The 72,089-nt window shown below is 44.1% G+C and overlaps 2 protein-coding genes across 2 annotated transcripts; one reads left to right on the top strand and one right to left on the bottom strand.

The window, feature by feature from the left end:
- Nucleotides 1-38,990: 38,990 nt before the first annotated feature.
- LOC115330628 lies at nucleotides 38,991-54,646 on the bottom strand. Its single transcript, XM_029992498.4, has 8 exons — nucleotides 54,385-54,646; nucleotides 53,461-53,543; nucleotides 50,811-51,066; nucleotides 46,638-46,700; nucleotides 45,639-45,755; nucleotides 43,452-43,801; nucleotides 40,507-40,729; nucleotides 38,991-39,502 (listed from the first exon to the last, which is right to left on the bottom strand). Exons 1-8 carry the CDS (start codon nucleotides 54,560-54,562, stop codon nucleotides 39,351-39,353), a joined length of 1,422 nt encoding a protein of 473 aa, XP_029848358.2. The 5' UTR covers nucleotides 54,563-54,646; the 3' UTR covers nucleotides 38,991-39,350.
- Nucleotides 54,647-56,204: 1,558 nt separating this feature from the next.
- On the top strand, nucleotides 56,205-64,111 carry LOC115329338. The gene is made up of 4 exons (XM_040210513.3): nucleotides 56,205-57,229; nucleotides 60,153-60,416; nucleotides 62,120-62,380; nucleotides 63,083-64,111. Exons 1-4 carry the CDS (start codon nucleotides 56,410-56,412, stop codon nucleotides 63,853-63,855), a joined length of 2,118 nt encoding a protein of 705 aa, XP_040066447.1. The 5' UTR covers nucleotides 56,205-56,409; the 3' UTR covers nucleotides 63,856-64,111.
- Nucleotides 64,112-72,089: the final 7,978 nt, after the last annotated feature.

The following is a 72,089-nucleotide window of genomic DNA, read 5'->3' as shown; positions in this document are numbered from 1 at the left end:
ATTCGTTAACCTTTCGATATTTGGGCACACGCTCCTCGCTAGGGAACTTTTTGCGGACAAAGCAGTACATAGCTGGAGACTGAATATAAAATCTACAGCCCTGAACACCATCCTGGTATGAAAAATACTTCATAATGAGTCCATTTTGAGAAATTCTGTCTTAAACTTGTAAAGGTTCGGCCGTTCCTATGCATTCGTTAACCTTTCGATATTTGGGCACACGCTCCTCGCTAGGGAACGTTTTGCGGACAAAGCAGTACCTAGCTGGAGACTGAATATAAAATCTACAGCCCTGGACACCATCCTGGTATAAAAAATACTTCATAATTAGGCCATTTCGAGAAATTCTGCCTTAAACTGGTAACGGTTCGGTCGTTCCCATCCATTCGTTAACCTTTCGATATTTGGGCACACGCTCCTCGCTAGGGAACTTTTTGCGGACAAAGCAGTACATAGCTGGAGACTGAATATAAAATCTACAGCCCTGGACACCATCCTGGTATGAAAAATACTTCATAATAAGTCCATTTTGAGAAATCTTGTCTTAAACTGGTAACGGTTCGGTCGTTCCCATGCATTCGTTAACCTTTGGATATTTGGGCACACGCCCCTCGTTAGGGAACTTTTTGCGGACAAAGCAGTACCTAACTGAAGGTACTGAATTTGCCGGGGAACTCATGTTCCCCGGCAAATTATCGCCCCATTTCATTAACGTCAACTTGCTGCCAAATAATTGAGCATATTTCCAAGAATATTCATGCAATCTTAGGTGAGCACGGCTTACTAGACAGCTGCCAACACGAATTCCGAAAGGGGCTTTCAACTGTTACGCAATTGAGAGAAATTATGCATTTATTTTTTAAACTTGAAATAGTAGAGGCCAGGTCGATGTTTTTTTTTATTTTAAAAAGACCATTGATAATGTGAACCACAGAACGTTAATGTGCGAATCCTATGTTAAACAAAAAAACTTTGTCAGAATGGATAGGGTCATTCTATTCCGATCGAAAGCAGTTTGTTAGCATTAAAGTAAACTACTCGGATTTTTGTTCTGTTATTTCTGGTGTGCCACAAGGCTCAGTTCTGGGGCCGTTGCTTTTCCTTGTGCTTATAGACGATTTGGTTAAAGATATGTCGGTGCACGCGAGACGTTTTGCAGATGACTGTATTTTGTAGACGACAGTATTTTGTACACTAAGGAAACAACTATCTCTGATCAAATTAATTTAAGCGCGAACCTGAATAGGGTTCAGGATTGGTGCGCGAAGTGGCAAATGTTTTTGATATAAAAAAAAAACCTTTTGAGTGTCAATCACACATCAATTAAATTTCCTAGTTTATCAGTACAGCCTTTAAGGCTTCCTCTTAGAAAAAGGTGATAGGATATAGGGCTAACATTGTTAAAAAGAGCTAATACACGACTAGCATTTCTACGACGGTCCTTGAACTAGCATCTACAGAGATTCGACTGCTCTCTTGCAAAATGCTGGTTCGTACCTTGCTTGAATACCCGTCGGAATTATGAGACCCGCACATGGAAATCCTAATCCTTGACCTAGAAAGTGTACCTGCGTTTTATTTATTCTAGTAATAGATATTATAGATATTCTAAACGGGAAAATAAACGCTTGAAACTTTTTTAATGATTGTTTCTGGTTCATTGCTCATTGACGAATCACGTTACCAAACCCTTCGTCAATCCTATGTCACTCAGAACAAACATTCGCGTCACTTACAGGAGTTTTCGTTCAATAAAGATTGTTTTAAGTATTCTCTTTTTCCTTGTAAGGTGCGGGACTCAAATCTGTTGCCAGAACATATCCTTTCTTCCACAGATCGTGAGTTATTCTTTTTCCACCTGGACGCAACCTAACTTTTGTATTTTCTCTATTCGAATGGTTTTTTTGGTGTCCCTCGCATTGTGAATCGTTGCGGGGTTGCTTTACCTGCTGCTTTTAAAAGTGTAACTCGTTGCCAGTCTTGGCAATGTCCAAATCAGGACTTACGGTATGTCAAATAGAAATAAAATATAAAGATGTAAATACTGATTATCATGATTTAAATATTGGGGCTTCTTAATTATGTAATAATTCATGACACCCTGCATGAATTATGTATTGGACAAATTTCTAACGCAGGTACATTTGGTCAAAAGTAAAGTATGATTGCAAATGGGGCCTCACTATTAAAATACTCGGTTGAGCACTATACATATCAAATGCAGCGTGCATAAAGACCCGAGAAATGTAGAATTCACTGCAAACGTTTTTTATTCTCCTATATGTTCCACTGGCATAACTTAAGTGAAGAAGCGAAAAAGGAAGGAGAAGAGGGAACGGCCACAGAATATTTCGACACATTTCAATCACAAATAGACTCGAATTATACCAGAAATAAATTAGAAATGTTAATGAGAGCTGCCCGAAGGGTTGTGAGCGAGCAGAACAAATGACATTTTCAATACAAACATTGTCTACAGTGCAAATCATCAAGTGGTGAAAGGCGTCGTATGTGCTCTGGATCCGCATTGTCCTGTGGAGTGTAAACTGTGTGAACACGAAAACATGTCAGAAAAATGACAGACATAAGCTGGGCTACTTGCATTATACTTCAGATAAGGACCGTTGAACTTTAATGAATATACACCTGAAGAAAGGTCCGCTGTAGTTGCAGCGGTGTGTATGGTCTTTTCTTAATGCTTATGTTTATCCTAGTTCAGCTGGCCTTATCTGAAGGACATACGACGTTTGACGCTCATCTATGAACTTTTCATTTCCTTCATGAAAACAAAAGGCAGACCTTTAAGACGGTGAAGTCGTCTCTCCCCATCTCCGGCGGTACATCGCTGGCGCAGGTTGTGCTGCTGAGGTCGGGTTCCACGATCCGAGCTCTCATCCCCAGAAATTTGTGCCATCGTAAACTTGCGCCATCTCTAAGTGCGTTACGGCCGCACTCCCATAGAAGCTTATGTATTTAATATACAAATAGGACCGTAAAACCGAAACGTTCCATTTTGAAAAAATTGCCATGCCACTACTCCCTTCCATCATACACCGCTATTCTTTTCTCAACATTACACGATGTTGACGTGTAAACTGCAGGTTCCTCAGTCGAATATACCTTTTGATGCATTGACACTACGGATAGAATACAAGTTAATAAACGTGTACAGTTTACTAGTCTGCAAAAAAACTCGTCATAATTTTATAAATTGATCAGAATCCCTCCCCAATGTGGTGGTAAATTTTGTAGTGTCTAAAATGTGTATTACATCTGTAGGAAAATATTTCGGAGTCCCTTCACGCAACATTTTGACACACAGCGAAGTTCAGTAAAGTACAGTTTAAATATAAAACGAAGTACTACATTCGCCGTAATATTGCAGAAAGCCAGAATAATGGCTTATGCGCTAGATGCATTTTGTTTTTCCTCAAATTATTTTCTTCGGTTCATGAGACCGATTTGTCAAACTAGGAGATTCGTTCTCTTTACGCATTCACGATCATTTCCAGTACTCTGCAACTGGCATCAGTTAGCTAGCAAACATTAAGAGCTGTTTTAATTTACGATAGTCTAAAAGTATAAAAGTAAGTTTTCAAAAGATTCTCCCGAATTATGAAAGTGATGGGAATATAAAACTGTGATTTTTATCGTAAGGAGTTAGAGGACTAAGGTATGTACCCAATTTATTAGAGAGCCTGTTCTCGTAAAGGTTGCCCCAATTTACATGCGTCAAGTAATATTTTATCACGTACTAAATGCGTACCTTAAATTAATTTTCCCAATCACCCTGAACAGATATAGTACATAAAAACAAAAATCGGGACAAAGGATAATTGAAATATCCGACTTCATATAACATTCTCAAAAAGAACAGAAGCCTTTTTCACTTTAGAACTCGGTCGATCTTAGAATGTCCCCGGATACGGCATGAGTTCCCAAAATAAAAAAAAAGATGAACAAGCTCCTGAAACATTAAAATCATCTGCAGTAAAGTGGAGATTTGGGCCAGTTGGTTCATTGCAAGCAAAAAGCGCCGAAAAAATACAGGGACACAGACGAAGGCAAACAGGACAAGGCGCCTTGTCCTGTTTCCCTTCGTCTGTGTCCCTGTATTTTTTCGGCGCTTTTTGCTTGCATTAAAATCATGTCTGCTTCACTAGAAGTTATTTCAAAGATGGCTCACACTACAGGATTTACCGTAGCAGCAGCTTGTAGTCGAGGGTCCTAAAAATTCTTTTTTTGCCAATTAAGCAATCGGTCGATTTGGAAACCTTCCTTCATGAGGCGTTCGTGCCGGAGTTACAAACGACGAAATATGTGTGGAAACAGCCAAACCATCCCCAAATCTGTTCCTTTTGGGCTTTCTCAAAAGGGAAAGATTTTAGAGTGTGTCCCATTCGGCCAGGACGTGCTCGAAGGATTTATAATATTATTTTACACCTTTACTTGAGAACTAGATATTCCTGAAAAAGTTCCTTGGCGAGGCGCGTGTTTCCGAACATCAAAAAATGAACGAATGCAGAGGAACTACCGAACCATCTCCAATTTGAGGCCGGATTTCCCAAAAAGAACTCATTTTGAAGTATTTTACATAGGATCAGGATGGGCTCGAGGGCTGTAGGTTTTATATTCAGCCTTCAGTTTGGTACCGCTTTGTCCACAAAAGGTTTCCTGGCGAGGCGCGTTTGCCCAGCTACGGATTGCATTGCTCAACAAGTCCCGGAAAGGTGAAATGGAACCGCACTACTAACCCGCGGGTTACTAGAGCCGTAACACATTATAAACGTAAGGTTTAAAGGTGTCGGTTGAGAGTGCGGAAATCGCAGGCAGATGTAGTGCATGACAAGCTATGGTGCCTAACCAAAGATCTTAAATCAATTATGAAAAAAAAACGCAATATTATTTTAACGTAACCATGAGAGGCTTCCTGCAGCACTCACCTAATAGCTTTGGAAGCATCTTACACCTCGAAAACCTGGCGTGACTAAACATGTAACATATGACCGGGTTGTTTTAGAAAAGAGAGAAAGAGCGAATGCTTTTGGATGCTCTTTTTCCACAGTGTTTTTTTTTTTGTGATGATGGCACATTTCCCGATTGTAACGAATTTCCCACTATACCAGCAATTCTTTATGTATTGTTAATTCGGCAGAATTTTTTTTGTTGCTTCTTGATATACACCTTTCGAAGGGTGGAGGACCGAACCCAATTCCAAATGCGTTTTTAAAAACCTAAGTCAAGTGGTCGTCTAAATATGTCTGGCTTACCTTTCAGAGATCAATTGATACTTCAGGGGAGTGGAAAATGGGGAAATGGGAACCCATTATTTAAGGGGGACATTTATGTTTTCCGGCAAATTATCGCCCCATTCCCTTAACGTCGACATGCTGTCAAATAATTGAGCACATCATCTCCAAGCATATTCATACAATCTTAGCTGAGCACGGCTTACTAGACAGCTACCAACATGAATTCCGAAAGGGGCTTTCTACTGTTACGCAACTGACGGAAATTGTGCCTTTCTTTTTGAAACTTTACATAGTAGAGGCAAGGTCGATGTTATTTTTGGATAATGAAAAGGCCTTTGATAAGGTGGACCCCAGAAAGTTAATGTGCAAATCCTATGTTAAAGGACGAAACACTGTTAGGATGGATAGGGTAATTTCTTTCTGATCGAGAGGGGTTTGTTAGCATTGAAGATAACTACTCGGATATTTGGTCTGTTATTTCTGGTGTGCCACAAGGTTGAGTTCAGGGGCCGATGCTTTTTCATGTGTTTATAGACGACCTGGTTAAAGACATGTCGATGCACGCGAGACTTTTTGCAGACGACTGTATTTTGTAGATGACTGTATTTTGCACACTGAAGTAACAAATACGTCTGACCAAAGTAACTAAAGCGCGAACATGCATAGGGTTCAGGAATGGTGCACGAAGTGGCAGCTGTCTCTGAATATAGAAAAAACCGTTTGTGTGTCCATCACACATAAATTGAATGACCTAGTTATTCTGTACAGCGTTGATGGCGTCCTCTTAGAAAAAGTAGATTATCATAACTACCTGGGTGTTACATTATCGAGCGATCTTCCATAGAACATGCAAAGGATTAACATTGTTAAAAAAAGCTAATACGCGACTAGCATTTCTACGACGGTCCTTGAACTAGCATCTACAGAGACTCAACTGCTCGCTTACAAAATCCTGGTTCGTACCCTGCTTGAATACATGTCTGAAGTATGGGACCCGTACTTGAAAAGCCTAATCCATAATCTAGAAAGTGTACGTGTGATTTATTTATTCTATATATCGCAGATTAGATTCGCCGACAGAGCTTTATTCACTCTGTAATCTTTCGTTGCTTGAGTCAAGACGGGAACATAAACGCTTGAAGCTTTTTTTCATGATACTTTCTGGTTCATTGCTCATTGACCAATCACGTTACCAAACCCTTGATCAATTCTGTATCACTCGTAACAAACATTCGCCTCACTTACAAGTGTTTTAGTTCAATAAATGTTTTTTTTTTAAGTATTCCTTTATTCCTTGTACTGTGCGGGACTCTAAGCTGTTGCCGGAACATGTCGTTTCTTCCACCGATCTTGAGCTATTCTTTTTCCAGCTGGACGCAACCTATCTATTGTATATTCTTGATTTGCATCGTTTTTTGGCGTTCCTCGCATTGTGATTCGTTGCCGGGTTGATTTACCTGCTGCTTTTACAAGTGTACCTCGTTGCCAGACTTGTCAAAGTCCTAACCAGGACTGACAGGTTGTCAAATAAATATAAAATTTAAGTAAACAGAAACTGATGATCATGATTTAAATTATTGGGGCCTTTATTTCCACCCTTTCATAAATTACGTATTGGACAAATTTCTAGTCAAGTACTTTTGATCAAAATTAAAGTATGATTGTAAATAGGGCCTCGTTATTTAAATACTAATTTGAACATTATGCATACCGAATCCAGCGTGTATAAAAACCTTAAGAAATGTAGAATTCACTATAAACGGTTTTTATTCTCCTATATGCTCCATTGGCATAACTTAAGTGAAGAAGCGAAAAAGAAAGAAGTGGAGGGAACGGCCACACAATATACCAAATCATTTGAATTATAAATTGACTTGAATTATACCAAAAATAATTTCTAAATGTTCACGAGATCTGGCCGAAGTGTTGTGAGCGAGCAGAGCAAATGACATTTTAAATACAAACATTGTTTGCTGCGCAAATCGTCAAGTGGTGAAAGGTGGCGTATGTCTTCTGAATCCGCATTGTCCTGTGGATTGTAAACATTGTGAGCACGAAAAAATGTCAGAAATATGACAGACTTAAGCTGAGCTAGTTGCTTTATTCTTCAGATAAGGTCAGCTGAACTGGAATAAATATACACAAGAAACGTCCATTGTATATACAGTGGTGAGTATGGTCTTTTCTTTATGTGTATGTTTATTCTAGTTAAGCTGGCCTTATCTGAAGGACATATGGCGTTTGAGGCTCATCCATGAACTTTTCATTTCCTTCATGAAAACAAAAGGCAGACCTTTGGGAGGGTGAAGTCGTCTCTTGCCATCTCCGGCGGTACATCGCTGGCACAGGCTGTACTGCTGAGGTCGGGTTCCAACATCCGATCTCTCTTCCCCAGAAATGTGTGCCATCGTAAACTTGCGCCATCTCTAAGTGCGGTACGGCCGCACTCCCATAGATGCTTATGTATTCAATATACAGATTGGACCGTAAAACCGAAATGTTCCATTTTGAAAAAATTGCCATGCCACTACTTCTCCCATCATACACCGCTATTCTTTTGCCAGCATTACACGATGTTGACGTGTAAACTGCAGGCTCCTCAGTCGAATAAACCTTTTGATGCATTGACACTACGGATCTCAAAGGCATATCCCTTATCTCAAAGGCATATGACGCTTGGCGCTCAACCATTCTTAATTCTTCTGTTATCCATGATGACAGAAGAATGATAGTGGACTCGTCATGCGAAATGTCAAAAAGGAGAGGCAAATAAAACTTCACAAAAAATGTACACATACAAGTTCAGCCCATAAGGAGTCAAGACGCAAATAATGACTACTGCTCTGTTCTTTCTTGTGTTTATGACTTTCGGCCATGCACTCCAGTGAAAGTAACGAGATTACAACGCGTGACGTACATAATGTTGAAATGCCTAGTTTTGCAGTTTGTCCAGCCTTCCTATTGTGGAAACTTCGGACATGACCAGTTGTTGCCACACATGTCTCTGTCATTACAGTCAATTGCGAACATTATTCTGCGCCCAATATTATTTCGAAAAGCAACATCAGAATCGTTAGGGTACTTTTCTTAATCCTCGTTGGAACCTGAAAGCAATTTTATATTTTGTTAATGGCATCGTATTATTTCTATTTAGAAATGATATAAAGTTCTATTTAGGAATGATTTAAATCGCAAAAACAAAACGGAAGAGGAAATGGCTTAATCCAGCCACTACTTTCGAAACTCCACGACGCGCCGCAACCTGATCGGTGTCCGGTGAGTGGCTAACTGCCCTATGTCCCCATCGTCCATGATGGGCATGATGGCGTCGTGCGAACGCATGCAATGAACTAAGCCTCGTCGGCCCGAGAATGCGGTAAGCCATGTATTACTGCATTCGCGGCTTTGTCAACGTTTCTTCCTCGCAAACATTTAGTTCACTATACATGTACGCCTAGTTAATAAATTTTTATCAAGCAATGTAGGCTTTTTGGCACATTGTCTGCGAATTAGATCCTGAAACGTATCAAATTCATTTAAGAAACGGATCAACAAATTGTTTCCCAAATGGGTATGAAAAAAAGTTAAAGCAAAACTATGGTAGAAAAAACATTACTGAGTTGATAAGAAGGTGTCCTCCTTACCTTTTGACTATCCTAGGGCAATTGTCGAGGTGGATTATTGCGGATTGAACACACATTTATCTAGCCGCGCCGCTGTCAGCTTCACACACCGAATACAATTCAGACGTGCGCACGAACGTGAGATCATTGGCGCCGTCTCTCGGCCACAGCTGTAACCTCCCTAATATTGTCAGGTTCTTTCAACCACGGAAATATGTGATGAGAAGCAACTTCAGCCTTTTGAGTTTAATGATCTATCTAGATATCCTAATGGTGTCATCCGGGCAACATCAAAACGTTCTGATTGTTTGTCATTCACTAAAAGAAACGTTTTGACGGCTTCTGACTCCAAACAGAGCCCTAGCTTTAATGGTACATCCGCCATCATAAGATAATGTTTTATTGTCCATAACACCCATCAAGTAAGTTTTCTGACCATCAAAGAATGCTGACGGCTCATCAAGAGGGTCTGTTTGGCCATCGGATAAGGTCTGTTGGAACATCAAGAAGGTGTAATGGTTCGTCAAGATGTGATGGACCGCCAAGAACGTGCGCTGGTCCATCAAAAAGTCTGATGGGACATCAAAAAGGTATGACGGGCCACCAAGCAAGTTTGATGGACCATCACAACCTTCTGTAGGTCGTCTCGATCGGGATATGCCCTCCGATCATTACCTAAAAGTTGGCATGGATGCATCCGGGACGTTGACAACGAAAAGCCACGGCTGCGACTGCAACGCACGAAAAGCAGAACTCTAAAGAGCGCTTATCGAAAACCGGACCTACGATGGCCCGTACATATCACTATAACTTGGAAAACGGCGAAGAATGACCCCAGTGAGCCCATTAGCGCGTCAGAGTGAGCCACGTAGTAACTTTTGGTTCAAAGCGTTCTTGTCTGACAAAGAGCGGTCACGTGTTTCGCTCCATCCCTCTCATTCGCTAGAAGCGTCCTTTGAGCTCGCTCACAGCCATATGAAGGCACAAAATAATGTGGGGCACCATAACGGAAGACGAGGTGAATGAGAGATGTAAAATGCACCATATCTCCACCAGCTGTTTTGTATACACGAACTCAAATCCGGCGCTGTGGTTGCCCTTCGAGCGCACTTCCGGTCTAGGGCTGCGGGCGGAAATCACCATGCGAGACGTGCATTATGGCGTTCTTTTGAAAAAAAAAAAAAAAAAAAAAACCCCGACAAACCCCTACATTTTCGTCAGAAAGCCGCGACTGGATCTGTACCAAAATAATCAAGAAAGGTTTGAAGGTCAGTTTTCATGTGCTCGGTTAGTCCGACAACGTGTATATGTGCCAAGAAAAGGTAAAACCATACGCCGTCGGTGGGAAGCACTTCGGGTTGAATTTGCAAATACGTCTGGTAATCAGACGTATTTGTTTTGGAACTACATCAACGTTGGGAAACCATCAAGGGGAGCTCTGGTTTGATTGTGAACATAAGTTCACAAGCAAACCAGAGCTCCCCTAGGGGACGCAACCAGGAGGTATATGCCTCCTGCACTATCCAGTGAGAGCCGCGAAAAAGGACTCGTCAGGACATGTTTTGGGTATTACAACAGGGAAAGTTTCGAACCACCACACATGTAGGCGCGTGCCTGCTTTGGTGCGGCTTCGTAGGATTATCGCCGTTGACGCACGGACCAAAGCTAAAGGCCCCGCACAGTTACGTTTGCGAGCGTTTGAGTGTGTTCAACTCCGTTGCGACTGCGAGAAACAAGGACTTGCGTACTTCTTGGTTGCGCACCAAGCTTTTCCTTGGATTACACGCTTCATAAGAAGCACCGATGTGCCGGTGACTGGCTTCGCAGTCAAACGCACTGACACTGAGAGAATGAGACAAGAGACGCCGTTTCATGCGTTCCAAAGAAAAAAACGCTACGAACAGCGTCGGGACGCTTGGTATTTTGACGTCACCATGCAGAGATAAGAATCGCATATCCTAGCAGGGGCGGCATGAATCTGGCCTTTCGATTGTCTTGCGGCATTGTTTGTTCAGAACTACACAAATAAATAAAATCTTAACTAAGCTGCTACAAGTAGTGCGAGGCCGAGTCAGGTAAGCTGGTACTACAAAAAAATGAAGACTCGACAGTTGATTCAAATCTTCAACACAGCAGGCCTTCATCGTGCTAAAAGTAAGCAGATTATATGTTACTTAATCTTTTCTTTTCACTTTTTCAATGTAGGATTTGACGAGGAAAAGAAATAGAAATATGTCGCCAGCATAGCCGATTCACAACCCTTACAGAAATGCGATATATATGACCCAGATATATTTGATATAGGGCCGTATATGGGCATATAAGCAGACATATAGGTCATATATTGCCCTACAAGGGCTGAAATCAGGACAGATATGGTAAAATGACACCATATATGACGACATATATTGCCAGATGAAGTCATATATGGTGCCAGTGGCTGCCATATATAACAGTATAGGATGCCTGATACTCCTGTATATGGCACTCTATGGTGCCAGTCAACATGTAGATGCAGGTAGCACTCCGCGTCGGCCGGTATCGGGACTACGCCGCCCCGCCCATGGTAACAGGATGGCAGCACCTGGCCATGGGCACCGGGGAGCTACAGGCCCCGGCCGGCGTCGGGGTTTCGTCTTGTTCGTTGGCCAGTCGAGCCGTAGAAGTTACAGTGACTGGCCGGCATCGGGTTTTTGCTGTCTTTGCTGGCTAGTCTTTCCATGGAGGTTCCAGTAACTGGCCGTCATCGGTATTTTGCTGTCTTGGATGGCCGGTATTTACGGAAGTTCAGTAACTGGCCGGCATCGGTATTTTGCTGTCTTTGATGGGCAGTATTTACATGAAAGTTCAGTGACTCGCCGGCATCGGCGCTTTGCTGTTCGCAGGCTGGCGAGCCCCGGGAACTTCCGTTTACTGACCGGCATCGTTCTATTTTCTTTTTGCCTTATTCGCTATGCAGTCACGTCATTGAGATTCCGACGAACTGCGGCGATTCATATGTAGCGAGTGGAAATGTTTGCGTTGATCAATCCTTCGTAAATGACTGCCGACGCTGGCGTATTTGATCCTACCATGGCAAGGCTGATGTGTTTTAACGCGAAAACGCGAAAAAAAACAATGCCGTGAGGAAAATTTACAGTCCAGGATTTGAGAATCTGACCCCCTACGCCACGAAAATTAAATTTTACAACGCCGAACGACACTTTTTTCATGAAGTTAGTTTAATTTGATGTACTACACTTCAGAAATAAAAACGGTATAGCGGAGCCTCGAATGAAAAAAGAGAAAAGACGTGGCATGATTGAGCACGCGCTTTGAGCTACAAAAACAATAATAAACATTACTTTCCAGAAACTCAAAAAGTAAGAGATGTGTTTATTGTGTATGACGCTACGAGAGGTACATAAATCTCCTGAGAGATCATTTTATTGGTGATTTTAATCTAGTGTGAAAATATGCTATTTCAGGCAGGAATCAACTGTTTTATGTGGTAGTTTCGATCATCTAAGAGAAATATTTTAAATGTTCACGTAGCCAAACGATATCGGTCTCTTTAATAGCTTATGTTATACGACGTACCGTACCAGACGAACGCGACTATAAAAACTTTTCTTCTTTACTCAAAAAAGCGAGAAACACCAATGCGCTGTGGATGTACACACTGCTGGGTTTGTGAATGACACTACGAAAAATAAATGTCACAATGCCGAACGACAGCATTTCTGGAAGCTAGTTTAATTATCCGCGCTGTACTTGAATCTGAGGAATAAAAAAGTGCTTAGGCCTAGCAATAAGTAAAACTGCGAAGCGCAACCTATATAAGTTAGACCCGGCGGCACGCGGGGGATAGCGCTGATCTAGCAGAACAAAATTAAATACTACTTTCCGGAAGCCAGACAATTAAGAGATGTGCTTATGAGCTATGAGCTCAACTAAATTACTGCCTTAAAATGGCGGTATTTTTGTTTCAATAATTGGTGAAGATGGACCGCTGTCATGACAAACTTTGGCTTCATCACTGTGGCAGTTTTACCACTTACATTTTCCCATTTTGCTCTAAATGTACCCATTCTTATTCATTGTATTTCTTCGTTGAAAGGACTTGCGCTGTGTGCCTACTACACTGACCCACCTATTAGCACGGAGGGAGCGAATCATCCCGGCAAAACAAGAGGGCCAGGGTTTCTGAATTGCATCAATTCAAATGTGGGCTTGCACTTTTTATTTTCACCTTCTGCGTGATTGTTACCCTGAAGAACGGTGCCGACGACAGCATAAACATAGCAAATATTTAAAATAATAAAAAGCTAATACACACAGTGAGAAAAAATTTAAAATAGTAAAAACGAATTCAAGAAGGTGAGAGAAAACTATCTAAAATAATAAAAAGTAATACAAAAAGATGAGAAAAATATTTAAATTAAAAACTAATACAAAGAGGTGAGAAAAAAATATTTAAGATAATACGAAATAATACAAAATAATACAAAATAATACAAAATAATACAAAATAATACAAAATAATACAAAAAGGAGAGAAAAAAAATGAAAAATAAAAATGAATACAAAAAGGAGAAAAAAAACATTTAAAATGAAAAAAAAAAATTGTAAGAAAGCAAATAGCGATCCGCGATTCGAATCAACAACCACAAGCTTAGCAAACAAGAGCGTCAACACACAACGCTACCGCCGCCCGAACAACTTCCGCTCCCTTTCTAGAAGGTTGCATGTTTGCTGAATTTGTTTTTCACCATTGCAGGCTTAGTTTCGCATTTATTATTTTGCAACATGTTCAGGACTTATTCATAATATTGTGGCGCAATTAACGTGCGCAATAATTTATTATTGCTGTGTCTTTTATGAGTTTCATAGTGCGGTTTGCTGATCATTTCATTTAAAACGTGTTGAAGATCCGAATACAATCTCATCGAAGCAACATCCTAAGTTTCGCACGTTTCGCCGGCCGTGTGCGTTTGAATGCCTGTGTTGACGGCCAGCTAACGGTCCGATTCCATGATTAGTGGTGATGCGTGGAGTTTGCCTTAGTTTCAAATGTGTCCGACAAAGACGGAAGCGACTGTGGGACGTCGAACTACGTCAAATCTGCTCAAGAGCCAGGATCATGGCACGGGATCGAAGTAAGTTCGTGTTTTGTTTGTTTGGGGCTAGATTATTTCCTGCGTTCAAAAGGCTTGTTATTATCTGCAGATCGCTTGCTTTTACCAGTATTACTAATTGTGAGCGAATGGTGTTATGCGAGGCTGTTTTTCTTTTTTCCCCGATGTAGAGGCTGTCTACTCGCTTAACAGTTGAGGCGGAAGTCTTTGAGAGACGGATTGGGGGTGGGGGAGGGGGAGGGGGGGGGGGAGGCCAAGGCGGAAGAGGAGGGAGGGTTGATTTCCTCCCTCCGCCGTATTGTTTACTGGTAAGCTAGAATGTCTGGAAGAGCGCGGTGCCCCCCCATCGCCGACGCCACTCTCCGTACTTGCGTGCTAAGAGCTGGACCTGACAAAAACAGCGATTGATTGATCGAGCAAGTCCGTAGCTTTCGCCGCCCCAGTCGTCTGCAGACGCCTTCATTTTCGCAGTTCGTACCCAGAAAAAAATTGCAAAGAATTGGTGCCGCGATGAATTTACCCCATGGTGATTAATGCATAGCATACCATTTCCGATCGCAAAAATGTGTGCCCAAGAAATAATTTTTGACGCTGGCATTCATTCCTCGCGAAATGTCGAGCTCTAAAGATCATTTGCTGTACACGTGTTTCCTATGATCCAACACACGTGTAACGAATTTCACACCTCCAGAAACACTCAGGCTGCTTTAAATGGTGAAGCATTTATTCTCTTCCTACAGGTGTTTTTTTAGAGGCTTTGAAGTATTAATTACAAGCTTCTAGGGAAATGTAGATGCATGTCCTCAATTAAGGTAGTGTCTCGCCAGTTTTTGGAATCTATATTTTGTTCAGTGTAAGTATATAGTGTAAGTACACCGTTTTTAGTCGTTGCATGATTGTAGTAAGGTGGTGAGCTGATACTAATTGAACACCTTGAAAAATAGTTTGCAAAAAGCCAAGGAGACAGGGTGAGTAACACGTAGACCTCAAGCGAGCGCAGACTGAACTCGCATAAATAAGAGGATGGAGAAATAATGTATGTGGAAGGAGCTCGAACACAGGCCCAAGTGGAAAGCGCTGATTTAAGGCCCGTTCACACTCTTGCGACCTCTTAAACCTGGGTTCCTTAAAACTTCTTAAACCGGAGAACACACTGGCGCCATCGATTGGGAAGCAGTGTAAACTCGGCGGTCCGGCATATTTTTTTATTTCTCGCGCATTATCCTTTCTTTTTTGGCTCGAAAAACTTGTGTCAATGTTATAAACGAGCCTTTCGATGGGTATTACGCACATTTGACCTCGGAAATCCCGCAAAACCTTCGCTCTTGTCAAATGCAGTTCCAAGGTCACCGCATGGATGGCGCCACAATGCCAGAGTGTTCCGTCATTCTAAAAACATTTAGGAAGTTTTAAGAGATCTCGTCTCTTCCAGTCGTACTCGGACGCAAGAGTGTGAACGGGCGTTCACCAGTTAGCAAGAGCAGATAAAAAAAGACATAATTTTCATGTCAGTTAAGGTAACAGATGGATGGCTAATACATAAAAACAGCTCAATCTGTCTCTAAAATCTATGATGGATTGTCACCTACCTATGCACTGTTTACACTGCTCGTGTATGTCATCCTTAGGAAAAACATGAATAATTAGCAGATATCATTAAAAGCATACAAGATAATTATTTTAGGCCTTTATTATTCGTAGTATGGGCTGACAATGTGTGCACATCCGTCTGTTACCTGAGCTACCGAGGAAATCGTTTTTACAGTCTTATGCCTATGGGTGAATTAGCACATTCCACTTGTACCTGTTCGAACTTTTGCTGAAGCTCCTTCCACATTCTTTATATCTTTTTCTTTTGCAATTTTTGAGTGTTGGGTGTCTGCACTCGTATGTAGTGTATGTATTCCTCTCCTTTATTCCTTGTTTTTTGTGTGCTATATTTCAAGATGTTCAATCAGAATGAACTCACCACCTTACTGCATGGGAAGGCTGTTGTTAATTCTAGAGTGTCTGTAAAACAATCTACCTGACATCTTTGCCTCACGCCCCAGTTCCTGAAGCTCACGATCTCCGAGCACAGCCTTTCTGATTTATCTCATTCTCTTTCAGTTATTTTCTTTTTGTGTTCAAGAAATCGAGTTGCCATTGTGCACCAGTCTGCGTCCTACGTGTTCCTGCCCTTTTCTCCTTGTCTTTTTGTGCATTTTTTTCAAGATGGTCCATGATATTTTTTTATCATATATTCTAATCTGTGTTTTCATCTTTATACTCACTGCAGCCCTTGCCAAGCAGAAGTTGGCATTCACTTTCGCCATCCGGATGTGAGTGACCTGAGACGACACAGAATGTCAGTCTTCTCTGCTGAAGTCCTAGCTCCATGGAAGACTGCCAAGACTGTTGATGGTAAGGTGCTCTATATATTAAGCAATATAATAGCAACTTATTGCTGCTAGGATTCTTTTTAACACAGACAGTATTTATGGGCTGGCCTTTAGCAGTTCTGATGCCACTCACGTGGAATGAAAGCCTGTAGGGGAATTGCGCATTTCATTCGTAAGCGGAATTATGAGTTTACAACAGTAGTGCGTTGCGTTGCCTTGCGTTGGGGGATCGGTGGCTGACTGGGCTAGCGCACACCAACTCGGAGCACGTGGAGCGAAGGCTTGCGCTGCAGAACTGAAGGATCCTGGTTTCAATCCCCACCCCTGCCCATTTCGATCTGGATGAGCATCGTACCGGCGTGCACTCATGTATCACTACTGCGTGGTGCAGGTTGAAGACCCCAGGCTAGCAGTCATACAGCACTGGTTAAATTACTCATCTACAGCGAGCAACTCATCGCAACTTTGAAATGGCGGACCAACTACACGCTGTATAATGATCCACAGAACCCCAACAGAAGTGCGTCACTACTAGCATCCAGTATTGCTGTGTGTGTTGTATTTGTATTTTGTATTTGTTTATTTAGTGTTCCCAATAATGGCTGAAGCCTTCCCATTGGTGCACTTGTTAGTAGCAACACGAACGAACGGCGAGAGTAGTGAACAGTGCCACTCTTGCTGCTCGCCACCGCGCCGATTGGTTTTCGGAGAACTTCGCAGTATTGGTCTCTGGTATTTGGTCATATATCGCACATGGACACAACCAGGGCGCTGTACCTACAATTCAACACTCGCAAGACTTGCGTGAATACACCCTGTAGGTGCTCGCAGTTTCAGAGTCATTTTAATGTTGCAGAAACGATAGAATGGATACTTGGGGAGTTGGTGAACCGTATTCTACGGTGACAGCGCAAAGAGAATATCACACTCCAGATACTCGGCAAGAGAAGCACACGCGCTGAACTTAAAACTTTTGTGTATTCGACTGCTTTGTTCTTCTCTTCAACGTCTGGATCGACTTTCCAGAACGTGACAAGTTTAAGAAATAGCTCAAAATACAAGAAAAAAATCGAAGAGCAGCACAAAAAAAAAGAAACGAAAACAAAAACAAAGAAAAAATTAAAAGAGGAAGCCTTTACAAGTCATTCATCTCCCTCACTGCTACCCTTAAGATAGGAATTGGAGCTTTTTGGTCGACATCACTATAGAAAGACTACTTACACACTTGTTCTTCAGAGGCTCTATTCTTTACCCTTCCATTATTTCTCTTGTCAAAGGGTCTCGACTCTTACCTATTACGGAACAAGTTTCAAAATGTACTACACAACCACAATCCGGACAGTGGGTTCCCAAATGTCCAGCGGCGACTCAGTGGGTGTTATAAAATACTCCTTTAAGCGATCATTTAAACACCTGCCAGTCTGGTCTACATAAGTAGTGTTCTAAGGAGCATGTAGGCAAGACTGGCGGGTATTTGAATGATCGTTTTTATGTAGCATTTTTATAATACCCTTTGAGTTTTCGCTGGACATTCGGGAATCTATTGTCAGGATTGTGGTTGCGTAGCACATTTTGAAAATTGTTCCGTAATAGATGCGATTTGAGACCCACTGACAAGAGAAGTAATGAAAGCGCAAAGAATAGAGCATCTGAAGGACAAGTGTGCAAGTAGTCCTTCTATAGCGCTGTCGACCAAAGAGCTCCACTTTCTATCTAAACGATAGGGGTGAGGGAGAGGGATGATGTGTAAGAGTTTTTTTTTTTTTTGTTCTTTACTTTTTTCTTTTGTATTTTCCTTTTCTCTTCTCTTGTCTTTCGCTTTTTTTCTTCTATTTCGTGCTATTTCTTCTGCTTATCACGATCTGGAATGTCCAACTAGACGTTGAAGAGAAGGATGAAGTAGTCGCATATACAAGAGTTATACGTTCAGCGCGTGTGCTTGTCTTTCTGAGTATCTGGTGTGTGATTGTTTCCCTGCACTGTCACCGTAGAATATGCAAAAATGATTAATGACATTGGCATATTTGTCGTGCCAAAGCCTGTCGCAATTTTTTCTGACTGATCTCCATGAGATCACAATATCATTGTTTCTGTTGTAGTGGAACGGCAGAGTGTATACTTGTTTTGCTCCAGTCTTTGTAAGGGGGACGCTGTAATCCGATTCTACTCAATTCTGGTGTACTAGATAGCATTATATCTGCAGAGCTAGTCCTCGTTTTTTGTAGTTCCATCGAAATATATTTAAGCTTTTAAGTTGCTTGTTATTTAGCATGTAAATTTACAAGCTTATCTAGATTGAAGGCAGCAAATATCTTGTCAGCACTCATGCTACGTGTTTGAAGTATATTGCGTTAAGATACTTGACCCAACTTTTGATTTTGTGGACAAAGCGGTACCAAACTGAAGGCTGAATATATAATCTACAGCCCTGGACCCATCCTGGTCCTAAGTAAATTACTTCAAAATGAGTCCTCTCTGGGAAGTCCTTTCTCAAAGTGCGGATAGTTCAATTCTTTCTGTGCATTCGTTCAACTTTCGAAACTTGGGCGCACGTGCCACGCCAGGGAACGTTTTATGGACAAAGCGGCACCAAACTGGAGGCTGAATATAAAATCCGCAGCCCTCGAGCCCATCCTGGTCCTAAGTAAATTACTTCAAAATGAGTCCTCCCTATTGGAAAAACCAGCATGAAAATCAAACTGGTCAAGCTGGTAATTAAGGTGGTCAAGCTGGTAATCAAGGTGGTCAAACTGGTCAATGTGGTAATTAAACTGGTTTAGCTGGCAATCAAGCTGGTTTAAGCTGGGCAAGCTGGAATTTAAGCTGGTCAGTCTGGTCTAAGTAAAAACCAGCATGGTCTCACTCGAATCTGGTTTTAGATTCAATCTGGTGTAGCTGGGAGCCAGTCTGGTCTTAACTGGTCAAACTGGTTTTCCATGGAGCCAATGTGGTCAAGCTGGGAGACGAGCTGGTCATGCTGGGAGACAAGCTGGTGAATCTGGTCGAAATAATAATCGTGGTGGTCAAGCTGGTCATGCTGGGAGCGCGCACGCCAAGGTCGGCTAGAGATAGCCGAACTGGCATTGCTGGGAGCGCGCGCGACAAGGTCGGCTGCTGGAACGAGGCCACGTCCTGTTCTTTGTCCTCTCGTTTTTGGTAGACCACCGGGCGCGTCAGGCGCGCTGCAAGCTACCTTTGTGTGCGAGAAAAGAGAGAGAGAGAGAGAGAGTGGTAGAAACGGAGAATCGAAGACGCGTTTGGATAGCTTGGGCAGAGGGCAGATCGAAGGGACGGCTGTGTGCGCGTTGTTTGGAGACTAGTTGAACGACGGTGCAAGCGAAGCGGGTTTTGAGAAGACAGCGAGCGGCAGTCCGTTCAGTGCGGGAAGATGTCAGACGTCCCGACTGCGGCGTCGCTTCGTGTCTTCGAACATGTGTGTGCCCAAGAATGACGGCGGTGCCGAGGAGTATCGCCAATGCCATCCAAGCCACACGGATTTCCTCGCCTCTGCCGCGACCACGCAAGTTGCCGCTTCGCCCCCATCGCTGGCGGGACCCAGGTTCGCTTCTCTCGTCCGTGTAGTATTTTCGTCTGCTATTGCCTGTTTTTGGCCTGTGTCTAGTATTTTTTTCGTGTTGATAAGATAAGCAATCTGGTTTTATTAACATTGTAGACAATTTGCACCGAGAATCTGTGCGTCGGTTAGTACTGTGTCAGCGCCGAGGATGTGTAGCATTTGAGTTCATGTGAGGCTGCCGCAAGTACGAAAATAATAAATTGGATGCCGAGTTGGCTTTTCTGACGAGCTTGGCTTTTTTATTCTGTGTATTAATTTAAACAGGTTAAACTGGTTGGGAAGTTCACCAGCATGACCAGTTTAACAGCATGACCAGCATGCCAAACTGGGCATGCTGGGGCAATAACCCAGCTTGAAGCTGGGACCAGATCAACCATCATGACCAGTATGACCAGATCAACCAGCATGACCAGCATGCCAAGCTGGGCATGCTGGGGCAATAACCCAGCTTGAAGCTAGGACCAGCTTAAGCTGGTTTTTTCAATAGGGCTCTCCTGGAAATCCTTTCTCAAAGTGCGGATGGTTCGGTCCTTTCTGTCTATTTGTTCAACTTTCGAAATTTGGGCACACGCGCCACGCCAGGGAACTTTTTGTGGACAAAGCGGTACCAAACTGAAGGCTGAATATAAAATCTAGAGCCCTCGAGCCCATCCTGGTCCTAAGTAAATTACTTCAAAATGAGTCCTCTCCTGGAAATCCTTTCTCAAAGTGCGGATGGTTCAATCACTTCTGTCCATTTGTTCATCTTTCGAAATTTGGGCACAAGCGCCACGCCAGGGAACTTTTTGTGGACAAAGCGGTACAAACCTGAAGGTTGAATATAAAATCTAGAGCCCTCGAGCTCATCCTATACTCTGTAAAATACTTCAAAAGTGAGTCCTTTTTGGAAAATCCTGTCTCGAAGTGGGGATGGTTCGGTTGTTTCTATGCATTCGTTCATCTTTTAATATTTGGGCACAAGCGCCTCGCCAGGGAACGTTTTGTGGACAAAGCGGTACCAAACAGAAGGCTGAATATAAAATCTAGAGCCCTCGAGCCCATCCTGGTCCTAAGTAAATTACTTCAAAATGAGTCCTCTCCTGGAAATCCTTTCTCAAAGTGCGGATGGTTCAATCCTTTCTGTCCATTTGTTCAACTTTCGAAATTTGGGCACAAGCGCCACGCCAGGGAACTTTTTGTGGACAAAGCGGTACCAAACTGAAGGCTGAATATAAAATCTACAGCCCTCGTGCCGACCCTCGTCCTAAGTAAATTACTTCAAAATGAGTCCTCCCTGGGAAATCCTTTCTCAAAGGGGGGATGGTTTGGTCCTTTCTGTGCATTCATTCAACTTTCGAAATTTGGGCACACGCCCCACGCCAGGGAACTTTTTGTGGACAAAGCGGTACAAACCTGAAGGTTGAATATAAAATCTAGAGCCCTCGAGCTCATCCTATACTATGTAAAGTACTTCAAAAGTGAGTCCTTTTTGGGAAATCCTGTCTCGAAGTGGGGATGGTTCGGTTGTTTCTATGCATTCGTTCACCTTTTAATATTTGGGCACACGCGCCTCGCCAGGGAACGTTTTGTGGACAAAGCGGTACCAAACTGAAGGCTGAATATAAAATCTAGAGCCCTCGAGCCCATCCTGGTCCTAACTAAATTACTTCAAAATGAGTCCTCTCTAGGAAATCCTTTCACAAAGTGCGGATGGTTCGGTTGTTTGTGCGCATTCGTTCAGCTTCGGAAATTCAGGCACGCGCCCCACGCCAGGGAAATGTTTATGGACAAAGCGGTAGCAAACTGAAGGCTGAATATAAAATGAACAGCCCTCGAGCCCATCCTGGTCCTAAGTAAATTACTTCAAAATGAGTTCTCGTTGGGAAATCCTTTCTCAAAGTGCAGATGGTTCGGTCGTTTCTGTGCATTCGTTCAACTCTCGAAATTTGGGCACACGCGCCAAGCCAGGGAACTTTTTGTGACAAAGCGTTACCAAAGTGAAGGCTGAATATAAAAGCTACAGTCCTCGAGCCCATTCTGGTCCTAAGTAAATTACCTAAAATGAGTGCTCTCTGGGAAATCCTTTCTCAAAGTGCGGATGGTCCCGTCCTTTCTGTGCATTCGTTCAACTCTCGAAATTTGGGCACACGCGCCACGCCAGGGAACGTTTTGTGGACAAAGCGGTACCAAACTGGAGGCTGAATATAAAATGTGAAGCCCTCGAGCCCATCCTGGTCCTAAGTAAATTACTTCAAAATGAGTTCTCAGGAAATCCGTTCTCAAAGTGCAAATGGTTCGGTCCTTTTTGTGCATTCGTTCAACTTTCGAAGTTCGGGCTCACGCGCCACGCCAGGGAACTTTTTGTGAACAAAGCGGTACCGAACTGAAGGCTGAATATAAAATCTACAGCCCTCGAGCCCATCCTGGTCCTAAGTAAATTACCTCAAAATGAATCCTCTCTGGGAAATCCTTTCTCAAAGGGCGGATGGTTCGGTCCTTTCTGTGCATTCGTTCAACTTTCGAAATTTGGGCACACGCGCCACGCCAGGGAACTCTTTGTGGACAAAGCGGTACCAACCTGGAGGTTGAATATAAAATCTAGAGCCCTCGAGCTCATCCTCTACTGTGTAAAATACTTCAAAAATGAGTCCTTTTTGGGAAATCTTGTCTCGAAGTGTGGATGGTTCGGTTGTTTCTATGCATTCGTTCACCTTTCAATATTTGGGCACACGCGCCTCGCCAGGGAACGTTTTGTGGACAAAGCGATACCAAACTGAAGGCTGAATATAAAATCTAGAGCCCTTGGGCCCATTCTGGTCCTAAATAAATTACTTCAAAATAAGTCCTCTCTGGGAAATCCTTTCACAAAGTGCGGATGGTTCGGTTGTTTCTGCGCATTCGTTCAACTTCGGAAATTCAAGCACACGCGCCACACCTGGGAACTTTTTCTGGACAAAGCGGTACCAAACTGAAGGCTGAATATAAAATCTACAGCCCTCGAGCCCATCATCGTCCTAAGTAAATTACTTCAAAATGAGTCCTGTCTATGAAATCCTTTCCCAAAATGCGGATGGTTCGGTCCTTTCTGTGCATTCGTTCAACTTCAGAAATTTGGGCGCACGCGCCGTGACAGGAAACATTCTGTGGACAAAGCGGTACCAAACTGAAGTCTGAATATAAAATCTGCAGCCCTCGAGCCCATCCTGGTCCTAAGTAAATTACTTCAACATGAGTCCTCTCTGGGGAATCCTTTCTCAAAGTGCAAATGGTTCGGTCCTTTCTGTGCAGTCGTTCAATTTTCGAAATTTGGGCACACGTGCCACGCCAGAAAACTTTTTGTGGACAAAGCGGTACCAAACTGAAGGCTGAATATAAAATCTGCAACCCTCGAGCCCATCCTGGTCCTAAGTAAATTGCTTCAAAATGAGTCCTCTCTGGGAAATTCTTTCTCAAAGTGGGGATGGTTCAGTCCTTTCTGTGCATTCGTTCAACTTTCGAAATGTGGGCACATGCGCCACGCCAGGGAACTTTTTGTGGACAAATCGGTACCAAACTAAAGGATTAATATGAAATTTACAGCCCTCGAGCCCATCCTGGTACTATGTAAAGTACTTCGAAATAAGTCCTTCTTTGTGAAATTCTGCTTCAAGTTTTTACACATTCGTTAATCTTTTGAAATTCGGGCACACGCGCGTCGGAAGGAAAGATTTTGCGGATTATCTAGTTGCCAAGAAAAGGCTTAAAAAATATCATATTCCTTCGACCGCTTCCTGGTAGAATGGGAAATAGTTTAATATCTGTCCCTTTTGTGAAAGCCCAAAAGGAACAGAATTGGGGATGATTTGGCTGTTTCCACACATATTTCATCGTTTGTAACTTGCACGCAAGCCTCATCTAGGAACGTTTCGAAATCGACCGAGACTTTAACTGTTGAAAATAGAATTATTAGTGCCCTTGACTACAAGCTGCTGCCACGGCAAATCCTGTATTATGAGCCATCTTTCCCTATTGAAAATTCCATCAAGCTACGTAATTTGGGACACTGACTGCCAGTCAGCAGCCTTGGTGGAACGTGATGGACCATCAGACGTCATCTGATGGTCCATCAGATGACGTCTGACTGCCACTGCCACGGGAATTTCATCAACAAGGGCAGCATTTATATAAGAGTAAAGCTATACGCACTCGTAAATATCGCCAAATGCCTCGATAAAACAAAAAGTTCAAGGAAAAAAAAAAAAAAAGCAGCACCACCGCGCATCGAACCCGCGACCACATGCGTACAAATCGGACACCCTAACCGCTATGCTACGCCCCACCGTTAGAGAAAGTAGATTTGACTATCCGTTATATACAAAATGCTTTGGCTGCAAATGCAGTTACGCCGTTAGCATGTTATGCAAAGCACTCGTACATCACTCGCCGTACTTCAGTTCTACTCACCTGCCATGCAGAGTACTTTCGCGTCGTAGAACGATCCTTTTGTTCGCGCATCACCGGCCCAGTAGACCTGGTACACCCTGTCGTCTTCAACTACACCGCTTAAGTCCCTTACATCGTCGGAACTCACAACAGGCTGGGTCTTGTCGAGTAGAAATTCTACTAAAACATAAGACATTGTTGAGCCCGGGCAGGATCGACAGGTTAAAGCAAGCGGGCAAACAAACCGAGTCGAGAGCGATCGTTCATGAAAGCTCGGCGAAGCCTCTATGGGCGAAGCGAAGTCGGCGAAGTGCGAAGTGTCGTGTTCGGCGCTTTCGCGGCCTTCTGATCAAGGTTGTCGGTCGGTTGCGAGTCATATCTCTAACGTCAGCGGTTTTATGGGCTCACGTCCCAAAATCGTTTTCTCGTGCATAGATTACTTTTCGTATTCGTAGATTTGACGAAATAGTGGTATCCGAACGAACTTTACGTCCTTTGACCGTACGTCTGTCTGCACGTCAAAGCTTTCTGACGTACAGTCAGAGACAATCGATGTACAGTCAGAATCGCCACCAAGACATCCTGATGGCATTTCGCGGCGGCCGACTGCCACCAGGAAACCATCAGAAAGCCGACAAGCGGGGTCTGACTGGAGTTTAACTGTCGGTCAGAGTAACTTGTTGGCCAATCAGACATGCTTGACGTACAGTCAGGCACAGTCAGCGGGCCACTAGAAAAGATTGACTGCCAAGCAGGGTTACATTGATGGATTTTTCCTTCGGGTTGAGATAACCTCTATTGAAGTAGGCATGATTCTAATGTTCTCAAGAGCTCGTTCATCTTTCTTTTTTTTTTAATTTGGGAAGTCATGCCTCATCCGGGGACATTCTGAGTCGACCGAGTTCTCAACTCAAAAAAGGCTTCTGCCCTTTTCGAGAATGTTATATCAAGTCGGATATTTCAATACTCCTTTCTCCCGACATTTTTTTTATTTACTATACTTGTTCAGTGTGATTGGGAAAATTAATTTAAGGTAAACATTTAGTGCGTGATAAAATATTTGTTGTCGCATGTGAATTCGGGCAACGCTCGCGAGAACATTCACTCTCACAAATTGGGTACATGCCGTAGTCCTCCCACTCCTTACGATAAAAATCACTTTTAGAGCTCATCTCTTAGGCGCCCGTTACCGGCTTGAGCGGCTTCGGCGTAACCGCGAGCCCTCCCCCCCCTCCTCTTTCCCAAGGCTTCAGGAGGATCTCGGGTTCCTTCGTGTGGACCTCGGGAGGACCTCGGGTTTCTTAGGGAGGACCTCGGGAGGCCCTCGGGTACCTTGCGTGACCTCGGGGAGGTTGGTCGCGTGACCCCCCCTGAGGTCGAGTGACCCGCTCCTCGCCGAGGTGACGTGACCCCCTTCACGAAAGTCACGTGACTGCCCTCCCCAAGGTGACGTGACCCCCTCTCCGAGGTCACATGACCCCCTTCCGCCGAGGTCACATGACCCCTCCCCCCCCCGAGGTCACATGACCCCCCCCCCCCGAGGCCACGTGACCCCCTCCCTGAGGTCACGGGAAACCCCTCTCCCCGATGTCACGTGACCTCCCCCAAATTACATGACCCCCTCCCAAGGTCACGTGACCCCCCCTCCCCCAAGTCACGTGACCCCACCCCCCAGTACCCTTCCCTCCTCCTCCTCAAGAGCTGCGGTCTAATTCGGCGTTACAGGGAGATGTAAACGGCTTTCACTTGTTTTATATCCACATCACATTATTAATTAGGGAGAATCTTTTGAAAACTTACTCTTATACTTTTAGACTATCGTAACTTAATACAGCTCTGTTTGATTCCTAGCTAGCTAATTGATGCCAGTTCCAGAATACTGGAAATGATCGTAAATGTCTAAAGGAGAACGAATCAACCTTATTTGACAAAGTGGTCTCATGAACCAAAGAAAACAATTTTGAGAAAAAACTAAATGTATCCAGCACATTAGCCATTCTTCTGGTTTACCGCAGTAGTATGGCGAATTTAGTACTTCGGTGCATATTTAAATTGCACTCGGTTGAACCTCGCCGTTTGTCAAAATATTGCGTGTGGGGACTCCAAAATATTATTGTACAGATGTTATGCATATTTTAGACACTACAAAATTTACCATAATATTCGGGAGGGGTTCTAATCAATATATAAAATCATAACGATTCTTTTATACAGAAGAGTAAACTGTACACTTTGATGAACTTGGATTCTCTCCGTAGTGTTCATGCATCAAAGCGTTTATTCGCCTGAGGAACCTGTAGTTTACACGTCATAATCATGTAATGTTGGAACAAGAATAGCGTTGTATGATAGAAAGGAGCAGTGGTATGGGAAATTTTTCAAAATGGAACGTTTCGGTTTTACGGTAATATTTGTATATTAAATATATAAGCATCTATGGGAGTGCTGCCGTAACCCACTAATAGATGGCGCAAGTTTACGATGGCACATATTTCTGGAGTTGAGAGCTCGAATCGTGGAACCCAACGAGGTAGAGGGGCTCAGAGCGATAGACCGGGTTCCGGTCTGCACTCAAAAGTGACCCCCATAAGGCGGCTGCCATTCTACGCAAATTTGACCACTCGTCACATGACCAAACTGAATACGTGACGTCGCAGGAAAGATGCCAGCGCCCATGCAGCTGCTGGCCCCAGCTTGGCCGGAGCTTGTCGGATACTTTGTTGGTTGTCGTTCGTCTCGGCGAGTTGATTTCAGACGCGGAAGCCGTCATAAGAGGCCGGTCGAAAGCGACTTCAGAGTTCAGCGTGGTGTCTGACGTAGATATAACATGAAAATGCGGAGGAACGTTGTGCATTTCGCTTGTGACCGACGGGGATGTTGCCACGAAAGAGACCATCGGATATACGTTGCTCGGACCTCGAATTGACTGGCACACTGCTAGGATAAATTTTAAGGCAACGTTTCTGTGCTCGCATTGACCATCGGAACCTTCGAGATCTGCAGTGAAGCGTGTGCAATATATTTGGATACACAGTTTAGCGACAGAAATGGTATGAGTCGTGCTTGGCAGTGTGCAATCGTGGTGCCGCTTCGTTCAAATGACCGATGGCTCACTTTTGTTCTGCGGTGCGTCGGAGAGCTGCCTTGACGCTTGTAGTTCCCGCGCCGTCCTAAATGATACTGTGCTGCTTCCCAAATTGTTGAGGCGTAGACGTGAACTTCCACGGAGCAAAGCTGTGCGGCGCGCCGAAGAGCTGCCTTCTAGCTCGTAGTTCCTGTGCCGTGGTTTAGGTGATGCTGTGCTGCCTACTAAATCGCTCTGGCGTAGACGTGTACTTTCACGGAGCACAGGTGTTGCAGTTGGTATTGATTCTGCTGGACTGTCGCACGTTTCGTCGACACCAAAGTTTCATCAACACTCGTCACGCGAATTGCAAGCTGTATGGACATTTCATCGCGCGTGTTACCTGCCCAGTCCACCCGTTCAAGCCGCTTTGCGACCAGTCTGCAGTGGCTCATTACCAAAAACGTGATCCCACATCCGTTTCAGTTCAGCTCGTCTTCGGCAGTCGCTAAACCCTGAAGGAGTGGATTTATTCGGAAAGAATGACACTAAAGCAGTGCAGCTTCTTTAGTAGTCAGGATAGACTCTCTTCTGTCTGTTTTGTTATATTGTCACGGATGTTTGTTCCAGTCCTATTTTCTATCAATATTTATTATTCTGGAAAGTTCCAGGCCATGCTCAGCTGTCATTGTATGTTCTGGTGGAGGTGCTGCGCACTTTACCCATAACCCTTCACTCTGTGTGGACACTGGCGGCTACTCAGCCGAGTTGCCCGATAACAAGAGACGGGTGGCACATTATCCTGCGTTTTAAACCCCCGGCGAGCCGTGAACCAAGTCCTATTCCGAGCCCGGCAGAAAAATCGCAAGACGAGCGAGTACCACAAGGACGAACCTCGGAAATGTACCACGAAGAACCCGAAATCCAAGCGAGTCGCTGCTACCAGCAAGTACCATTAGAATTGGGTCTTTTGCCACAAAAACCGAAGCTGACTAAGCCAACAATGACAAACCTGTAGCAACAAATCGCATCCGTTCCCACCATGGTTTGCATGCCCGTCGCACCTCGTACTGTTATGCCCTTACGCGCAAGGTGCATAAGACGTCGGGGGCTGGATTGAACAATATGACCATATGATCGTGTCAGCCGCCACAGTGGCTAGATGGACAACCAGCTCGTGCAGAACCTGTACTTCTCTTGGAAGAAACTTCCAGGCACTGGTTTGAGAGCCAGGAATCCTCCTTAACGTCGTGGGAAGTTTGCAAGACCGAGCTGAAGTGCAAGTTCATCAACCAACATTGACAAGAGAGAGCCGGATTCCTGATTCTGTCCAAGACACGACCCCAGCAAGAGCGTCACCACCTTTGTGGAGGATGTTTTGCGCCTAATTGAGCAGCCATACCAACCCTGATGCTACAGAAGACAAGAAGCTAAGAACCCCATGTCCCTCATGTGAGGGACAACAGCTTCGGCAGCTTTGTTCGCAACCCCACGTCAACAGCCGAAGGGTTCATATCACTGAGGCTTCCAACATTAAATGTACACTGAAGGCCCGAGCCTGTCAATATCAACAGCTCCCCAGCGTCTCGACACTCGAGTCGTACAGCTGCAACTTTGACGCCAGCCCCCCAGGCATCCGCGACATCATCCACAACAGTGTCCGGAAGCAGATAAGGAAGTTAGTTCCTGCCATCAGTTTTCTGGCTTTTATTTTGATTGTCGAGATTGTTTCGGAAGAAGTTCGACAGGCATTTTAAATAAGGACTTCTTTGAGTGATTCGGCATCTGACGAACCGAGGGCGACTTATGCCACAAAGTCATAACGGCCACCACCGGCTACCTGTTACTATTCAATGCCAATTCAACGAGACACCCCAACGCCGAACCATTCCTGACATCGGAAAGAACCAGTGTAGGTCCGCGCTGAACAAATTACACCGAGGAAAACGGAGGTGCTGCGAATTGCCGACTGAAAACCACTGTGCTATCATTGCATGAGGCCGACCATGCCTTACTGGAGGTGCTCGTACAAATGAATTGGCCTGCAAGGGTTCGTGACGAACGACCCTCGACCACGTCTCGACGAGCGTCCGCGAAAGATTGAGGATTATCTTCGGCGGTCTTTTGGTGCTGACTTTACCCCAAAGCTCGTGATCTACTTCATCTGGACGGGAGGTAAGCACAACAAAGCAGGTGAGCGGCAATGCAAGGACAGTTGATCTGGTGTCGGTTGTCGTCCAAGGGCAATACCTAATCATTATGCTGACACTAATTATCTGTGTTTACGCCACGAAGCACACAATTTCCAACTTTTAGGTAGAATGCCGCTGAGTGACTTGAAAAAATAGAATGGTTGGTTGCTCTCAAAAGTGTACTGCATGTATCACCAGACTTCACTTTGCCACAAGAGAATTACACAAGTCGCAGTGGTCGCGGGATGCAGAATAAATCGCCATTACGAAATAGAAGTGAAATGGCTTGTTTAGCAAACAAACATTGTTACCAGCTATAAAGTCAAAGGTACAGCAAAAGGCACAGCCACGTAACCAATACATGCCCGAGCTTGCTGCATTGATGCAGAAAACTACCAGGGAAATTTGCCGATTAGAATCCAGCCCTGCGGCTTCAGTGCATCAGATGTCAGTGGCTGCACATGACGTATTATTAGAAGACGGCATCAGTCGGTCAAAGTTGCTACTCGACCAAACTGAACGCCAACGTGCCTGGAGCGTCATCCGACAACAAGGTTCACAGGTAGTACGGCTGAACGCCTAACAGAAGACTGTCGCAGAAAGAACTCGTTATGGAACCATTTACTAAGAATCAATAATTATGTAATCAAGTGGAAATAAACGTATTGGATACTCTAACCAGATAAACATATTTCCGTTTGCCTTTACGCCTTGAGAGTCTATACACCAAGAGTTGTGTTTACTGCACGCGCAGGTCTTTTTGAGGACACTCGCATCTCTGACCCTTCAATAATCATTAATGGGGCATACCAGACTGGCAGAGTTGTTGCATGGGGCTGCACTCGTTTTACCTCTCCTGAAAACGTGGTGCATCCGAAAACCAACTCCAGTGTTGTGAAAATGTTATTTATTAATTTATTCCCTCCAGGGGCCTCCGTAGGCATTGCAGAGAGGATACTTAAAACTACACACATGATTAAAACATTAAAGCACACTGCTGTAACTTGTTAATTGCAAAAACAAACACACCTCTGAGCATATACTTTAATAGTATGTGTTGATGCATAGTTAAATAGCAGGAAACTTTCTATACGTATGACACAATAGACCCTTTGCAGAACCCCATCAAGCAACACAACTGTCGCCGTTTTTTTTCGGCGTAAAGCAGACGGCTGGGCCCCAGTTCACGTCGATCGCTAATGCAGCATTCGAGTCCAATAGGCGCCGAGCCGAGTTCACAGTGATGGCGGACATAAAAGTCTTGCCGAACAAATGCCCAAAGTATGAAAGCCTGGGGTAATTAGAGTAGTTGCTACTGTAATTCGTTTCATCAGAATTTGGCAATTTGCATGTTGGAGAGAGGCGCATGACATGTCATTCAGAGTGCTCGTCCGCACATATTTGTCACACACCTTCGCTCCGTCTCTCTGATTGGCTCGAGGGGGCTGTGACAGTTGCCTTTTTCCAAGCTACAATGATACGAAGTATAGGCAGCCTACACTTTTCAAAAAGTCTACTGAACAGACCAAAAGGAATTGTCAACATTTTTTAACATGACTGTTCTTCAGGCAGAGGATGAACAAAAATGTGAATCATGTTATCCAGGTAATTAGAACAAGTAAATAATTGACCGACTAATGCAATCCACTCTTAATGAAAAAAAGTATTGCTGCATTAAATCCTACAACAGAGAAAAGGGTTCAGTTAATTTATGCATACACCAAAACAGTTGTTCTTACGGCAAATCGAATAGCTTTGAAGCAGGTGCCTGCAACGATTTATTTTTCCCCACACTCAATAAAACGTCATCCTCGTAGCTGAAAATAAGTACGCACTTCGCACTCAGAAAAAAAAGGAAGAAAAGCGATCGAATTTTAGACTCGTCGATTAGCACAATAGGTTAAATATCGCAGGAACTTCCTCGCTAAAAGTTGCTATGGTTATTCGGTGACGCAGGGCTGAAACAACCCTATGCCCTAACGCGGCGTATACCTTTCGCTTAGATTCTCAGACATTCCAACGTTCAAACAAAGCTAGCAAGATGCGAATATTTTATGCCTGAAGTTATATTGTAAAATTGTTGATAAGTGCGAAGCGCAAAGGTCGCAGGAGCTTCCTCGCTAAAAGTTGCTGGGATTTTGCAGTTACCTAGGGCTGAAACAAATTCCCCTAAGCCCTACATACAAGGCATAGATTTCGTGTCGATTCTCAGATATTCAAACGTTCAAACAAAGCTAAGAAAATGCGAACATTTTATATTGAAATCACTCAAAGTTCTATCGATCCTCGAACAGATCCCGAATCCGAGCACCGGAACGGCGATACGGCTGATGCTGCCTCACAGGGGTTAATATCCAGATGATCCAGTGCGATCTTGCGCAAAAAGGGTAAAAAGTCTCATTTATTCATAGTTTCACATCATACCTGCGTCAGCGAACACGATAAAGCCCAAAGTCGTCGGAAAGCAGCTGCACATCACGGCTACCGCGCACCGAACAAACTCGCATCCGCCAGCTCTGGGCGCTGCAATCTTACCTGTGACGTCACGGCTCTTGGGAGGTCACGTGACGAGTGGTCACATTTGCGTAAAATATGGCGGCAACCCGGGGGGTGCCACTTCCGAACTTCCGGTTTATCACTCTAAGCCCCTCTACCTCGTTGGTTGAACCCGCCCTCAGCAGTACAGCCTGCGCCAGCGATGTACCGCCGGAGATGGGGAGAGACGACTTCATCTTTCCCAAAGGTCTGTCTTTTGTTTTCATGAAGGAAATGAAAAGTTTGTGTGCGTTCTCCCACTTTTGGTATTCACTTTCCTCTCAGAACCTTGCTTTTCCCTACTTTGTCATGTCGAAAGAGAAAGAACAGATCGAAGACCTCCAGCGGCGCAGGTGTATCTCCACCCGCTTCCCGGACTACCAGCCGGAATACCCCGAGGCTTCGCGGAGCTGCTGCGGAGGAATCTGTCTGGCTACCTGGACGGGCGTCGCTCTGAACGGGAGACCAGCAAGGTACGCCTCCCACCACCGTTGCCTAGAGAGGCCAGAATGTGACTCCCCTGTTAGGGCCGTCCAAGAGCCGTCCCAAGGAAATAAATAAAATGCGCTAAGGGAGAGGACAGAAGCAGAAACAACACAGGGAGTGCGCACAAGGACCACGGGGCACACGGATCACACAGAGTGCGAAAACCGGCACCCGCCGCTGGCCATCAGCAATGAGCCGAGCCTTCTCTGCCATTTGTGCGGGGAGACCGAGCCCAACACACCTCGCCACCGCACTCGACCGGGTCCGCCTCACCGCTGAGTGGACTCGACGGGCAAACCAGTCGAATCATGCCGCCCAGTTTGTCCTACCCGCGTAGTGCTACTTCCTCACGTAGTAAAGAAGTAAATGAAACCCACGCACTAAACATTGTAACAACCATATTTCTTTAAAATGAGTGTAAGAAGGGTCCAAATGAGAAAAAACACCATTCTTATATTCTTTTCAAACGGTCCATGAATGTCGCTGAGCGTAAAAAGGGCATGATGGTGATTTACGCTTCCACGTCTTTTTTTACGCCCCACTTGTAGTGATGGTGTAATTAAATTGTTTAAAAATAGTGTGTGGGTGAATTTTGCGCGCTTCGTTCACAAGGTGTGACAGGGGCGTGATTGTGGTGCAGTGGAATAAAACCATGATTTCATAGCCGCTTACATTTAATGAGTTGTAAAACCGTCGTGACGTGGGGCGGTACAACTCTGACCATGATTGATCGATACACAATGTCGCCTATTATTAGCGAGTGATAAACCAGCTGCCTTTCAGAACGGGGACATTTAGTAAAGATTGGTGATTTTAGAAGTAATTTACTGATAATTCCTTCTGGTGTCCCCCAAGGATCTATTTTGGGTCCTTTTCTTTTTAACATCTATGTGAATGAAATAGCTAAATTGAACTTTTTTTCACGCGTTCTTCAATACGCCGGTGACACCGCTCTTGTAATCGCGGGGAACAATGAATCGGGAGCTTTGTCCCCCCTTCAAGCCGATATCTACGAGCTAATGGCATGGTTCAAAAACAATCGTATCTGTGTTAACATAGATAAAACGAAACTAATGTGTTTCCGTAATCTTCATAAAACAATAACATTTAATATACCGCTGGTTCTACATCTACCTAACTGCGAGAGATGTAATTGTATGCCGCTTGAATTTGTATCTTCGTTAAAATATCTGGGTGTTTTTTTTATGAACATCTTTCTTGGAATAGTCACATTGAGTATTTTGCGAAACGACTTCGCGCAGTATCTGCCTTTTTTATATCGTTTGCGAGTTGTAACCAACCTGACTTTGGGAATGAGGGTTTTTCAAGCTCTGGGAGAGTCGGTGCTTCGGTATGGTGTCACACTTTATGGTTCTTGTTCGAACTTTAGAAAAAGTAAATTAGATAATATTTTGAATAATATTTGTAGAAATTTAGCATTCGGAACCAAATTGGATGAGTTAAGAACGAGTCAAAAATGCGTTCGCTACAGCTTTTGTCAACTGAAAGGTTATATATCTATGAAACGCTAGTTAAGAATTATTTCAATAATACGTTTAAGAAACCTGTAAAAAAACTAAAGGTTTTGAGAAAAATAGAGCGGTTCGCCCTCCCGAGAGTATACACAAATTACGGAAAGCGGGTTCGGTTTTTTACGTTCCTCATTACTTTAATTTGTTGCCAAATGAACTTTTATATCTACAGTCGTTCAAACTGATAAAAAAAGAGCTTAGAAATTGGTGTTGTAACTACGATTTTTAAATTGTTGTACGAGTCAAGAGTATTTCGTTTTTCGGCCTATTTTGTGCTTCGAATTATTTGATGTTAGTAGTTTCTCTGCTGGTTGCCAGGTCACGCCTACAAGCACTCACGTGTTTTGCGGACCTGTTTTAATGATGTATATTTTCTTCGTGCAATAAAGACATTATTATTATTATAAAGAATAGCTCCGCTCTAAGACGATAAATGTAGACGTAAAAAATACAACCCAGGCAGCACAAAATATTGTGCGGATTTTTCAGATTTCGACTAATCTGAAAAAAAATATTGCCGATACCCTTTTGACGTAGCCGATATCTGTGAAGAATCGGAAGGGTCGCCACGACGCCATCCTGACATACCGTACTCGACGACGTTTTCTGTTGGGTTTCCAGAGTGTCCTTACTGAATCGGCTGTGCCGGCGACATATTTCTATTTCTGGTCCGCGTCAAATCCAACGTTTAAAAAATGAAAACAAAAACATTAAGCAAAACTGAACCTGCTTCCTTTTAGCACGATGAGGGCCTCCTGCGCTGAAGCTTTGAATCAACTATAGAGTCCTCTTTTTTGGTAGTACCAGCTTACCTGACTCGGCCTCGCAGCTTCGTTAAGATTTTTTTTTTCGTAGTTCGGAATAAACAATGCCGCAAGACAATCGAAAGTGCCAGATTCATGCCACCCCCGCTAAGATATCCGATTCTTATCTCTGCATGGTGACATCGGAACACCAAGCATCCCGACGCTGTTTTTCCCCGTTTTTTCTTTCAAACACATGAAACGGCGTCTCTTGTCTCATGCTCTCGGCGTCACTGGGTATGACTGCGTCGCGTCGAGAAACAGAAGCCAGTCACCGGCACATCGGTGCTTCGTATGAAGCGTGGAATCCAAGGAATAGTTTGGCACGCGACACAAGAAGCACGCATGTCCTTGTTTTTCGCAGTCGCAACGGAGTCGAACACTCTTAAGCCTAGTTCACATGCAGCGGTTTTTGCCCTAGGGGGGCACGATTTCTGCCGTCGCGGCGCTCTGGCCAGCACCAGCGGTTAAGCGGCACGAGCGCCGCGATGGCAGAAATCGCGCCGCTCTAGGGCCAAAATCGCTGCATGTGAAACCCGCTTTAATCGCTCACAAACACTACTGTGCGGGGCCGTTTGCTTTGATCCGTGCTTCGTCGGTGATAATCTTTTCTATGTATTTTTCTTTTGAGCTCGCGTTCCGCACAAAAGCAGGCACCCGTCTACATCTGTGGCGGTTCGAGACACTCAATTTTGTAATACCCCAAAAATGTCCTGACGAGTCCCTTTTCGCGGCGCTCAATGGACATTAAAGGAGGCATATACACCAACTCGGTGTTCACAAACAAAGCGGAGTGCCCCTTGCGGACGCCACCGGCGCCGCGCACGCGCGATGGAGTGTGGGCAAGAAGCTCGACGTCGCCCATAAACACACCATTGAAATGCAATGTTGTGAGCGTCGGTTTGAGTCCCCGTGCTCTTTTTTTTTCGTTTTAATTATTGATTCCACGTATTCCTGGCAATGTCTACTACTTGAGCGGCCTCTGCTAAATTACCAAGGCTCGCTACACCGCAATACTTCTCGTGAATTGTGTGACATGCGGCGATTCACTCCGCTTGGACGCCACAGAATGGACCCTAAAGCCTGTTTTGCATTATGAGATTCCGCTCGAAATTTTCAGTCGAAACATCGCTAGAGAGGCCAAAACGTGAGCCGTAATTCAGATGGTTGACATCAATACCGAAAATCGCAAGCAGGATCGGTAACATGTCGATGCTGGCCACTGATAACAATAATGAACTTCGCATTATGTCTACTGTTTACACCGAGTATGCTTACATCAGCCAACTTTAAAACTTAAAAATCTTTTGAGGCCTGCCCTTACTCCTCATCGCGATTACCGGAACACCGTTTGGTCGACGGACCGGTGTCCTCTAAAAGAGCAGACGACAAGCAGAAACGTTTGAAAGAGGAGACGACAGTTCGAACGATCAGGTAGCCGTTGGAACCTGAAGATGCACTGAACGTAGTCCGCAGGGGCTCCGTACAACTTGATGGTTTCCCCACGTTCATGTAGTTACAAAACAAATACATATGATGGCTCAAATTGAACTAAAGTGCTTCCCGCCGACGGCGTCCGTTTTTCCCTTTTCATCGCACATATCCACGTTCTCGGACTAACTGAGCACATGAAAACTGACCTTAGAACCTTTCCCGATTCTTTCGGTGCAGTCCCAGTCGCGGCGTTTTGAAGAGAATGCAGGGTTTTCTCTGTTTTTTTTTTTTTTTTTCAAAACAACGCAATAATGTATGTCTTGCATGGTGACTTCCGCCCACAGCCCTAGAGCGGAAGTAAGCTCGACGTGCCACCACAGCGCCGGTGTCGAGCTCGTGTATAAGGACCAGCTGAGGGAGATAGGCTGCATTTTCCATCTCCCTTTCACCTCGTCTTATGTTATGCTGCCCCATCTTCGTTTCTGTCGTCATGTGGCTGTGAGCGAGCTCAAAGGACGCTTCTAGCGAATCAGAGGGATGGAGCGAAAGACGTGACCGCTCTTTGTCGGACAAGAATGCTTTGGACCAAAAGTTATTACGTGGCCCACTGTAACGCGCTGATGGGCTTACCGGGGTCATTCTTCGCCGTTTGCCAACTTATAGTGAAATGTAGGGGCCAATGTGAGTCCGGTTTCCGAAAAGCGCTCTTTAGTGCTCTGCTTTTCGTGCGTTAAGATCGCGGTGGTGGTGCTTCGTCGTGAACGCCTCTAATATATCCATGCCAACTTTCAGGAAAGGGTCGTTTTCTTCATCCGAGTCTATTCGAATCGAAATGACCATAAGAAAGTTGTGATGGTCCGTCAAACTTTCTTGATGACTGATCAGACCTTTTTGATGGCCTATCAGACTTTTTGATGGACCAGCACACGCTCTGGAGGCACATCACACCTTCTTCACGAACCATGACACCTACTTGATGGTCTAACAGACGTTATCTGATCGCCAAACATACCCTCTTGATGGTCCATCGAACTTCCTTGGTGGTCTGAAAGGCTTACTTGATGGTGTCTGATGGACAATCCAACATTATCTGATGGTCCCTGATTAACCATTAAAGGCCTCCGTTCGTAGTCAGAGGCGGGCAAAACGTTTCTTTTGGTGACTGACAAACAATTGGAACGTTTTGATGTTGCCCGGATGAGACCATCAGGATATCTAGATGGATCATCAGAACGCATAAATGCTGATGTTGCTTCTCATGGCATATTTCGGTGGCGGAAAGAACCTGACTATGTTCGGGCGGTTACACCTGTGGCCGAGAGAAGGCGCTAATGATCTCACGTCTTTGCGCACGCGTGAATTACATTCGGTGAGTAAAGCTGGCAGCGGCGTGGCTCGGTAAATCTCTGTTCAATCCGTAATAATCCACCTCAACAATTGCCCTAGGATAGTCAATAGGTAACGAAGACACTTTCTTGTAAACTGAGTTACGTTGTTTTTTTACCATAGTTTTGCTTTAAATTGTTTTATTACCCGTTGGGAAACAATTTGTTGACCCGATTTCCATGTGAACTAGATACTTTTCACGATCTAATTGGCAAAGAATGTGCCAAAAAACCTACTTAGCTTGATAGAAAATTTATCCACCAGGCGTACATGCACTGTGAACTAAATGTTTGCGAAGAAAAACGTTGACAAAGCCGCGAATGCGGTAATGCGTGGCTCACCGCATTCTCGGGCCGACGAGGCTTAGTGTATTGCACGCTGTCGGACGACGCCATCATGCCCAGCATGGACGGCGGGGACAAAGGGTAGTTAGCCGCTCAAAGGACACCGATCAAGTTGCTGCGCGTCGTGGAGTCTCGAAAGTAGTGGCTGGATTAAGCCATTTCTTCTTCCGTTTTGTTTTTGCGATTTCAATAATTCGTAAATAGAACTTTCAATCATTCCTAAATAGAAATAATAACATGCCATAAACAAAATATAGACTTTACATTCAGGTTCCTACGAGCATTTCGAAAGGTACCCTTACGATTCTGATGTTGCACTTAGAAATAATATTGCGCACAGTATAAAGTTTGCAATTGACTGTAATGAGAGACATTTGTAGCAACCACTAGACATGTCCAAAGTTTCCACAATAGGAAGGCTGGGCAAATTGCAAAAGTAGGCATTTCAACATTAGGTAGGTTACGCGTAGTGCTCACGTTTCCTGCAATGGAGTACATCGCCGAAAGTCGTAAATCTAAGAAAGAACACATCGGTACTCATTATTTTTTGTCTTGAGTCGTTATGGGTGGAAATTATATGTGTACATTCTTGATGAAGATTTATATGCCTCTCCTTTTTGACATTTTGCATGGCAAGTCCAGTATCATTCTTCTGTCATCACGGATGAGAGAAGAATTATGAAAGGATGAGCGCCAAACATCATATGCCCTTCAGATAAGGCCAGCTGAACTAGAATAAACATAAACACAACGAAAAGACCACCCTACCTAAAAACCCAGTAGACATTTTTCCAGATTAATTTAGTCTGGATTATGGAACCGGAAATCCATCTGGAAATCTATCTGGATCGACAGCTACTGGAACCGTTCTGGAAATCAATCTGGGTATGTACTACTGGATCCATTCCGGTAGGGTGTCTTCTGGAAATCTAGCCGGATACGCAGTACTGGAATCCAGTCTGGAACGCAGTATTCTGGAAATCGGGTCGAGTTTAGTGGCCTCTCGATGCCATACCTATTATATATATGATAATTTAACCGGATAGGGGGATATCACAGCTGGAATCGCTCCAGGTCATAAGGCAGCAAACCAGTACTAGGATGCTGACAACCAAGCCTACAATAGCACAACCATGACGTGGTACATAAAACCACAACCATGACGTGCTACATAAAACACAGTACAAAATATGGCGGCTCTGCTTTTTATTCCACTTGCCCATTTAGTTCTTCTTTGCCCTGCGAGCAGCTGCCCTCTCATCAGCACGGTTGTTGTCACACAGGAAGTTAGACAACTTAGTCCGCATTGCTTCTAATCTTTCCGTTCTCGTGAACTCCCCCATCTGGAGTGTGTCGATCCGCAGACCCAGTGCAACTGAAAAGAAGAAACAACAACCAAACGTCAAACTTAAATTTTGTTCTGTCATATAAACATAACAGTTAACATGAAACTGACTAAGGAAAGCATAGCAGTAAGGTTCAATTATTTGCTGTTCATTCAAAATTCAATTGACACATTCCCTAAATATAAGCTTATTTCGCTAATATCCACGATAATAGCAAGCTAATTATTCCTAGATGAATAGCACTGCACTCTAATTTACTTGTCTGGACACTAATTACTTGACAAGCACCGGCACTGTTTAAAATTTAGTGTGGAAACATGCAATAATTAAATACAGTATGGCAAGGGCTCTAAACTCAAACTATTACATTTAAATCTCGATGTGATAAAGTCCCGTGGAGCTGAAAACTATTCAATTAAATCTGGGATTTCCTTTTCAGTGTTTCGATTTGATAACTCCAAGGTTTAATGTCGCGGCTCCAAGAAACTACCGCGGTCCTGTAGGAGTCTGCACACACCGGAAATGTCAGCCGTGCATTTATAAAATCAATCATCAAAAGCAACCCACACCATGCTTGGGCATAAAACGGAAATAAGCCCTGAACTCTCGAGAGAACGACAGATTTATTTCTCTCAAAAAAGCCTATAATCTTTGCCTGCAAGCGCCTTGTAAATAGTAGGTTCAGATAGTTCTTGTAACCTGCAAGCATTTTCTGAAAGCCAATCACCAGCTTTGAGTCTGTCCATGTCTCTACTCGCTGCACATTAGTTTCCCAACAATCCCATAGCGTTCTTCAAAATGCGACAGCGATGCAGGACTCCCCTAAAGTTGTTGCACACCGACAAGCAAGCAAAAGTGACCACTCTCTTTTGCAGCACTTCTCCGCCTGTTAGAATGCATTATTGCTTTACTTTGTTTCACTGTACAAGCTTCCCGATCCAACTGCAGGCACACTCTTAATGCACAGCAATAAATACAAGCATGCCTTTTACATGGTTCAAGTTTGTACCAGGATTTGTTTAAAGCCACCCACCTTCCATGGCATTAACCTTTATAGGGGTCAGCTCTTTCTTGGCTGTGGCCCCATCCTTCACCAAGCGCCGGCAGGGCAGCCCCTTGACGCTCCTGTCCAAGAGTTCCTCCGGCTCCCACAGACTCCGGGCGATCCAAGCAATAAACTTCGAGTCAGTTTTACCCATCTTTAGGGAAAGGTCCATCCGCTTCTTCGTTATAAACACGCCATTCCTCACGTGCACCTGAAAAAAGTTAAAGAAAAGCAAAGAAGTGTTGGCCCTTTGTATAAAAAAAAAGAAAAGAAAAAAGAAAAAACTGTTTACAAAGAAATGTAAAAAAAAAAACATTCGAGAGATACACTATTATCCAGTAAAAGGTGTCCAAGAACCAGAAAGGGAGCACTTTTATGTCTCTTTTGTAGGTGTCATATTGGCTCGTATAATGTGCTAGTACTACAAAAGCAAAACATCTGACAGGTTAATAATTTTTTTACCAGAAACAAATCTTGAGAAAATTTCTTGCCAGAACCTGATTACTTGTCAAAACCGATATTGCAGTTCCCTCTGCCTGGTCTCATAGACGGTACAAGGGAAAATCTTTCAGTGCCTATTTTCAGACTTATAAGAAGTGACAGGTCAAGAAAGTGTACGAGCTGAAGAAGGAAGCAGGCAGAAACTCGGTGTGCAAGAAAGGTTCCTCCTCTCCCATCCGAACTTCCTCCTTTCGAGCTTATACACTGTTCTTGACCCGCCACTGACAATAGGAAACCTAAACTCCTTAAAGTGCCAGTTGCTCGCTTGTGAAAAATTATACGAGCATGCCAACGTAGGTTTGCAAGAATGCACCCAGAAAAAGCTGATGAAGAGTGCAAGAAGGTTGCCTCCCACTTTTATATTCACCGTCTTCCCCACGGGTTAAAATGGGCTGCATAGCGATAATGGACAGACATTGCAGTTTTGAGCCGTAACAAGAGTAGCCAGATGTTTCTCAGCTTTGATAAAGCGCACATTCAATAAAATAAAAGCAATCCAGATGCAGTGGTTGCGCTACGATACTGTCAAGACCGGTTATAGCGAAGTCAACGGGAATCGGAAATCACTTCGATATATCCGCTCTTTCATTATAACCGACTTCGGTTAACAAAGTGCAAAAGGGAATGGGAAATTGTGATCGCTTCGCTGTAGCCGCTATTTCGTTATAATCGACTTCGTTATAACCGGTCTCGACAGTACATGGCACAAAGATTGTCCCTTGAGCCTTAATTATAAGTTTATGAGATCCCTTTTACAGACAGGCTAGTGTAAATTGGGCAGATGGGACAATACTTGAATAATTGATTAAAATACCATGTCAGTTCCTATAAAGGATGCAGGTCTTTAGGCTTGCCAGTACATTGTGTGATTGTGCTAGCAAACTGTGCTCATGTAAATGGCCATATGTTTAGACTGCAGAAAGCAACTATTGCAGGAGAAAGTCAAGGCGTATGTGATACAAGAAAGAAGGGATAAGGGATCTACCTGTGCAAGCCAATCTTCTATAGCTGTGTTAGGAAGTAAGGTGGCATTTGAAGTCCCAGTGAGCATCTCTCTATTTTAACTGATGTTTGTCATGTTTAGTTATGTTGACATCACCATGCTAAAGGCTAGGCTTGCAAACACCACACCTGAGCACAAATGATTCTATCGTGCGTCCCGCGTGCCTCGGCTACTTGGGCACTAGTGGCGATTAAAGCGACAGTTCTTCCAATTCATACTTCTGACTCTTCTGGGACATGACAGGATAAGAGCTGACCACCCAATCAAGAAATGTATGGAAAGTACATTTGATTCCAAGTAAGACACAAGAAGAAAGTGTTTTATAAGCACTTTGAAGTTTGTACCAGCCATTAATTCATTATTAAAGGTTATTGCCTCCAGCAATGAGCTAGTATGCTTTTTGTGCAATAGCATTGGGGAAGAACCCGACCACTAGGGCACATCCTTTGAAACAGAAACCACCACCATGAAAGGGTTAATAGTGTAGGACGTTGACAGATGAGCCAGAAATGTGCACAGGCCCGCCATACTGTTTAGTTGCGCTTTCTGGCTCAGTTCTGTAAGTGTAGTTTTAAGTTGTGCTCAGAGATGGCGCTTTTCGTGCAAGGTGACAGTGTAGTGCACTACCCATTGTACGGCTTCAACATTCAGAACAAGGTTGAAAAATAATGAAGTAAAATGCCGAAGATGTGCAAGATATGACCGCTGGCGAATCTTTCAATGTGCAAGATCTAGACGACGCTATAACACGAATGGGAGCCTACGACACTCATAATTCTGTGTCAATTAAGAGAATGTCATTAGCTCAGAACTGCAAAAGCATGTTGGACATCATTGCCGATATCACTATGACTAAAGAAGTTGAAAGCAAAGAGGACATGGACAAAAAAACAGTGATCACACAAAGCTCACGTTTGCAGATGGGATCATGGCCCTCGATACTTTAAAAATGTTTCTCAATATCCACGGCTGCACAGAAAGTGAGGACGGGCCGCGAGTGCTCTAGACTGTCCTTGTTGAACATTTGATCTAAGCACCAAGTAGCAATCACAACCTCTGGTTCGATGCTGCAACTGCTTGATAAGAAACGTGTTGTTGACCATTTGCTGGAAGCGCCGGGTAGCGATCATAAGCAGTCTGTAATGCGGCCTAATTCCCCATGATCGTTAAATTCTATTTAAATTAAATTGTCATGTTAGACTTGCCTCCTATCTCATTTGTAGCCCTGCTGAGCATTAATGAATATTACGTCTTCCCAGATAATAGGGTTTTTTATGCTAACCCATTAAAAAGACATATAAACAAAGTTTCATTAAATTTGCCTTACCATTTTAAAAGAAAATTACAGGGATTGACAGTGTCCAGTACATTTGAAAAATACAAGAAATCAAGAAAGCAGTCTAGCAATGATTTGGTTCTCTATATTTACCATGCCATCAACCTCCGCCAGCTCAGGAGGACAGTCAGGAGGGACTTCCTGCTGCTGTGCTGCAGCACCTGGGGCTATTTGCAGTGGCCGTAGCGGTGCACCGCCCGCTCGTAGCGGTGCAACATCCGGAAGTTCCGCAGGCTGTGCTCCACCAGGTTGGAGCCTTGCCTTTGCGATGAGCTCAGGTCGAGGACCAGCTGGTAGTGGTGTAGCCGCTGCGACGAACTCTGGTTGAGAACCAGCCTGTGCCTGTCCAGTCTCTGGAACAATCCTAGGCCGTGCGCAAGCCACAAGCGTCGCAGCCACTGCGACAGACTTGGACCGTGCGCCAGCCTGAGGCGGAGCAGCATCTGCAATAAACACAGAGTAATTTCAAAGCAGGTTAATGTAATTACAGCTAGAGCAAGACATGCAAATGTAGAAGGAAGGCTATAAAGCACTATAAATTTCCAAAACACAAGATACATTACTTCACTAACACTTCTATCTGAGCCTACCTTTGCCCTGCAGAAGGTAATACTGGTCATGCAGTACCGATGTTGAGTAGCTTAATGGCATCGTCACTCCCAAGTTGTACAACCGGGAATATTTGCATCAATGATTAATTGGAATAGCTACAATGAATTTGTCAGCATCATCTGTGACAACAAAAAATGTGAAAAAAAACAAACTCTGGGGAGTATTTACACAAATATATAAATTTATAAAATAATAATATAATTACCTAGCTAAAAATTAAACGCGATTTAAAGAGAGGAACTAGACTATCTAGTCGGGCTCGCGCTGGTTAGTCCCAGACAAACACTGACACAGCACTCATATTCAATCCATGCCCTGTGGTGGCCTTTCTTGGTGACGCAATGAATTTCAGTACTACGGCCTTGCTACAAAGTGCTGTTGAAAGTTTCTCCCCTCCCCCCCCCCCCCCCACTTTTTTTAACAGCTCTTCGAAGTTTAATAGTTATGTTTGCAGCTCTTAGGCCGTGTCACTCAAGCCACCCATGGAATAGACCGCAAAAGGGGTGGCTTCAGCAATAAAATTTAAACAAAGGAGGATGGGGTGCAGAAAAGTGTACAACCTCCAGATTTTTTAACAATATAACACGACCTCCAACCAGCCGCTACATCAGCGCATTATCATGGCATGAAGCGGTGTTATCAACAAGTAGGCACGTGTGCAGAGGCCATATGCCACAATGGGGAGGGAACATCTGCCCCCGAGGCTGTTCCCTAACCAAACTTAAGCGCTTCTCCTGTTGTCAGCACCGTCCCCTTACCAGTAATCGCCGGTCAGTTTCCTGTAGGTGCAAAGAAATAAAAAAGTAAAGAAAACGGCGTAGAAGCGAGTTTTGCTGGATCACGCAGAACAGATTTCTTGTTTATTGTATTTTGCATAAAATTACGCTGCTTGCTAAAAGAAAAAAAAATTCAAATTTCATGAATAATTTATTAGCGAATGTCATGGGTTAAATTTGGGTTAACAAAAACATTCAGACAATGTTGGGTATTAACACATTACTCAACAACCCTGGAAGGCCCAAGCTGACCGACCAACACCAGCTATGTAGTGTGGAAGATTCGTAAAGTGCAGGTGGAAGGTTTCTTTCATTTCCGATGTAGCGTGATTTCATGGCAAAACACACCGTCACGCCCTCTTTTATTTAAAATTTTTTAATAGCGGCAAGCCATTTCAAGGGAGAAAAAAATGCAAACAGTGCGAGGTGGCGCACCCCTCTTATCCCTGATTCAGAGTAGAGAGAGTGCAGACCGGTCATGCATAAGGTAACAGCGTAGCAGACGATGCCAACACTGGCGCATGCCTTCTCCATACACGCTAGTCTCGTTGATTTCAGCACTTCACGAAGTGGCGACACGGTGATTAAACAGCCGGTTCGCGCTGAAGAAGCCCAAGGCTGTCTGAAGAAGCCCAAGGCAATCTGCCACGTAAACACTTTAAAAGAGCTTTAATGAGCTGTACATGTATAAATCCTAATAAAGGCAGTATCGGAGGTGTCGAGGTCCCATTAGACGTAAAATATTCGTATTTGAAAATATTTGTCTCAATTCACAGTCAAAACGTTGGTATTCGCACACCTCAACTATTTTTTACTACTTATATAAGGCAAATAATTCAAATTACACAAAGGATGGTAAGCACTATGTTCCCAGCTTTGTAGGCAATCTTACATGAACATCCAGCTTCCACTAGTTGGCCCTCCATTTCGTCTTCACTGGCAAAGCCATGCGGCTCCACAGTGTCAAAGAGAGACCTCCGGACAGCTGGTGCAGTGCCCCTTGAAGGCTCTGAAAAAACAAAAATAAATTAATAAGGTGCAATCTTGGAGTAACATGGATTATAACAAACTTTTCAGTCTTGTAATGATACATCATTTAGCTTTTTTGTAATAAAAAATATTCATAACAAATTTAAAAAGTCGCACCCATGCTATTAATTATTGATGCAAGCAAACCTGAAACATGCCAGTCATTAAGACTTATCTTTTCGTGCTCAAAGGTTTAAAACCCTCAAACCTTATAATTCTTTTATAGGGGGGAGGTGGGTTTATATTCTTATGATCGCAAACACTGCTGCCCTATAGTATTTCTTACATTAAAGGTACACTGCAACTAAAAACAAAGCATTCTTTTAAACAGCCTTGTTAAGGCATGCATGTCACGAGTTGGCTTTTCCCTTGAAAAAAAATAATTGGAGCAATGTTTACAATACAAGACTCATTTTGGTTTGCATCTTTGCCATGTGCTAGTGCGCATTGACTGGAAAGTGGTTGCGACACATCACACCGAGCAACCCTTTTTGTAGCTTCGCCTAGGTCATCAAAAAATCCTATTGAAACATGTAACTATACAGCACTCGACACAGCTGAGCTTACAAGGCAGCGGAGGCTGCATTTGCTTGCTGGACAAGCAACTGACGGTCTTGCACCACATCATCCGACTCTGTGTGCACACACAGGCATAGTAAGAAGGGTCAGACGCAGGTGATTTATTGCGGTAAGCACATAGCTTTTACCACATTGTCACCATTGCGACCAACTGAGTGTGGGCGAGTAACCTTGGAATAAAATGAATCTTCAGAATATCTTCACAAAAGGAAGATGCAATTGCATGCAGTACATCCACTGACCTACGACCACTTCAAATTCTATGAATGCCTGTAACACGTACCTGTAACACCAGAGGCATTTGAGCTCGATGCCCCTTGCCCGCATCTGCAGGGTTCTACGGTTTCTGTAAGAAAAGGCATGGGAAATGAATATAGAATCACATTTTTTTTTATCTGACTGCAGTGTAACAATGCTATGGGAGTGAGTGGAGCCTATTTGATTTCTAGGTGCCCCAAATAGCACCATGTCCTATTTACAGCATTACCCAATGATATTGTGGCTGAGTTTTGTGTCACCTCATCAAATTCTTAGTTAGATATAGACCGTTCCATTAGGATCATAGCAGAGAGGGTAAAAAAAGAAAAAAAAATGCCCTTTCCCTTCACCCGCATGTCGTCCGCTCCGCCAAGTGGGCTGCACCTAGCATCCGGCTGGCGTACGAACTCTGTTTCAAATCGCGTCATTTTGGAAATTTCAAACGCAGATTTGGGTATGCCAGTTATCGTATAATACTATGCTAGATAAAAAGACTAACAGGGTCCAATCGCGCTGTAGCCTGCGTGCAAATAAAAAAAAAAATAGGGAAAACGGTGTCAGATTGGCCGGTCTCTCAGGCGAAAAATAAATCCGGCTGCTGTACCTTTTTTACTATACAAAGTTTGTACTGGTGTAGGCCTTTAGCGACCATGAGTGGAAGTCTGAAATAATAAATAAAAATGTGCTCTCCTGCCGCAATAGACGCAGTAGTTGAGGGTAGTACTGCTGGCTGACTAAACTGCCATTTAAGTAAAGGAAAAACGATAAGCTAGTTGATTGTTTACTGAAAAAGAACAACAGAGAGCTCTCGGCTGATTTTGGAGTAGCCGTAACTATTCTAAGAATGCGAACCACATCATAACGGCAGCCACGAGTAAGAGTTCGATGTTCTGTACAGCCCAAAGATGGAGGATGGAAACCTCCCGGTTTGTCGTCTGCTAGCGGAGTCGGGCGCGTGCCCTCTCTCTCGTTTTACCCCGCTGAACCAAAAACCCACTGAATTTCCCGGATGTATGGAGAGGGCACTGCTGTCGAACAAAATGGTGCCGTCCAGACAGCGCTAAATGGAATGGTCTATATGCACCACATTATGCCAGTCGAGAAAGGCATCCGAGGCCGAGATCACATAACACTCTTACGATGAAAAACGTGCATAAGAATTCTACGACAGCTTCCAAGCTGTCTTGGGAACTCCTTAGCGATCAACGTAGCCACACATCGCCTGAGTGACTTGAATGCTTTGCCGCGACAAGCAAGGGGCATTTGTTATGTGTGCTGCCCTCATGCATCCTGACTTCAACAGGGGTAGAAGAGAATGAAGAGCGTGAAACTACACAGGCAGGATGCAGCCCAGGTTTCTGCTGAGCGACCGAACTCGTCTCAATTCCCCAATTAGGCATAGACACGGCTAGCGTGACGCGCCTTGATGAACCAATGCAAGTGGTGCCCGTAATACATTGAGGGAGAGTTTCCTTCTTTCTGCTTGTTGGTTGGCCTTTAAGTATTCTTGGGCCAGAGTAGTGCTAGTACACCCATGCAAAGTGAAAAGCTTTCCAGCAATATTTCGTTGAACAGGACCTTTAGAGAAGACACTTTTTGTGAATCAGGCCTCAGATGTACTATCATGGACTTTGTTAGCTGTAACACGCGAGTGGCGGCCGTCCCGCATCCTTAGCGCTGCATTGCAGGCGACGTCCAAAGCTCCATGCATGCGCTGTGTGGCGGACTCGCTCTTCTCGCCTGCGAGCACACCCTCGCTTTGTCGTCTACCAGGCGTAGAGCAGACGACGCCGCAGCTCTCACCAATGTTCGCTGAACACGGTTTCGTATTCAGCAAACCGCCACAAAAAGGCGCCCACGCTTTCGTGGGCGCCTCTTACACGGCGCTTGATTCCCTGACTCACGGATAAGCGTCCGCTGGGCTGAGGGCAACCATCGCCCCTTATGCCCGTGTCCCACTAGAGCGACAGACAGAGACAAAAGACAGCGACAAGCCTCAAACCCATGCAGCATGTGATGGTACCTTTGACAGGCGTTGAGTCGTTTGGTACTCGTGAAGTAAGCAGGAGTGATTGCAAGCCTGCCAAAGATACCCTCGCGTGCATGATGCTCGTGTTTGAGCATAGCCTCCTTTATTCTACGAAGCCTCTCTAATCGCGAAAGACTCTGGTTTGAGGCTTGTCGTCTTTTGTTTCTGTATGTCGCTCTAGTGGGACACAGGCATTATTCTATATATCACGGTAGATTACGCTTTTTCTCTCGGAAAAGCTGCAATCAAAGATCTATCTCTGATTCACACCTGCTGCGCTCATATCCGTTCTCAAACACGTATGATCGAAGCATGCATTGCGTACACCTTTTTCTATAAAAAATATATAAATAAAATAAATATATAAAGGGTTTATGCTACAATAACTCTGCAATCTGTGCCAATATACATCGCCTGTATTTATTGATTTCAAGACCTGCTCAGTGTGGTGAGGATATCAGACGTGCAGAGACGGCTGATAACAGGTTTGTGCCTAAAAGTGGCGCCCACAAAACCGCGATCAGCGAACATTGGCAAGTGCTGTGGCGTCGTCTGCTCTACGCCTAGCAGTCGATAAAGCGAGGGTGTGATCGCAGGAGGGAATAGCAAGCTCGCCACACGGCGCAAGTGCGGAGTTTCGGATGGCATCTGCTATGCAGAGCTCGGGGTGCGGGACGGCCGCCGCTGGCATGTCACAGCTAACAGAGTCCACGATAGTACTGATACAAACAGTAGAACCTCTCGTAAAGGCTAGGACTGGCACACAAGATTAGGCCCCAATCTCTGACCAATACAGAGATGATATGAAGCTTGTTTGAACCACAGACACAGCAAATACCCGGGTTTGAATCTTGTAGCTTAAATTATCTCAGGGGCTACATGGTTGTCAAGTTACCTCCAGATGGGACGAAGCGCCACCCACGTCCAAAGGACGCTCAGGGGAAAGCACTTACCAAAAAAGTAGCAACACTGTACACAACCATTACTCTGTATGACTTATGTGCAGTGGCCCAATTTTTTAATAATATCAAGTGAGCGTCGACCGCCGGGACGGCCAGCGCTGCGCCGCGGAAAAATGCGGCGTCACGGGAGAGATTAAGCGTGTGCGCACAAAGCTCTTTCTGGTGGGAGCGTCGTCTGCTAGGCTATTCGGTGGACCGCACACAACCCCTGCTCATTATCTGCTGGCACAGCTAACCGCCTTTAAGCAAAGATCTGAATAGCGCTTGCTTGCGTGATACTGCTCAGGCGTGGCATAAACCGCGCGTCATCTCAAGTTTAATTTACTTTTTTTTTTTTTTTCATTTCATGTTTGCGTTTACTTTGTGAATACAAACAAAAATGAAAAATATGGTGACGGGACGAACTGAATGCAACAATGCATTAAACTATATATCGCAGACAATGCTACGAGGCATCGAAACCAATCCAGTGCTTTCACCCTGCCACGTGACATTGTGCTTCCCCGTGCAGTTGTACCCAATTGGAAGGCTACGTGACACACTTTTAGCGATGGACTGGCCAAGATAACTCGTAGCGTCGGCTGAGGTACAACACAAAGTGAAACGGAGTACAGACAGGGTTTCCGCTTGGGCTTGGTGTTTTGTACTATCAACTGCGTTGTTGCTGTCGTCATCTAGACTATGGTAGCCGGGTAGTCACAGTTTTCTTTGACTAGCGGGCGCGCGCACATTTTTATGCCTCCTCGAGTGCCCATAGAAACACAGGCATGCATTGTGAGAATGTCGATGGGTGGCATGATGCAAACGGATAAAGAAACAACAGTCGAGGTTACACATGCTAACATCAATAGGATTTTGAACGCATTTCAAAAGGTGGTATCGGCGGTGCACTTCGACATTGCAAGCGCCCTGCCCTCCTTTGCTACGGAGCAGGGGCTGAGTGCGAGCCTAGCAGACAACGCTCCCACCAGAAAGGGCTTTGTGCGCACGCACTTAATCTCTCCTGTGACACCGCATTTTTCCACCGCACAGCGCTGGCCGTCGCGGCGGTCGACACTCGCTTGATACTATTAAAAAAATTGGGCCACTTTAGAAGCTCACCTCTTAACTTCCTTTTACATCACAATTAAAAAAAACAATACACAAAATTAACATCAGTGGGGCACTATGAAACTTGAATAAAAAAAACCTGCCAAATGTAACTTACCAAGCTTTTGCAGCATTGCATTTGTGAGACGCTGAACCATCAGCTCCTTTTCAGACAGCCTCTTCTTTAGGCTGCGGTTCTCCCTGATCACCTCCCTCATCCTGCTTTTGGTGACGAGTTCGTCTCCGCTCGACTCGCTGTCCGTCCCGCAGGGACTCCCTGCCTTCTTCCTTAAAAAGCCGTCCATTCGCCTCAGCTTTGCCGCCAGCTTCAAGGTTTTCTGTGCCTTTGGTGGCACTCGATCCACCCTTCCTCTCTTGAACATGCAAGAATAAAAACAGATTTTTAAACATATCTTCGCAAAAAATGTCAAATACAGACCAGAATCCGAATATTGAAACACGATAGCCAGCCTTCTGGTGAGGACAGTTGCGATCTGAATGCGCTTGCAATGCCGCAGTTTGTCATAAGAAAAACCAGGGGTAATCAGTGCTTTACTGGCCGATCAACCAAGTACCCAGTTTGGCATGCTTGGGAGTGCGGTGTCAACACCAGCATATGCCAAACTAGCCACTCCATTAAAGGGATATTGAACCAAAATTTGAATTTAACATAATAAGTATGCAAAGTGTTTAACGGGGCACCACAAACCCCGAAACATCACTCATATAGAAATATCTCGGAATGAATGGCCATACCTGTGGAAAATGAGGACGCGATGGAGCGAGAAATGTGTTGTCGCGTTTATTGCTCAATCGCGTCCCGTTTTTTTCGAGAACTCCTAGCCCTTCTGAGCAGGACGACAATAGATTGTGAGTGGGTGGCAACCCGTGAAAAAAATGCTCATGAAAACGCCAGTGACAAATCCAGAGGATATCGTACCGCCTGGCAAAAAGTCACACTACGAAAGTACCTAAATGTGCCACTCCTGAAATTTGTTGGCTATAAGGAAAAGCAGCTTCCCAAAGAATATATTGAGAAGCTAAAGGTGTTTTGTTCGGTTGCTGGTACCTCCTCAGAGAAGCACTTATGCTATATGTTGCCCGCTGCCATCCAGAGCCGTATATTGGGAGAGTTTGGCCAGTGCGAGTGGCGACGGAGGCGCCGGAGAGGAGAAAAGCGAAGAAAAGAGGAGAGTGCCGAAGGAGCGAGAGAGAAAGAACAGAGAAAAGAGGAGACGACCGCCATTTTGACGCAACACTGTCGGCGCGGAGCACTCGAGGCTGCGCGTCGTCTGCTACAAGCTTATTTCTTTTTCGCTTGAAACAAAGTTTGCGTTTAAACACGGAGAAACTGAATTCGTTAGCTTTTTAAGCGACCGAGGAAAAACATTATGTAATTTTCTTGCCAGAGCCTGCCAAATAAAAGTAAAGATCCGAAATTTGGATGTCGATCCCATGCATTTCGCCAGGCAAATGAATGATAATGGCGGCCCTCGCCGCTCAGCTGGAAGCAGCCGAGAGTTCACGCACATGCGCTCACGCCTCTCGCTCTGCGTTGCGGGCTGATTGGCTCACTCGGGAGCAGGACGTTACGGCGGCGAGATCATAGACTTGCCAAACTCTCCCCATGTACGACTCTGCTGCCATCGAAGGCATTAAGAAGTTCTGGGGGCAATTCACGGGTGGCTTTGACAACTGGGGCACCTTCGTAGACTATAGCCATATTTACATTTATATGGCTTCAGTACGTCGACTCAAATCGTCCTTCGAAGGAAGCCGATGCGGCAAAGTTTACATGAATGCGCACAAAGCTCAACGCGAAGGTAGCGCCACGCCATGTCAAAGCTCAAAGTTAAAGCTGCACTTCGGCCGCACCATGTGACCACATTTTTCGGTGCATCGCACGTGAAGGCCTTTCGACGCTCTCGGCGAGCATAAATATTGTATCCGCTGTCTTCGATGCTGTGCAAGGAGTTACGAGACGAAAAAAACATCAAAATCCAAACGTTTTGGGCTCCGGGTCGGGCTGCCGGACCACTCTGGATGAGAGGCAATGTGCGTGCCGTGCACACGACCTGGCGAGCGGAATCGTTTCCAACCGCCCTGAGGACGCCACCGCACTTCGCCTCACCAAACCTTGTCAACCGCAACCAGACCCCGAAGCCGAAAGACTCCGACGCAGCCAGGAACGGCACCGAAGTAAAAGCTGCTTGTTCTGCGCTACCATGTAGTCAGTGCTCGGAACACTCGCCGTTGTTCGTGCTCGCACCGAAGCCTCTAGATACCCCCTCGGACGAGCAAGTTGTATTTCGCAGGGCTTGGATGAAGGCCGCCCTCTCCGAGCAGCTCATATTCCGCTCATTTAGTTTGGCGATAAAAGCTAGCGTTCCTTCTCGGGAGAAACTGCGGGTGACCACACTGAACCGCTCTCCGCCGCCACCGCCAAGGTTGGCCGCCACAATGTTCTCAGCTGTTCACTCGCTCCCGCAGCGAGCGCTGTCCCATAATTCTCCCCGTTCCAAAATGCGATGCGTCCTGCCGTTACATGGGTTGAGTGAATGCGTATTCGCCGTCTCGATCCACCTCTGTCTAGCGACTTGAATGCGATGCGCTTCCTTAGCGCATTATGCCCTTTACATGACCGCATTGAATGCGACAACTGGATTCGATACGACTAAGTCGCATTCACGTAAACGAGACTTATGTGAACATTACTGAATATGGTATAATATACTGTACAATAATAAAAAAATTATCAAATAACATACCTTGCTTCCCTTGTCCTCAAATATTTTCGGAACCACCATCCGGGACTTTTTACTGAGTTCCGTAATCAGAGTCTCTTTTGAATCTGCGATCCAAAAATAGATATCTTTGAGGCATTGACGCAAGGCAAAGACCAACCACCAATAAGCAGCTGGTCAATCAAAATAAAAGTAATGGCTTATTGGAATTAAAAAAATATGTAGTGCCTAGAGTACCACCCACGGCACTCTTGCAGAGCGTTCAAGTGTCGTCCAGGTAATCCACTCACACGTTGAAGTGCCGTCCAAAAGTTTAGTGTAAAACGCATTGTCAAAACAAAATTTTCAAAGCGTGGTAAGATGTCTGCCTCAGTACAGGCTTAATTTTTTTTTTCTGTCGAGCATTTTTTTTTTATTTTAATTTACGATTAACACTGAAAATAAACGAATGTTGTCGACGAAACTTCGCTGAACAAAAAAATATGTGACTTCCCTTCCGGAGGTGCATGGGGGCCGGCGGGGTGGGGCGGGGGGGGGGGTCGGACGGCACTGTAGACTACAGCCTTAAAAGTATGGGCTTATAATATCCACAGAACGAATAGGAACAAAGAAGTTTAGGAGCCAAGTTACATCATAGGCTAAGCCCGAGATTATTCCGATTTGTTACAGCGCTGTAGAGGGGCAATTTCGCCAATGCTCTATGGCGCCTGAAAGTCGGTCGCGGCCTGAACATCGGTTCATAGTTTATAGGTGTTCATTTACACAACTTCCACACAGCCAAGTGCCGGGCTGCCTCCTCGGCAGGGTACAGACAGGGAACATCTCGACCTTACGGTCCGCCAGTTCCAGAATGAAAAGATCATTATTCTCATGGCGCACAGGGCTCTAAATGACCAGGCAACAAAGCAAGACAAAAAAAATTAGTCGTTAGAAAAGACGATTTCTTACCTCCAAGAAGTACGACGTTTGCATCGTAATATCCCTCTTCTTCTCCATCACTGCCGCACCAATACGCACTAACAACTTTCTGAGGTATGTCTGAAGTACATTTTGGAGCAAAATTCTCTATTAGAGAAACCGGCATTATCGCTCGGTGATTATCTTTGTATTTAACAAGCGCAAACATAGCGAACGGTTGAACTTGCACAAAGAACTTGACCAAAACAAACGCGTAAGTGCCAGCACGTGCATAAACCGGGCTATGACTTTGGCTTGGATTGGATATGCAAGTATATAAATTCGGGCGGCGCAAAAAATTATTTCCACGATTAAATACTACCCATTACAAAAAGCATATACTTGGTTCTAAAAGTTAATTATTACAGTAATATTATATCATCGCTCTTAAATGCGTATTTGTTTTTACTTTTTTCGCAAAATTATTGGTTTTGATTTGACCCAGTGTGTTTCAAAATAAAGTTTCGACACTAAAATCAGGAACTCAACGTATCAAATAGAAACTTACCTCGAATACGTCTTTTACTTGTCCAATTTACACATTTAAATTTTAAGACTCAATTCCTATTAGAAAAAATAAAAAAAAAAAATAAAAATGTGCCCCAAATGGATTTGTTATTTTTTTTTATTTGGTTTGCACTGTAAAGTAGAGACTTGCATTTTTAATTTGTAGATGGTAGTAGTAAATAACGTATTTGATGCAAGTTTCAACTAGGTACGTTCAGTAGCGGATTTTTTTTACATGCCATTATTGAATACGTCTTTTACTAGTCCCATATAAAACATTTACACAACTTACCTCGAATACACATTTTTCGCGTTTACACATGAAGATTTCAATAGACTTCTTCCAACATCGAAGCGTCCCAACGTGTACCACCCAGTGCACTAGCCACTCAGTCTCGGTTTCGATTAAGCAGCATCATTCCTTGTCATGACACCGTGGCCGAATACGCTGCTTGCGTTTTCGATTATCTGACTTTTCACGAATGTACAATACCCTCATCCCCGAGCGATACAAAACGAATACCGGAGCACTTTCTTTGGTTCACGAAACGCCGGATATTGCGCGTGCGTATACAAACGCAGTAAGACGTGGCTTAGCCACTTTACCCCACGATTGCATCTTTGAGCTCAATTTCAATAATCCTGTCTAGTACCAGTGAACCACAACAGAAATTTGGTCACCATGAGCCCTATATGTACTTTTTTTGCCAAACGTCCGCTTCTTGTTACTTCATTCGGCGAAAAACCAGCAGCATTCTCACAGGAGTATCAAAGTTGAGCCCTGCGTATTTGTATTTAGGGTATTCAGAATTCGTAGTCATTGAGTAGCTAGGTGACGCTAAACGTCGTCCATTTAAAAAAATTTTAATTAACCCCTACGCATACACGGCTCTCATATACGGCTCTGACGGCTCTGTGGTTTATCTATCCAGCAATGCTCGCGACCGTGACGTCGGCGCTGTCTTGATGTGGGCTGTGGTGAGCCGTTGGTTGTGCTCTCAACGCGGCCACGCGGCGTTGGACGTTTTTTTTTTTTAATCGCAGTTGGGCTTTTTTTTTCTTTTTTTGTGCCTCCTTACGTTGGTTCATTCATCTTCTACCTACATGGCGGACGCGCCGCCAACGCGACGCAGGCGTCTGGTGTACATGGAGAAGGGTGGATCTCCTTCTATCCCCAAGTCAACGTTGTCTCGCATTAGAAAGGAAGGACTAAGTGGCCTCGGCAGCAGCCAGGACAGTGGCGATGCAGCCTCCGATACCTGCGATGTCGGCTCCAGCGGACATGATACTTCAGTGGGGCATATCTCTGAAAGTGACATTGCAAGTGACGAGCTGGAATTGAGCGACGTAGATGTCGAATCGACAAGCTTCCCGAGTGCAGAACCAAGCGGCGGTGATCTTCCTCGAGCTGGTGCGGCGACAGCCACAAATGCACTGACGTCCGCCCTCAGAGAATTGGGCAGGGAAGGCTTACCCCACTCTTGTACCACCAAGGGGGAGGCAGTTGCCATGGTGATGTCATTAATGGTTGCTGGCGGGCTAAGCTGGGCCGACCTCGACAATCTCCTAGTAGTCATAAATACCATGTTTGCACCAGCTGCAGATGTTCTGCCTCGAAGCAAGTATTTGTTCAGAAAGTTATGGACAAAACAGACTGATGCCCTGATCCAGTATCATTTCTACTGCACATGCTGCTCTGACCGCATGACTGGAACACCTGACAGTGAAGAATTGATGTGCCGAACCTGCAGTCACCGTACCAGTGCTCGGCAACTAAAGAATGAGGGTGCCTTCTTCGTGACGCTAAATATGCATGACCAGCTGCAGCATGTAATAACGAAGACCAAGACATTCCTTCAAGACGCCCTGACAAAGGTTCCCCCTCCTCCTGGTGATATCTCTGATGTCACAGAAGGTCGAGCCTGCCGGGAGATGAGAAGTTCAGGGACATTGAACAATGATGATGTCACACTAACTGTAAACACGGATGGCAGCCCAGTGTTCTCATCGTCGGGCGCTTCAGTTTGGCCTATTCAGTTTCTGGTGAATGAACTGCCTGCACCGGAGAGGTTCAAGCACTGTACACTTGCGGGGCTCTGGTTTGGGAAGGGCCATCCTAACATGGCCCTGTTTTTGGAACAGTTTGTTGATGGACTCAACTCCATGGATCCTGTGGTGTGGGAGCATGACGGGCTGAGTCATGCCTCTCGGGCGTACATCCTGTGCTGGTGCCTGGACGCCCCCGCAAGAGCAGCTGTGCAGAACTGCACTCTGTTTAACGGGTACATCGGGTGCCCGTGGTGCCTAACAAGAGGGGAGCACCTGGATGGTAAGACAAGTAGCTCGCTGTAGAAAACATTAGTAGATTATTTTTTAATCTAGACAAGTACGAAGTATGTTTAAGGCCGGTTCAGACATTTGCATTGACTGCACTGCATTAAGTTGTGTTCCATTATGCTTAGTTGCCACAGTAACCCGTCGTACAGTGCTCCCCAAACTATTCTAGCCTGCAAGCCGCCAAGTATGTAACTAAGCTTGCCTTGATCCCTCCTCCATGACAGCTACACACATACAGGCTGCGGCTGGTGCTCATTAAAATCATATTTCTTTAAAGTCATTGTTTCTTGCAATTGTCGCCAGCCTCTGTCAGTGTTCTCAGCATTCTTTCACTCAGAATGCCACCTTCATCAGCCAGTTTTCATACAGTAAAGAAGTCAATATAAGCCATAGGAAAATCTTGCATATCGTTTTTTGTTTATTACTGCAACAAAAGCTAGGGGGATACTTTGCAGTTTCGCGCCGTCGGTTGCGCTTCACTTTCGGCATTCTTCCCAAGCACTCCTTGTTGCCACTTAAGGACGTTTGCATGGGTGTCTACGGGGCGGTGCTAGCATCTCAAACGATTATTCACGGGAGTGGCAGGTGACTCTAATGTAAGCAGCTATGGGGACGTCATCCAATGGTTCTTTATGTAAATGCATTGCGGATGACTCGCACACATAAAGTATGCTCTGCATCCGAGAAGCGGAACTTAGAGCGGAAAAAGGAACGAAATCGACAACATTGGCAAAATTCCGAAGTGCGTGCAGGGAATGCCACTCATTGCGACTCAAGCGGCAATCTGATGCAGATCCGGTGTTTTGGACTCCAGAATGCGCAGCGAAGAAGGAGAGATGGCGGGCGGATCCCAAGCTTTGAACACAAAAGCCTAAATAGCCGATAAATTTTTCTTAGACTTCACCACCTCTACTTTTTGCAAAACGACGTTCGCATGGCAAATTTAAGGTAGGCACGTTAGAAACTCGACTTTTGCAAGGCCTGCCAGGTATGCTGGTTTTAGGGTCATGCCCTGTACATACCTCCTGCAACTTTGAAAGTCTCTCCATTTTGCCACCACAAACGTCTGGATTATACAATGAAAGTGGCACTGCATGATGCACCAGAGTAGACGACGTAGCCTGGGCCATTGTTTTTTTGTTTTTTTGTGTCATGCCTGGAAGCTTGCATGTCACTGTGCTCTTCTAATGCAGAAAAAGACATTGGGGTCCGCGTCTACGAGCTCTTTGCTATGCAGAATAGCATGCAGCATGGCTCAAGAATGTATTTTTAATTTGTTCCCGACCACCCCCTGGGAGTAGCGTGCCACAGTTTGGGAAGCACTGTCGTAGTAGCGTCTCGTCGCAAGTGGTTGTAACTCAATCCGTCGTTCTTCAACAAATGTCTGAACTGGCATTCACCATTCAGGTACACAGCGCAACACTGTTATCACAAACAAGTAATCACCGAGTTTTGGTGTTCAAAAATTATATTGCTGCTGTCAAAACTACCTGTGTAGTGGAGACCACTTATTTCGAGCTTGTGTGTCAGCGTACCTTGATTCGGCAAAATGTGGAAGAGCGCTAATACCGTGTTCGTGCTAACTGTGTCATGCAGTGTATATCCAGTCTAGATACATTTCATTGCAAATACCAAATTTGAGCATACTGTATTACACTAGTGCTTTGGCTTTGTGCCTGAATATGGTAGCTCATTGGTTGTCGGCTGTTGTTGTGCAAGATAAGATATTACCTTGCTGTAGCATGTTGGTGTTTCGTGCCTAATGTCATGAAGCGGTACTGGCGGCGGAACTCTTTGGGAGATGGAGATTGGGTGGCGGAATGGGTAGGCGGGAAGGGGGTTTAACCGCCTCCTTCCCTTCTTTTGTTTACTATAAAACTGAAATGTCTGGTAAAACAATCGCCGCCCCCTCCTCCCCCCTCCCTTTTCCAATGCCTCTGTGAAGCGGACTGTGGAGTGTGTGTCCTATCGATTTCATGGTAGGACTGTTGCTAAGTCGTCTACATTTTGATGTGACAATGTCTTACATGAAGTACGAAGGGGTGCATGCACAAAAAGCTCATGCATCGGAAATGGACCTTGTTTATCGTAACGTTACGGCCGGCTCGGAATTTTGACTCTGGGTGCGCCAGTAGTAAATCGCTGTGATGGGCCATTGTCGGCTATGTACTCTCAATCAACTGCTCACATGTCATTGTTTGCCCGTGTTTCTAAAATAACATAATTGCTTTCTATGGTACTTGAACCGCAAACGCGCAAAGAGACCATGTTTTTTCAATGGGCTATAGGCGAAACTAGAACGCCTAGGTGCATCCTGGGAGTGGGAGGATGCAGTGTTTCAGTTTTCTCGCAGTGTGCATCAATCGTCTGTTTTTATCTCGGCAACACCTTTGACGCTGTTGACGGGCACTGCTCCACGTTCACACTTATGCACTAAGCATTCTTTTTTCTCTTGCCCGTATCAGATAGTAAATAACAAAACAATTGTTTCGTTAATAATAATTCATAAATAATGAAATTTTACATTCACATGTATAATTTTGATTGAAGCAGACACCTCAATACGCCACAACGACGGAGACAAGAAAAATTAGATCGACTTACTATGAACTCTGTACTAACTCGCCGCATGCATTTGTTTGCGACCTTAAAAACGCCCACTAAGATTAGTACGTAATCATGTTTATTTTTGCTCAAAGGAAATGTACTACCACAGCATGAGCAGCTATGTAGCCAATGCTCCCATTGCAATCAAAGCATGTCTGCTTGAGGCTACTTCTGAATGTAGGCTTGCTGCGAACCACACTTTATGTGAAAATCGGTATGGTCGATGGCAAGATTTTGACTTTGTTATTTGTTATCACATTCTGTCAAAAATAGCACATTTTAATTTTGTCCCCATTGTAATCTTGCAGGAAGCATGCGGTACACCAACCTGCAAGACACGACCCCCCGGACATCTGCAGGTGTCCTTAGGGACATGAAATTGGCCCTGAGCTTGGGCGGTACCTTTCCCGTCAATGGGTACTTTGGCCCATCACCAGCTGTGAACCTCCCACATTTCAACCTTGTTTGGGGGTTCACAGTTGAATACATGCACGCCGTGCTGTTGGGGGTGGTCAGACAGATCACAGAACTGCTCCTCAGCTCCTCCAACTCTCAAGAGCGATACTATGTCGGTAAGTTTAGAAACAAATTTTGGGCTGCATTTGGGCTACAACGTTACATTAGACATTTATAGGCAAATGCCTAAACTTGTCACTTGAGCACTGCCCTCAACTCAAACTGCAGCTGTAAGTTCTTCAAGGCTCTTCTCACATCATGTAATGACATTTACGTCCAGTGTTACATAGTCCTGTCACATGGAAGAAGCGGAGGAGGCCAGCTTACTATATAAAGTATATCAGCATCAATGGCATTTTCTTCCTCGTTGGGAATGACTTCTTTCCTTTTTGTTTAATAGGAGTCCTTTGTATGTTCTTTGCTTACTTTTCAAACGTCCCAAAGTATGGGGTAGGCAGTTATGCAACAATGGTGCATGCTCAGTATGTCACGGTAGCTTAAATAAGAGACTTTGGCAGCAAACATCAGGAAAATCTCCTGTTTCATTCTTTTTAATTCAGGGTGCCAATTTCAAAACTATTTGTACAAACTTTAAATAACTTATAGCACAAGGAAGGAAAAGGGGGAGGAGGTATAATGTCAGTTCACTACACAATTCTAGAGATTTCACAACAGAACAGTGAGACACCAAGCCAGTTGGAACCAGATTATTACATCTGTCATTGTGGCTTCCAGGTACTTTACTATAGTCGGTTACAAGTCAAGAAGGTAGGAGAAGCTCCTCCCACAAGCGTGATGCGCCCGTTTCAAATCCCTCCGCATTCGAAAGAAGAGCTCACTGGAAACGCTCCTTGTTCCGCTTCAATGGATTCCCACTTGTCTCCGATGCCACTTTTTGAGAAAGGGACCTTTGTATTTATTGCAGGGGGAACCGAGCCCCTGAAAGCAGCCTTTGTATTTATCGGAGGGGGAAGCTAATCCCCGAAAGTCGTATTTGTTTCCATCGGAGGGGCAAAACTCTAATCTCCCTCTCGTGGCTTTCACAATGCTAAGTCAAAGTCGAAAGATAAAGCAAATATGTACAGAAAGGCAAGACCCTCCTCGCGCGTTGGCCGCGACGTCGCGGAAACGGTGGGACGCTATTGGATGCGGAGGTGGCGGAGGGATATCTGATTCCCTTTGAGGGGCATTTGCCGCTACCTTCTTAACCTGTAACCAACTATAGCTTATTAATTTGTGAAAGAGCTCTAAGAATTGTGAAGACTAATCGTCGAATTCACAGACCTCACTTCACTTGAGGCGCCCTCCACTTCCCCTCGGCTTCCTTGAGGAAATAAAGGGGCGCCTCAATTGGAGTGAGGTTTGTGAATTCGGTGGGAAGCCTCGTAAGACTTCTGCAGACTGACCGCACTGAGCAATAAGACGAATAATTGGGCTGGATTGTGTAACATAGGAAGTTAAAGCGGGAAAAGAGCATGGGCAAAACTGGGAAGCTAAACCACGCAAGGCAATTTGTGCTTTGTTTCATCTAAACTATTATTTTTTTTTGCTGCGCTTTTTGCCATCCTTAGCAGGCAGTGTGAACTGATTTCACTTACATATTGGGAGGATTCCACCTTAAAGCTAGACATTTGTATAAGAAAACCAAGTGTATGTTTTATCAGAGTAATGGCACATGGAATTTGCACTCTTTTTATAAGGGATAATTTATCTAAGCCAATTGTTCCATATTAATCGATAAGTACCAAAGATTCTGCTCCAATTTTCAAAAACAGGCTGCCAAATGCTTTTATATATTTAGTAACTCTTTATTTTGCAGGAAACACTGCCTCTCTTGCTATCATCAACAGCCGGCTGGCTGAAATCAAGCCACCACACAGCTTCACGAGACTCCCAAGGGCACTGAGCACACGGACATTCTGGAAGGCTTCCGAATGGCGCCATTGGCTCCTGTACTACTGGCTTCCCTGCATGTACGGGGTCCTTCCGGACCAATACTGGCTGCACATAAAGAAGCTGGTGGAGGCCATCCATGCACTTTTGAGGGACACTGTAACTCCAGCATCCATTGATGTTGCTGGTGAGTACTTCCCCCTTCGGTTTCTTTGTGTCCTGCTTCGGGCCAGCCTTAAAGGATACTACAACGAAATTTCGGCACTAATGTTTTGGTGTATATGTGTTCAAAGGAGCAGTATCACGTTGGACACACCAATATCATGTTAAAAAAGACACGAAAGGGAATTGTAAAAGAAATTAAACAATTACCAAAGAGCACCTGGTGGATGTCGCTAATGCCTTGTTTGTAATGCTCGTCTAGGAACCTTGACAGGTAGTGACGATGCCTGTCTCGCCTCCGGCCATCACAAGAGAAGAGGGGAAGGCGGAACTCCCCTCTTACCGAGAATCTCTTTTGTGTGTCTCAAAAGTTGCTATTGTCCCTCTACAAGATTATAGAAGATTAAACCGTCGCTCAAAATTCGTACAAAAGCAGCCGCTTCGGTGGCTGCAACGGCTAGGCCATTCTCTCGACGTCAGCCTCGCAATAGCTTTGCTCGTCTCGAGACCAACTACGTCACAATCGCGGGGGATGTCACTCTGCTGGCTGCTCTCCGAGCGCTTGCCAGAGTAGGTCGTTCATAACTAGAAATACAGCCACCAGGCTCAATATACAAACTTGCGATTGTCATTTACGGATATTGTGGATCATATTCAACCTATTTTTGAACCCGACGGGTATATTTCGTTGAAGTATCCCTCTAATAATGTCATGCTGTGCTTTCAGAGAAACTCCTCCGGACCTTTGTGGGCATGACTGGGAGGCTGTATGGAGCTGCAGCAATGACATTCAACCTGCACCAGTTACTCCATCTAGCGGAAGCGGTGTGGCAACTGGGGCCACTGTGGGGCCATTCTGCTTTTGAATTTGAAAGCGGTAACGGGCAGCTCGTGAAGCTGGTGAAAGGATCAAATGCTGTTCCGTGCCAGATTGTAGAAAGGGTTGTGATGTCGCAGCAGTTGGATCAAACGTTGGCGTCTTCGCTTCTAAGTGACAGTGTCAAAGTGATGTGCTGTGACATTCTGGGATACCCTAAGCTCCAAAACTTCAAATATGCAAACGATGTGTGCCTGCTGGGTTACTCTTCGAAGGCATCATTGAGCAATGAGGAACAGAGTTGTCTTTCCGCTGGGTCTGGGGCCTCCTTTGATCAGGCTGCAGAGTACAAACGCTTCGCATGGAAAGGGCAGATTTTTCACAGCCGAAACTATGCCAGGAGTAAAAAGACAGACTCCTCTGTCTTTCAAACAAAGGATATGTGCTATTTCGCCATTTTGAGGGTTTTGTCTTTGAAAAGTGAGGTAACGCTTCTGTGCAGGGAAGTTATCATCACTTGTGCAGGTCCCTTCCCACAGCACATCAAGCCTTGTTTTCTTTCTCATGTGAACTTGCAGGCTGTTAAACCACAGCAGCTGAAGGCACCATGCCTTTTTCTCACTTTCAGGCAGCCCTCAGTAAGCTATGTCTGTGATCTGCCAAACCTTCTTGAGCGCGATTGATGCAATGTACCGGGGGTGCCGAAGTAAAGTAACTATTCCCTAGGAGTTGAAATATCCAAAACTACATCCTGTTATAATTTATCCCTGTTTTTTGGTCGTTTCAACAAGGGAAATCTATAGAGATTGGATCTTTCACATCTTCAGACTTCTTGTTTTGCTCCTAATGTGTTGCTGCAAGTAACTCTACGTTCATAAGTGGTTTTCTTTGTTTACATTGTGTTATACTTTGTGTGCTTCATTTGCTCTTCTGAGTCTAGTCGGGCTGATTTGATTATCGACCTGTGGAAGATGGCCATTGTTTGAGTAAATCATCTCAATGTCTCAGCCTGCTAATGTGTCTTTCCCTAACCTTTTTGACAGAAACGTGTGAAGCTTGTATGGGTAGCAGTAGGGTAGGCTTGTTTTAACTGCAAGCAGGCATATAAGAAAATAACTTTTTTGTTATTATGTAACTTGAAAAATCTGAGATGGACTTAGACCTTTCGTTATTCTGTCCACATTGCATCATAATTGAATAGCTTCAACAACCTTCTGTATCTGTGGACCGCAAAGTGGGCTTTTGTTGGTAGCATTTCACATCATGATTTGATTGATTTTGTTTTCATACTTCTGTGTTAATTTTGTCTAGTTAATTGTTTTAGTAACTATAGGTTATGTATGAGGGTTATAAGTTCCTGGCTCTCTTCATTACTGTACTGTTATTTATTGATTTGTCCTTCATTTAATGATTTGTCTTGTAACACCTACAAGTACTTGTAAAACTCTTGTTCTAGCACAAATAAAACTGATCAGCAGGTAGTTACTGATGTCTGTCTACTGTGTTTTCCAACATAAATATTGTATTGAGTGTGCACGTTGAAACATATAGCAATGTATTTCTTGGGGGGGAGTTGTCCTTTGAGGTTATTGCTTGAATTAAGCATTTGTGCAAGTTGTTTTAAATTCATGTATAGTGTCTCATGGCCTTTCAGTGTCTTGGGGGTTCTAGTGATAAATTTTATTTCCGAGATCAATCATAATATACTAATAAATGTAGAGCAAATACAGAGGATGCTAACTGCTTTTAATGGATTGCAATAAGGTAGAAATGTTTGGTGACTTCATTATAAAAAAACAATTACTTTTTCATTTAAATGCTTCTAGAAATGCCTCCTGCACTTGTTGGGCCAGCTGCATTCTTCAAGTTTGCATGAATAAGCCTAGAAAGTGCTTTTAGCTCTGCTTAACAAGGCATAGTAGCAGTAGGTGATACCATGGAAAAACCTAAGTTGACGTTTAGCTAAGACTGCTCTACCTTAATTTAACTATCCACTGGGCTGAGCGTTTTCAGTTCTAGGTCTACTGTAAGCTTTGGTTGGCAGGAATTTCATTTGTTTTTCTATGTTAATTGAAGTTTCCAGGGACTGGTATATATATATAAAGTGGGAAGAAAAATAACCCCTTGGTGAAAACAGCAACAACTGATAATTTATTCTTCGACGTTTCGGCCGGAGTCCAGCCTTCGTCAGGAAGCTGACGAAGGCTGGACTTTCGCCGAAACATCGAAGAATAAATTGTCCGTTGTTGCTGTTTTCACCAAGGGTTTGTTTCTTCCCAGTTATATACCCACGCCTTCGGCCTCCTGCCACCATGTCCGTTGTGTGTGTGCATATATATATATATATATATGCTTTATAGTCTAGGCAACTCCGCCTCCAAATCTAATACCTAGAACTTAAATTCCCTTAGCTATTTGCACTTTGGTGGGCCAGTATATTCAGTGTACTGCTCAGGAGCTATATATATAGCTCTCCATCTAGCTGCTCCCAGCAACAGCACCAGGCATTTGCTGCAAGGGGGAAGGGAAGGGGGGGGGAGAGGAGTTGAATCTTCCCCCCTATGTCTCTCGCAATGACTGCAAGAGATTGATAGGAACAGCCCAACGACCAAAAAAATACGAACGACATGCATATCCGAGGTATTTTATTTAGCGAAATATTTCTGCATGCTTGAGGGTTTTCCGGCAGATTTATGCTAAGTGGGTCTTTATGATACATTCGGGTTTCTAGGAACCACATTTTGTTTTCAATATTCGTTTCAATTTGCATAAACTAACTTTATCACATGGCATAACTGGATTTTAATTTTCAGGTAATGGTTCACTAACTCCATTCTGGAACTGAAAACTTCCAGAGCAGAATCCAGATGCTCCATTCTGGAACTGACATTTCCAGAACCGAATCCAAATTCTCCAATCTGGAACTGACGTTTCCAGAACCGCATCCAGATTCTCCAATCTGGAACTGACGTTTCCAGAACCGAATCCAGATTCTCCAATCTGGAACTGACGTTTCCAGAACCGAATCCAGATGCTCCAATCTGGAACTGACGTTTCCAGAAGCGAATCCAGATTCCCCATTCTGGATTTCGGGTTTCCAGTTAGTTTCCAGATAAAAATCAAACTGGGTTTTTAGGTAGGGGTGCACACACACCGCTGTACTTGCAAAGGACTTTTTTTCATGTGTATATTTATTAAAGTTCAGCTGGCCTTATCTGAAGTATAATGCAACTAGCTCAGCTTATGCCTGTAATATTTCTAACATGTTTTCGTGTTCACACTGTTTACAATCCAAAGGACAATGCGGATCCAGAAGACAAACGACGCATTTCACAACTTGAAGATTTGCTCTGTAAACAATGTTTGTGTTGAAAATGTCATTTGTTCCGCTCGCTCACAACACTTCGGGGAGCTCTCCAAAACATTTACAATTTATTTCTGGTATAATGCGAGTCTATTCGTAATTCGAATGGGTCGAAATATTGTGTGGGCGTTCCCTCAACTCCTTCCTTTTTCGCTTCTTCACATAAGTTATGCCAATGGAACATATAGGAGAATAAAGAAACGTTTAGAGTGAATTCTACATTTCTCGGGTTTTTATGCACGCTGCATTTGATATCTGTAATGCTAAAAAGAGTATCTAAAAAATGAGGCCCCATTTGCAATCATGCTTTACTTTTGACCAAATGTACTTGCGTTAGAAACTTGTCCAATGAGTAACTCATGCAGGGTGGCATGAATTATTACTTAATTAAGAAGCCCCAGTATTTAAATCATGATTATCAGTATTTACATATTTATATTTTATTTCTATTTGACATACTGTCAGTCCCAGTTAGGAGTATGACAGAAGTGGCAACGAGTTACTCTTGTAAAAGCAGCAGGTAAAGCAAACCGGCAACGAATCACAATGCGAGGAACACCAAAAACATTGCAAATCAAGAATATACAATAGATAGGTTGCGTCCAGCTGGAAAAAGAATAACTCAAGATTGGTGGCAGATACGACATGTTCTGGCAACAGATTCCAGTCCCGCACCGTACGAGGAAGAAAAGAATACTTAAAACAATCTTTATTGAACGAAAACCATTGTGAGTGAAGCGAATGTTTCTTACGAGTGATGCAGGAATGATGAAGGGTTTGGTAACGTGATTGGTCAATGAGCAATGAACCAGAAAGTATTATGAAAAAAAAAGCTTCAAGCGTTTATTTTCCGTCTAGACTGAAGCAACCGAAGATTACAGAGTGAATGGAGCTCTGTCGGCGAATCTAATCTGCGATATCTAGAAGCAATAAAACGCAGGTACACTTTCTAGGTCAACGATTAGGCTTTTCATGTGCGGGTCCCATACTTCCGACTGGTACTCAAGGAAGGTACGAACCAGCATTTTGTAAGCGGGCAGTCGGGTCTCAGTAGATGCTAGTTTCAAGGACCGTCGTCGTTATGCTACTCGTGTATTAGCTTTTTTTAAAAATGTTAGTCCTATGCATGTTCCATCGAAGATCTTTCGATATAGTAACACCGAAGTACTTAATAATAATCACTTTCTTCTAAGAGGACGCCTTTAATGCTGTACTGATAAACTAGCAGATTTAATTGATGTGTGGTTGACATTCAAACGGTTTTTTTTTTTATATTCAGAGACATTTGCCGCTTCGTGCACCATTCCTGAACCCTATGCAGGTTCGCGCTGAAATCACTTTGATCAGACGTATTTGTTACCTTAGTTTCGAAAATAGTCATCAACAAAGTAGAGTCATCTGCAAAAAGTCTCGTGTGCACCGACATGTCTTTAACTGGGTCGTGTATAAACATGAGAAAAAGCAACGGGCCTAGAACTGAGCCTTGTGGCACACCAGAAGTAAGAGGACAAAGATCCGAGTCCTTATCTTCAATGCTAACAAGCTGCTTTCGATCGGAATGAAATGACCCTATCCATTCTGACAGAGGTTTGTTCTTTAACATAGATTTGCACATTAACGTTCTGTGGTTCACCTTATCAATGGCCTTTTTAAAATCCAAAACAAAATAACATCGACCTTCCCTCTACTATCTAAAGTTTAAAAAAGAAAGCCCCTTTCGGAATTCATGTTGGCAGCTGTCTAGTAAGCCGTGCTCAGCTAAGATTGCATGAATATTCTTGGAGATAATGTGCTCAATTATTTGACAGCATCTTGGCGTTAAGAAATTGGGGCGATAATTTGCCGGGGAATATTAATTACCCACCGTAAATATTGGAATTTCTTTACCCAATTTCCAGTCGCTTGGGGCCAAATAAGTATCAATCGTTTTCTGAAAGGTAAGCCATAAATATTTGGATGACCATTCGGCATAACTTTTTAAAAATTCATTTGGAATTGGGTTCGATCCTCCTGCCTTCGAAGGGTGTTATCGAGAAGCAAGAACAACAACAAAAAAAAAATCCCTGCTGAGTTAACAATACATCGGAAATTGCTGGTATACTGGGAAATTCGTTACACTCGGGAAATGCGCCATTATCACAAGATAAAACTGTAGAAAAAGAGCTTTCAAAAGCATGCGCTATGTCTGTCTTTTCTAAAACAACCCGGTCATATGTTACAAGTTTAGTCACGCCAGGTTTTTGATGTGTAAGATGCTGTCAATACTTTTTTAGGTGAGTTCTGCAGCAAGCCTCTCATGGTTACGTTAAAATAATAGTGCTTGGCTTTTCTTATCATTGACTTAAAATCTTTGCTTATGCACCATAGCTTGTCACGCACTACATCTGCCTGCGGTACGCAAACTTGCAACCGACAACTTGAAACTTTATGTTCACAATGTGTTCCGTCTCTAGTAACCCATGGGTTAGTTGTGTGGTTACTTTTCACCTTTTCCGGGGTATGTTGAGCAATGCAATGCGTAGCTGGGCAAACGCGCCTCGCCAGGAATCTTTTTGTGAACAAACCAGATCCAAATTGAAGGCTGAATATAAAATCTAGAGCCCTGGAGCCCATCCTGTACTATGTAAAATACTTCAAAATGTTTTCTTTTTGGGAACTTCGGTCTCAAAGTGGAGATGGTTCGGTCGTTTCTGTGCATTGGTTCACCTTTCGATATTTGGGCGCACCCGCCTCGACAAGGGACTTTTTTGTGGGCAAACCAGTACCTTATGAAGGCTGAATATAAAATCTAGAGCTCTCAAGCTGATCCTGGTACTATGTAAAATACTTCAAAATGAGTCCTTCCTGGGAAATCCTGTCTCAAATTGGTAATGGTTCGGTCGTTTCTATGCATTCGTTCACCTTTCGATATTTGGGCACACGCGCCTCGCCAGGGAACTTTTTGCGGACAAAGCAGTACCTAACTGAAGACTGAATATAAAATCTACAGCCCTCGAGCCTATTCCAGGACTGTGTAAAATACTTCAAAATCAGTCCTTGTTGGGAAACCCTGTCTCAAAGTGGGAATCGTTCGGTCGTTTCTATACATTCTTTCACCTTTCGATATTTGGGCACACGCTCTTCGCCAGGGAACGTTTTTGCGGAAAAAACAGTACCTAATGAAGGCTGAATATAAAATCTAGAGCCCTAAAGCCCATCCTGGTACTATGTAAAATAATTCATAATGAGTCCTTTTTGACAAATTCTCTCTCAAAGTGGTAATGGTTCGGTCGTTTCTATGCATTCGTTCACCTTTCGATATTTGGGCACACGCGCCTCGCCAGGGCACTTTTTGTGGAAAAAGCAGTACCTAACTGAAGGCTGAATATAAAATTTACAGCCTTCGACCCCATCCTGGTACTATGGAAAATACTTCATAATATGTCCTTTTTGAGAAATCCTGTCTCAAACTGGTAATGGTTCGGTTGTTCCCATGGATTCGTTAACCTTACGATATTTGGGCACACGCTCCTCGCTAGGGAACTTTTTGCGAACAAAGCAGTACCTAACTGAAGACTGAATATAAAAGCTACAGCCCTCGAGCCTATTCCGGTACTGTGTAATATACTTCAGAATCTGTCCTTTTTGGGAAATCCTGTCTCAAAGTGGGGATCGTTTGGTCGTTTCTATGCATTCTTTCACCATTCGATATTTGGGCACACGGGCCTCGCCATGGAACCTTTTCCGGATTATCTGGTTCCCAAGTAAAGGCGTAAAATAATATTATAAATTCTTCGAGCACGTCCTTGCAAATTGAGAAATACTTTAAAATCTGTGCCTTCTGAGAAAGCCCAAAAGGGAGAGAATTGGGGATGGTTTGGCTGTTTACACACATATTTCACCGTTTGTAACTCTGGCACGCACGCCTCATTGGGGGACGCTTCGTAATCGACCGAGAGCCTAACTGGTAAAAAAAAAAAGTATTAGTGCCCTCTACTACAAGCTGCTGCTACGGCAAATCCTGTAATATGAACTATCTTTGAGATAACTTGTATTGAAATAGACATGATTTTATTGTTCTCAGAAGCTCGTTCATTTTTTTTTTTTTTTAATTTTGGAACTCATGCTTTATCCGAGGACATTCTGAGATCCACCGAGTTCTCAACTCAAAAAAGGCTCTCTTCTTTTCGAGAATGTTATATCAAGTCGGATATTTCAGTACTCCTTTCTCACGACATTTTTATCATTTACTATATGTGTTCAGGGTGATTGGGAAAATGAATTTAAGGTACACATTTAGTACGCGAAGAAATATTACTTGCCGCATCTGAATTCGGGCAAGGTTCACGAGAACATTAACTCCCATATATTGGCTGGAAACCGTATTCCTCCCACTCCTTACGATGGAAATCACATTTTATATTCGCATCACTTTAATAACTAGGAAGAATCTTTTGAAAAATTACTTTTATACTTTTATCGTAAATTAAAACAGCTCTCAATGTTTCCTAGCTAATTGACGCCAGTTGCAGAATACTGGAAATGATAGTAAATGTGTAAAGGAGAACGATTCAACCTTATTTGGCAAATAGGTCTCATAAACCGAAGGAAATAATTTTGAGAAAAAACAAAATGCATCCAGCACATTATCCATTCTGGTTTACAGTACTCTGGCAAATCTAGTACTTTGTTGTATATTTAAATTGTACTCGGTTGAACTTGCTGTTTGTCAAAATTTTGCGTGACGGGACACCGAACTGTTTTTGTTCAGGTGTAATACACATCTTAGACAATACAAAATTTACCATAACATAGGGGAGGGATTCTAATCAATTTATAAAGTCATAACGACTTTTATACAGAAATGTAAACTGTATTTTGATTAACTTGGATTCAATCCGTAGTGTCACAACATCAAAACGTTTATTCGACTGAGGAACCTGCAGTTCACACGCCATCATCGTGTAATGTTGGCGCAAGAATAGCGGTCTATTAGAAGGGAGTAGTAGCATGGGAAATCGTTCAAAATGGAACGTTTCGGTTTTACGGTCGTATTTGTTAATTAAATACATAGGCTTTTAAGCGAGTGTTGCCGTAACCCACTTAGAGATGGCGGAAGTTTACGATGGCACAAATTTCTGGGGATGAGAGCTGGGATCGTGGAACCCGACCTCAGTAGTGCAGCCTGCGCCAGCGATGTACCGCCGGAGATGGGGAGAGACGACTTCATCTTTTCAAAAGGTCTGCCTTTTGTTTTCATGCAGAAAATGAAAAGCTTATGCGCGTCCTCCCACTTTTGGTATTCACTTTCCTCTCAAAATCATGGTTTTCCCTACTTTGTCATGTCGAAAGAGACAGCGCAGATCGAAGTCCTCCAGCGGCGCAGGCGTCTCTCCACCCGCTACCCAGACTACCAGCCGGAAAACTCCGAGGCTTCGCGGAGCCGCTGCGGAGGAATCTCTCTGGCTACCTGGATGGGCATCTCTCTGAACGGGAGACCAGTCGGGTAAGCCTCCCACCACCGCTGGTTAGAGAGGCCAGAATGTGACTCCCCAGTCGGGGTCGTCCAAGAGC

The sequence above is a fragment of the Ixodes scapularis genome, unplaced genomic scaffold, assembly GCF_016920785.2.
Source record: "Ixodes scapularis isolate PalLabHiFi unplaced genomic scaffold, ASM1692078v2 PGA_scaffold6__148_contigs__length_123643588, whole genome shotgun sequence".
NCBI classification, from domain to species: Eukaryota; Metazoa; Arthropoda; class Arachnida; order Ixodida; family Ixodidae; genus Ixodes; species Ixodes scapularis.
This window is presented reverse-complemented; position numbering and strand designations above follow the sequence as displayed.

Excerpts from the sequence above, each read along its gene's own strand:
- LOC115330628 (XM_029992498.4), bottom strand. The coding sequence starts at position 54,562 with ATGTTTGCGCTTGTTAAATACAAAGATAATCACCGAGCGATAATGCCG. Across the intron at positions 53,544-54,384 it reads AAACGTCGTACTTCTTGGAG|ATTCAAAAGAGACTCTGATT; the intron begins GTAAGAAATCGT and ends TTTGGATCGCAG. Across the intron at positions 40,730-43,451 it reads TGGCGGAGGTTGATGGCATG|GTGCACGTGAGGAATGGCGT; the intron begins GTAAATATAGAG and ends AACTTTTTTCAG.
- LOC115329338 (XM_040210513.3), top strand. The coding sequence starts at position 56,410 with ATGGTGATGTCATTAATGGTTGCTGGCGGGCTAAGCTGGGCCGACCTC. Across the intron at positions 60,417-62,119 it reads TCAAGAGCGATACTATGTCG|GAAACACTGCCTCTCTTGCT; the intron begins GTAAGTTTAGAA and ends TTTATTTTGCAG. Across the intron at positions 62,381-63,082 it reads AGCATCCATTGATGTTGCTG|AGAAACTCCTCCGGACCTTT; the intron begins GTGAGTACTTCC and ends CTGTGCTTTCAG.